A 72089-nucleotide genomic window follows, 5' to 3' on the forward strand; every position below is an offset into this window, starting at 1 on the left:
TTTTAACATATGAATTTGGGAGGAAACACAAATGTTCAGTCCAGAGCAGATAAGGAAAAAGACAACAATGGCCTCCTCGAAACATAGGACTTATCTGATTTAAACATGGCTACCTTGTTTTCTGATAAGTAAAGTTCTTGAATCACTGAACCAGAGGGCAGACAGTGGGGAAGAGATGAAATATTATCCCACCTTGTCCCATTTTAGTCCAGGATTTCTTAGTCTTAATCGGATGATGGATTGGTAGGCCACCGATTGCTTTTTCTCAGTCCAACCCCACTGACCAGAAAATTGTCAAAGATTCTGGCACTAGGTTGCGTGTCAGTAGGAATGTTCAATGTTGTGATTTTTTTTTCCTCCAGGCACAATACCATAAATTTTTATATTTTTTTCTTGGAAAAAACCATATCACATACTAATGCTGTGATTTTTAGATACATTGTATAAATCACCATTGTGTTTTTAAAGACAAGTTGGAAGAGACTCCACCAGGGGCTATAGAATCATAAACCCATATAAATAACCCCATAATAATCCACAAAGTGGCAGCCTATTTTACTAACCGTTAGTTAAACATTCATTATAAAAATTATTTACAATTTTTGCTATCACAAAATAATCCTAAATATTACATTATTTTCTTAAGAAAGATTTCCAAGAGGAAGATTACTGGGTAGGAGTCAGGATTATGTTTAAGGCTCTTGAAACATATTAAAAACAAGTGATTAAGCATCTTTAAAACTCGTCATCTGACTGACCCTAAAGTCTTCTGGATCTTTAACAAACTGTAGAGGAAGATGAAGTCTTTCTTGACTAGTTTATAATTCTCCTTTACTTTTTAATCTTTTTAGTAGCTTCATAAGATTTCTATGTATTATTCTTATTGTTTTACAGATAAGGAAACTGTTGTTCAGAAGGGCCATTTGTCCAAGAACACAGAATAAATAAGTAGCAAAGTAGAGGCAACTGAGTTAGAGCTGTCTTGGGAAGTCCTGTATCCTAGCCTCAAACCCAATGCTCTTGCACCCCTCCATGATAACTTCTCTAGCATGCTTATTTTGCACTTGGAGAGACTAGTACTCGGAAAGACACAAGAACATGTCAAAGGCCACACAGCTAGGTAATGAAGCAGATCCAGTTCTGCAACTCTTCATTAAGAAATTGATATTGTATCCAGGATCAATTTGTAACAGCAAACATAAATAATCTGAAGAACTAGTCAAATGCAGTTTAAATACAGCATGCTGAAACTTTGTGAGTTATTATGGCATAATTATGCTTATGATTCTATGGTCCCTAATAAAGTTTCTCCCAAATCCTCCCAGTGCACTTACTTTCCACTTAACCTTTCTTCTTCCAACAGAACCTGGTGGAGTTTGAATTTACCCAGAATTCAAGGAAGGGGCAATCAAGAAGGCAGATTTCAATGATAAAAGAATGATGAAAAGGAGAGCATCTTCCCTGTGCACCATGTGAGGGGCTATTGGCATAGCTTGCTCAGTGAAAAATCTGTTCTTGGAAACTGCCTTTCTACAAAAAGAATTTTCTCTCCCATCTTCTATCCAAAATTCATGTACTTGTCATTTTTAAATGACTATGGCGGGGAGTGGGGCAGTTTCTCAAGACATTTCTCCCCTTATCTTTGCACTCTCTTGTGTTGTCCACACTGTGCTTTGAAAAATGGGATTCCTTTTACAATGAATAGTTAGCAATTCCAGAAGAGTTTTCATAGTTTCCCAATTATAAAATTTAACTTTGCCATGAAAACATCTTTACAAAGACATAAATTAGGAAGTTAGTGTCACAATGACCGGATCCACCCTTGCTACTCTCTCCCCATCTTTACATGGTTTAAGATAACAGTATCAGTTGAAAAAAGTGACTCATCCAGAAACATGCAGCTCTGATGAAGACTGCAACAAGGGGATTCTCACATCATAGTTAGGAGTTTAGGAGGGTTTTTTTCCTCTCTTTATCTAGGACCCACCCACCACTAGCCTAACTTACTCCTTCTGTCCATCCCCACACACACCAGATGCTACAGTCGCTTGGGCAACTTATTGAGTGATTCCTATACTTTCTGTTTACTTTCCCCGCCTCCTTCTATCACACTGAATCTTCATCTGAAATGTATTTTTCCTACCCACTGGGCAAATTCTTACACAGTGTGATGTTCATCTTAAATTTCAGCTCCTCTTCAAAGCCTTTTAAAAGACTTTTCATAGAAAGAACTAATCATTTCCTTCTTTATGATCTCATTCTCATGGTTCACACAATTAGAGAAATGTCTTCACTGTACTGGGTGGTTTTCTTTCCCAACACTCACCCTCGTTTGTAAACTCTTTGAGAGCAGGCAAAATGATGTAACTTTGCAGCCTAAGCATCTAGCAAACTTCTTCTGTAAAGGTCCAGATAGTAAGTGTTTTAGGTTCTGTGGGCCATATGATCTCTGTTGCAACTACTCAGCTCTGCTGTTATAATGCAACAGTAGCCAACACGTAAACAAATGTGTGTGGTACATAATATTTTGTGGCAGCCTGGAGAATTGGACTAACCTATGTCCGTCCTTCTTTGGATTTGTAAGTTGTAAATCAGACTATCTTATCCAAAACAGAGTTGATTAAAAAATTAATTTGAAAATGATATTCTGTCAGGATTATAATTCTTGTTTTAGGGTACTTATAATAGTTTCCTAATGATGCTGTAATGACTAGTGCGAACTTACTGGCTTACAGAAACAAAAACTTTTTGTTGTATAGTTTTGTAAGAAGTCGAAAATCAGTCTCACTGGGCTAATGCCAAGGTATAGACAGGACTGGCTCTTACTGGAGCCTTTAGGGGAGAATCTATTTCCTCGCCTTCTCCAGCTTCTAGAAGCCCTCTGCATCCTTTGGCTCACGGCCCCTTCCTCCAACTTCAAAGCCAGAAACATAGCATCTCCAAATCTCTCTCTGATGCTCTGATCTCTGTATTTGTCATCACATCTTTCTCTGATTCTGACTCTCTTGCCTCTTTTTTTTTTTTTTTCCGGTACGCGGGCCTCTCACTGTTGTGGCCTCTCCCGCTGCGGAGCACAGGCTCCGGACGCGCAGGCTCAGTGGCCATGGCTCACAGGCCCAGCCGCTCCGCGCATGTGGGATCCTCCCGGACCGGGGCACGAACCTGCATCCCCTGCATCGGCAGGCAGACTCCCAACCACTGCGCCACCAGGGAAGCCCCTCTTGCCTCTTTTTTTCTAAGAATTATATCATGATTACATTGGGCCCACCAGAATAATCCAAAATAATCTCTTCATCTCAACATCCTTAACTAAATCTCATCCCCAAAGTCCCTTTACAAAGTAAGGTAATGTATTCATAGGTTCTGAAGATTAGGACGTGCACATTTTTTTTTTTTTTTTTTTTGGCTGTGGTGGGTCTTCCTCGCTGCATGCAGGCTTTCTCTAGTTGTGGCAAGCGGGGGCTACTCTTCGTTGCGGTGCGCGGGTTTCTCAGAGTGGTGGCTTCTCTTATTGTGGAGCACGGGGTCTAGAGCGCGGGGGCTTCAGTAGATGTGGCGCGTGGGCTCAGTAGTTGTGGCTCAAGGGCTCTAGACTGCAGGCTCAGCAGTTGTGGCATACGGGTTTAGTTGCTCTGCAGCATGTGGGATCTTCCCGGACCAGGGCTCGAACCCGTGTCCCCTGCATTGGCAGGCAGATTCTTAACCACTGTGCCACCAGGGAAGTCCACATGCACATCTTTAAGAGAACATTATTTAGCCAACCACAGCAATACTAATTACTAAGAAGAGCGCATCTTTGCTTATGTATCACTTGAAGTACCATTTCTGCTGTCAATTGATTCCTACAGAAGGTGTTGCTCTTCTCTCCAAAAGCCGACTGCCAGCTTTAGCTATTAAGGAGAGGGACTGTGTGATGCTCCAGTTCTGTCTCACCCAAGTACACCCTGAATCTGAGTCCTCTTTGATGACCGTGTTTACTTTCAGGACCTGATATTTTCCATGGGGATGCTGGGCTGCGATGTGCATTTTAGACCTTATCTGGCAGAAGCAGTACCTTTCTCTTTGGAGTTGGAGCCAGAAGCAGATTCCGTTTTGTGAAAAATATAAATACCATGATATTTTACATGAAAACACAATTAAATACCTCCTTTCCCCCATTAACAATGTTGTTAAAGCCAATAAGGAGCATACTTCTTCCTCTGCCTAAATTCTGAGCCAATTAAGAAATTAGACTAGTAAGCAAGGAAGAAGAGAAATCAAAATATCACCTTTATCATTATACTTGAGAATTTAGTCTGAAACACTAAGCAAATAGGCTTCCTAAAATTAACTCCAGAATTAGACTGATTTACCCACCCCGTACAAGCAGTATGGATATTACAGGTCTCTCCATGCGGGGCTTGCCCAGAGAAAACTTAGGGCAGCGGGGGCACAGAGCAAAACAATGGTTCCTGCAGGCAGCTCACACCCAAGAGGGCGTGACTGAACTATACATACCCACTTCCTCTCCCAAACTCACCAATCAGATGAGTTACTCCACTTCCATGGGGAGAAGAAAGAAATGGGACAAGATCCAGGAGTGTCCCACTAGTGGAGCTCCGTCCAAGGGCAAGAAAACTTCAGCAAGGTTGGAAGAAACTTCCACCACCATCAGTTCCCTACTCAGCTCAAACAGGTGGCCATAGCTAAGAGGAAGCCTAAGACTGTTACCGTTGAATCAAGTGGCTGGTAACAGCATTGGTAGGAATTCCTCAAACACAGAATTCTATTTATTTTTAATCGTTTATTTTTTAAAAAGCTCGGACAGGATAAGAAATGTCAGTTATTTATAAATTCACTCATAGGATTGAACCAAATTACAAAAACATGCTCCTGCTTTAACTTGTACATAAAATTACTTAAGAGTAAGCATGGCTCTCTGAGAACAGTTTGCTTTAAAAGGGATCAGTGTTATGTAAAAATATACAAAATTGAGAATTGGAATAAAACATAAAGAGCAGTCAAATCACACACTTTTACCCAGTCTCCCTGACCCCAGTCTCTTTCTTTATTGATATTCTTACCAGATTAATTTACCTGAAACATACTCTGACCACATCACCCACTCATACGACTTTCTGCAGAGTGAAATGCGAATTGCAATTCAAGGTCTCACTATCTCCAACCTTGTTTCTTACTACTTTTCTTTACATACCCTTTGCTTCAATACACAGTCAGCCAGTTCATGTCCCTTTACAACTTGTCACAGTGTTCTTTTGAAGGCCGCCCCCTGCACCCACGTCCCATGTGTCCCAACCCTACATCCACCCTAATACCCAATTCAAATGTCACAGCCTCCCAGCTGAAAAGAATCTTTCGCTCCCCCCAGCTGTCATTTAAGTCCTCTCTAGGCCCTGGACTCTAAGTCTCCTGAGAGCAGGAACTGCACCTTCTTGATATCTTTGTCCTTCATCGGATGAACTCTGGGGTCTAGGCTCCCTCTAAAAGAGAGTCTAATTAGAGCGCACCACCATCACTATACCAACACACACACACAAATGCACACGGCGTACAGTTCCTCCCTAGCTCTGCAGATCCTTCCCTGTCAGGACCACTGTGTACAGTCATGATAGCTGAGTGTTGTCCGTGGCAGGCGTGTGCTGGCCCTGCAGTTATAATGTTCCCTACACCTCCCCATTCTCACACCCCTGCCAGGATCCCTTTCGTGTGAGTATATCTTACCACTCGGTTCCTGTAGCCAGTACCAGAAGAACTGCTACTGGAAATGACATCCAGTGCCAACACCATGATTTCTTTTCAAGGGAACTTACCTGGCTTTGTGAAGAACGGGTCAGAATATATCGTAATAACAATAATGCTGGGAGCCCCCATGGCCAAGAGATCAGATTCGGAACATGTGGCCTGTTTCTGAGCTGGATGGTTCTCTTGAAACACAGCTTGCTTATTCAACAGAACTTTGTTCCCCGAATAGGTGTCACGCTCAGCCCAGGCTCTCCAGATGAAACCAGGTCCCTGAGCACTTTCATTACCACTTGCGTAGCCAACTGAGAAGAGTAAACAAAATGAGGCATCCTGACGGGGTACGGGTGTCACTTCATATCCAGACGGCATCAACAGTTAGTGCCCCATCTGACCCCTGTGCCAGAATCTGGAACACATCCACCCATGCAGACAAGCTACACAGAATCTAGGACGGCAATATTACTCAGCATCACAGATTCCAGGTGTGGCAGCTTACAGACTTGGGTTTGAATTAGGATCCACTGCTCAAAGGGAAAGTAACTTTCACTCACTCACCTCCACCGTTTGGGGAAGTGCAATCATGTGATGGCGGGGACTGAGACAACTTTCCTTTGTACCCACCTAAGAGGACCATGGTTACAAACGCTAATTCTGGAGCTGGACAGGCCCCAGGCCAATCCCAGTCCTGCCACTTAACTACTTCTCTAGATTTTCTCATCAGTTTTCTCATCTATAGAATGAGACCACTTATGAGAGCACTGAATTCAAAGGGTTTTTGTGGTGAGGGTTAAATGTGATCATGTTGGTAAAGTACTTTACACAGAGTAAATCCTCAATAATAGCTACTGTTAAGGAGGAAGAAATGACACTCAATTAAATAAACTGTCTTTCCTAAACGCAACAAATTAGGACCTACACTGATTTTCTATTTTACCCTTTTCAACGAGCTATTTTTAACTTAAAATGACAGTCCCTGTCTTTTCTACGATTCCTTTTCAGCTCATATGGTTTGAGGACCTACTATGGGCCTGGCCAGGTAACACTTTTAACACACAGCGTATCTTTCAGTCCTTACTGAGGCTTTGTGTCTATGAGGAAGATAGTATTATCCCCACCTCATAGTTGGGGAAACTGAGGCTCAGGGAGGCTAGGTGATCTCCCCCAGACCTCTGTGCTGTACACATGGAGATAGGAAACAAGGGTCAGAGGCTGCAAGTGGTTGCTGCAGCAGCAATAAGAACCAGAGCATGGTTAAGAACCTTTGATGATGACTCTACCCATCAGTAAAAACAAAATGGCCTAGGTTCTTATCAACCAGATTTCCCACTCCTTCCCAAAAGATGAGGAGACACATGAATAAGTAAGTGCAGAAAGCAACGGATCAGTTCAGCCAAGATTCATTATTTGTGTAGAAACCCATTGGAGGGGTAAGGGGATGTGGATAAGGGAATCATCCTAATGATTCATGTTCCAAAGCTGATCTCATGCCTGCATATCTGCCTGTTCTAGGAATACATCCTCAACAGATATACCACTTCATGACTACAATTTATACAGCTGTCAGTGTAGCTGTCAAAAAAAATAAAGCCTCCTCTTGATAAATCCACCCCATGGGAATGCCATCAGATCCTTGAAGAAACCTCGAAAGAGAAAGAAGGGGAAAATGACTTAGAAAAACACACACACGATAGTGTTTTCATCCCCTTGGATTCACCAGATGGGAGCCCTGTTATCTTAAAAATGTGGGATCTCGATTCCTGACTACAAATTATGAGACTTTCAGTATGGTGTTTGAAAGTATGGACTATTTGTTGGAGAGATCTGGTTTTGAATTCTGACTCTGCTGCTTAGTTGTGCAGAATCATTCTTTTTGGCTGGCTGATATTTGAATTCCCTTCCAAAGTTTGGAGAAAGCCCTTCCATATATGAGTCTTCATGGGAGGTAATGTCCACTTCCCAGTATAGAAAACAGATTCCATCTCTCCAACCTCCCTTAAAACTGCACTGTGAGCAGGAGGTCTAGGATTTGTGTTTTCTTCAGTTTCTTTCATCAATGTCTTATAGTTTTCAGTTATAGATCTTTCACCTCTTTGGTTAACTTTATTCCTAAGCGTTTTATTGTTTTTGATGTTATTGTAAGTGGATCGTTTTCTTTATTTCTTTTTCAGATGATTTTGTTGTTAGTGTACAAAAGCACAACTGATTTTTTGATTTTGAATCCCAAAACTGTACTGAATTACTTTATTCTAATAGTTTTTAGTAGAGTCTGTAGGATTTTCTATGTATAAGATCATGTCATCTGCCAACAAAGACAATTATATTTCTTCCTTTCCCATTGGGAGGGTTTTTATTTCTTTTTCTTGCCTGATTGCTTTGGCTAGGACTACCAGTACTATGTTATATAGGAGTGGTGAGAGTGGGCACCCTTGTCCTATTCTTGATCTTAGAAGAAAAGCTTTCAACCATTCACCATTGAGAAGGATGTTAGCTGTGGGCTTGTCATATTTGACTTTGATTATGTTGAGGTATGTTCCTTCTATACCCAAGTTGCTGAGAGTTTTTAATCATAAAAGGATGTTGAATTTTATAGAATGTTTTTTATTCCTCTATTGAGATGCTCATATGACTTTTGTCTTTCATTCTATTAATGTGGTGTATCGCACTTATTGATCTGTGTATGTTGAAACATGCTTGCATCCCAGAGATGAATCCCATTTGATCATGGTGTATGAGCTTTTTAATGTGCTGTTGAATTCTGTTTACTGTATTTTTTGAGAATTTTTGCATCTATATTCATCATAGATATTGGCCTATAGTTTTCTTTTCTTATATTTTTCTTATCTGGCTTTGGGATGAAAGTAATGCTGGCCTTGTAAAATGAAATTAGAATTACCCTCTTCTATTCATTTTTTTGGGAAGATTTTGAGAAGGATTGCATTAATTCTTCTTTAAATGTTTGACAGAATTCACCAATGAAACCATCTGGCCCTGGGTTTCTTTTGGGGAGGTTTGTGATTACTGATTCAATCTCCTTACTTGTTATGGTCTGCTCAGATTTTCTATTTCTTTATGATTCAGTCTTTGTTGGTTGTATATTTGTAGGAATTTATCCATTTCTTCTAGATTTTCCAATTTGTTGGCATATCATCAGGGGAATGAACATCAATGAGATATCACTTCACACCTGTTAGAATGGCTACTAACAAAAAGACAGATAAAAAAGGCTGGTGAAGATGTGGAGAAAAGGGAACCCTTGTACAGTGTTGGTGAGAATGTAAATTGGTACAGCCACTATGGGAAACAGTACAAAGATTCTTCCAAAAATTAAAAATAGAACCACCATATGATCCAGCAATTCCACTTCTGACTATGCATCTGAAGGAAATGAAATCACTATCTCAAAGAGATATCTGCACCCCCATGTTTACTGCAGCACTATTTACATTAGCCAACACATGGAAACAACCTAAGTTCCCATCAGCAGATGAATGGATAAAGAATATGTGGTATGTATACACAATGGGATATTATTCAACCATAAAAAAGAAGAAAATCCTGCCATTTGCAACAAGATGAATGGACCTTGAAGGCACTATTCTAAGTGAAATAAATCAGACAGAGAAAGACAAATACTGTATACTCTCACTTATATTTGGAATCTAAAAAAACCCAAACTTATAGAAACAAAAAAGATTGGTGGTTGCCAGGGCGAGGGTGGGATTAGGGGAGGGAAATGGATGAAGGCGGTCATTGGGTACACTCTTCCAGTTTTAAGTTGAATAATTTTTAGGGATGTAATGTATAGCATGGTGACTAAAATTAACAATTACTTTATTATATATTTGAAAGTTGCTAAGAGAGTAGATCTTAAAAGTTCTCACCACCCACACCCCAACCACACACACACACAAATTGTAACTATGTGAGTTGATGGATGTGTTAACTAACCTTATTGTGGTAATCATTTCTCAATATACAGTCAGCCCTCTGTATCTGTAGGTTCCACACCCACGGATTCAACCAACCCCAGATTCGGGATTGGTAACATGGAGGGCTTGACTGCACTACACTATTTTATATAAGGACTTAAGCATTGATGAATTTTGCTATCTGTGGGATCTCCCAGAACCAATACCCTGTGGATAATGAGGCATGACTGTATACATATATATCAAATCATTACCTTGTACATCTTAAACTTACACAATGTTATATGTCAATTATATCTCAGCCATGCTGTAAAAAAATTAAATTAAATAAATAATATTTTAAAAATAGTAATATGGACAAGTTGTTATTTGCCTAGTGTCATATGGAGTGACCCTTGTATTTTATAATTTTGGGGTAAAGAAATTCAAAAACTTATTTTACCCCTACTATGTTCCAGTAATATGCCTCTTACCAGTAATTTATAAATATATACATTTTTTTCATTTTCCATTCATTTTTATAAAGTGTCCAGATTTACACATACATTTTCAAATAGGTAAAAATAGTGTATCAACTTAAAATGCCTTCTTTCTGCTGCAAGCCCCAGAAAACAGTGTCTTCAACACATAAGCATGTGCTTTTTTCACATACCAAGAAGCAGGAGGAATTTTGTCTAGGGTGATGTAGTTGCCCAACAATGCTGTCATAGATTTAACTTCTTTCTATCCTTCTGCTGCACTACCCTTAAAGTAACAGTATCATTGCTGTTGCCTGATGATCAAAGGTGGCTGCTGCACCAACAGGAATAAAGTCCATCTGCATTTCAGCTGGTAAGTAGAAGCTTTCTGGGTACAGTTCTTTGAAATAGCTTTCCCTGAAGTCCCATTCAGTGACTTCCATTTAGAGCTCATTGAGTCACACACGCATATCTAATCAAAGCTCTGGAGCTAGGAGAAAGAGAGTTGCAGAAAGAGGGAGAAAACTTATACCAAAGAAGGCTGAGGACCATGTATGAGGATTGATAATAATAATAATGTAATATAGCTAGCAGTAACAAATATTTATCTGGGACTTGCTATACACCAGGCACTGTTCAAGACACATATATATGGTAATTACTTCATTTAATATTTACAACAACCTTATGAGGGAGGTACTATTATTTTTCCCATTTACCTATGAGGAAACCACAGCACAAAGAAATTATTCAATTTGAAGAAGAGCCCATGGTGAATAAGTGCTCAAGGTGCAATTGAAATAGATGGAACAAAAATTCCAACCCAGGTTTCATAAGAAATAAGGAAGGGACATTTTGCTTCTTTTATCTTCTCTTTATAATAAGGTTTTCCACTGAAAGTCAACAAATGTTTAACTAGCCAATGTGAGTCTGAGACTTAAATTTCCATAGTCACATGACCAAAAATATCAGAACAAGAATACCAGTCAGCCCATTATTTAGCAAAGAGCCCATCTGATTTGGCACTGGTTATCCTAAATGCTGGTCCTGAGGGGTGAAATTTGCCTTGACTATGAAATTACTACTGCTACTAATATTAGTAATGTCCTCTCTATAGGCCTTTTATACCAACAGGTATGAGGACATTTTAGAGAACAGCAGATACAGTGAAAGAAAGGACCACTTTAATGAACGTGGCCTGGAATGGAGGCACCATTTCTTCATTACCAGAAGAAACAAGCCACAGGGAGCCATAACTCCCATGAAATACCACCAGCAACAAGATGTCCAGATACAAGCTCACATCACATAGGTTTAAAGCAATGTTTTAACCTTTTTTTCATTATTGATCCCTATGGAGCTTGTATAAACATTTTTCCTAATTGCCACTACTATGACATTTATATACCACCATATACTATATATCTGTCTATGTAGTGTGACCCTTAGAAAAGCTAAAAGTTGTAAATGTTTTCACCCTCCAAGGACCAATTTTCACATCTCTGGGTAATATTGCCCTTGTTTAAAGTAATTGACTTATGACTTTAAAAGTCACTCTGAGAAATGAAACTGCCTCATGGCCTCACCAAAATTCTAATAAGGGGTAAGATCCCCCAAAACACTTCAGTTAAAACCTCACCACTCTCAGTGTAGTAGTCATTACTGCTACCAATACTTTTGGAGCACACAGTAAGACTGCTAGCATACCCCCATGTGGTTTGGGAACAGCTGTGTCTAGTTCTGCCCATTGAGTTGTAAGTGAAAGGATCACATACCTCTTCCGGGTCAGAATATTCTTTTGCAATTTAGAAACATACAACTCTCTTTTCCTCTACATTCAAGATGAAAGCTGCTTTGTCAACCTTGGTTCCATAGAGAGGAGGTGTGGAGTGGAGCAAAGCTCCCAGCTGACCTGCAATGTATGAGAAATAAACCATTAAGATTTGAAGGTTGCTCGTTATTGCAGCACAACCCAGTCCACCCTGACTGATACACTGGGTCATTCATTTACTCATTTAAATGAATGAGAATCCACTCTGTGCCAGACACTGTCCTAGGCATTCTTAATATAGCAATAAAATAGACAAGTCCTTGCCTTCCTGGAACTTATATTCTAATGGAAGAATCTAGTGAGATCTAATTCAGCAACTCTTTAGCCCAGAAAAGAAGGGATATACTGTAGAAGAAAATTACCCTCTCTCCTTGAAGACAAGGCTAAAAATAGAAAATTCCATCCTGTAATATACTCTTAACAATCTTCTCTCAAATGAAGCCAAGTCCAGAGGGCATTGGTCCCTCTGCTCCTTCCCCAGGACACCAAAGGGATGTTAAAATCATATTTTAATTTTGAATTTTTAAGTTAAATGATTTGGAAAGGTTACAGACGGAAATGCCTGGAGAAAGGGCAGGATTTAGGAAAGTGTGAAGGTGTGGAGGGGTCTTCTAGATTGCAGAAGATAAAAGGCACAGAGATGTGAAAGTGTAGATTCTTCTCCCTCAAACCAAATGGACCACAGAAGCACCAAGTTATAGGATGAACTAATTCGCCAAAACATTAACTTGAGCTCCCGAAAAAGGTATTTCATTTCGCCTAAGACCCTATATTACTCACAGAGAGATGTTCATTTCCCACAGGCTGAAGCCCATTCTTCCTTGAGAGGAATCCTGAGCAGATACACAAATAATTAAACTGAACTAGACCGTTTTAACCCCCACGGCAGTTCAAACACCCCAGCCATCAAAGCGGGCCAGCCAAAACCAGCTGCTTAAGATCATCCTTTGAGGTTCAATGAACTAGGGCTTTGTTAGACCAGGAGTGAGAACGGATTTCAAAGACAAGGGCCCTCCTTGGGAAATGATTTCCTGATGACCTCTTCGAATTACATGCTTTTTCTCATAATACAGTTAGCCTCCTAATCCTTATTCCCTCCACTGTGAATCTCTCCTAAGCCTCTCAGCCAGGCTAGAAGAGAAAGACGGGAGGAATGGCCATGTCTCCCCAACCCATGACAAAATTTCTCGAATTAACCTTGTACTCCATAACATAAAATGAGCAAGAGACAAGTTTTCCTGCTTCTGACTCTGTGAGCTGTAGGTAACTTGAGTCTGTGTCTTTATTTAATGGTTTAATTTCAAAAACAAAAAGATGCTAAATTTTAAGCCTTGCAATTATATCACTTTCAGATGCCAGCATCACTGTCACTTTAATAGCTCCCTCTACAACAATTTTTGAAGATTTTTAATACTTTGGTAATTCTGTTTGGATTTTTTAGCTAAAAACAAATACATGTTTGAGTTTTAACATCAGGTGTTGCTTTTTTCTTTTCTGTAAAGTTAAAATAATTATAATTTTTAAAAGGATACGTACCATAAATTCAGCTGCCCAGCTTTGACCTAAGACTATTATTATTGCTCAGAAATTTATCAAAGGGCTTTCTATCTAAGGAGTTAATATTACAATACTGGAAGAAAAGGGAATCAGAGGAAATGAATATGAATTCAGTTCCTAGAAGCAACACAAACCCTGGAGCTCAATATCAGTTATGTTGAGAGTGTTCACAATAATCTGTTGTTTAAAAAAACAACAGCTTGCCTGGAAAACAGGACTGGGGGTGAGAATTCTGTTTTCGGACATTAGCTTGTTGGATGACCCCAGGAAAGTAACTCTGTGCACTGACTGTCTGCCAGGCATCGTAGGAAGCATTTCTCATGAATTAACTCACCTAATCTTCATGTCATCACCTTTGTGGCAAGTAGTATTATCATCCCCATTCATGAGATAAGGGAATCTGATGCACAGAGAAGTTAAATAAGTTACCTAAGTTCACAAGTTTCAAAGAAGGTCCTTGCCCGTAACTTTTTCACCATTGGATGTTCTTGAAAGTCTCATATAGGTTCACTGTCAGAAGCTTCCAAAATCTTTAGTTCTGAAGCCACACCCTACTGCTTTGTTTTCTAAAGTTATGTATAATTCTACCAGTGACAGTGTTTTATGATATTTTTCTTTTAAAAATATTTTCTTTTGAAGACTGCAATCAAAACCTTAAACGAAATCTTTGGCTTGGGTTAAAATTTTAAAGGAGAAGATGAAAGATGAGGCAGAGAGAAAACTCCACCGATTATTTCTTTGTATTTTTAATTTTCTCGTTTTTTTTTTTTTTTTTTTTTTTGGCTTGATCATTATTTCTTGAGCATTTCAAGGGAGCAACTTTTAGCTCTATGTGAGGTCTTACTGATTTTTCTCAGGGGGACTGGGGCATCATCAGTTCACTGAAAAAAGCCTGAAGCAATAGAAACCAACAAGAATACATCATATAAGCATCTATTCATTCCTTTGTATTCTTGTTTTTGTTTTGAAATAGCCCCATTAAACCATGAATGATCTAGGCCCCAACACATCTCACTTTCATTTTAAATCTTGCAAACCAAAAAGGCATTACAGCATGGTGGCTCAGCTCAAGGATTCTGGAAGCAAATGCCTGGTTTAAAAAAACCTGTCTCTGCTACTTGTTCAGAGTGTGGGAGTGTTATTTCACCTCTCTATGCCTCAGTGAACTCATGAGTAAAATGACGACATCAGTACTGTTCTTCCAACGTCGTTTCGAGGTTAGCATGCCACGGGACGCTTGTTAATCACACAATAAATACGCGATGCCTATTATTCTAATTATTTTATAATTATGAGAACCCAATTACGAGCTCTAATCATAAACTTCTACCTTTTCTGAAGCAAAACTTTTCTTTCCTTAACTCTAAACAAAGGAAAATTAGTTACCCCAGAACTATTTTTAAGCATTTTCTATAAACCAGGCACTGTTCTAAGTGCTTGACAAGTATTAACTCAGGTAATCTTCCTTCCAACCCCACCAAGTAGGTACTGTTATCACACTCATTTTACAGGAGAGAAAGCTGAGGCACAAGGAGGTTAAGAAATCTACCCAAGGCCACTAAGGTAGTAAGTGATAGAGCTGGGGTTCAAATCCAGGCCACTGGTCCCACGGCCCCCAGTCCTACCCCACTCTGCTCTGCTGGGCTCTGAACTCTCACCGGCTGCTTTGCTCCTCCCCTCCCATCCCGCCCCCACTCAGGACCTTTGCATAATCTGCTCCGTAGGCCTGGAACACAACTGCGCTGACCTGGAATACCTATTCACTTGGATAATTTTACCCCTCCCCTCCCCTCCTGGAGGACTGGGCTGGCTCTTCCGTCACCTCCTCCTTTCCGCCAGGTGCTCAGCGGGGCATTCATGCCTCCCCTAAGGCTCATCGCTGGAGTCCAGCAATCACTCTTCATTATCATTATCACTGCTGTGTTCTTCGTGAGAGTCCCCTGCAGGGCCGTGATCTCCGCAGGCGCAAGAGCTGAGCTTCAGTTTTCTTGGTGCCTACAACCGTAATACCTGGGAGCACCTTAGCTTATACATAATATTATATAATATACTGCATCATAGTATATATAATATTGTTTTATATATTATGTAATATTTATACATAATATATAATTATAATTATTATAATATATAATATTTTTATGTATAATGCATATATATGCAACTCTTACAGGGTTGCTCTGAGAATTAAAAGTTCTTTCACGGAAAGTGTTTAGATCAGTCTTGCCCCATAGTGAGTGCTCGGAAGTCCAACTCCTATTATGGTTAACTGTTACGAACCTTATATTCTGAAGGCAGGGTGGGGAGGGGACAGACAGATCCTGTCCCCAACTACAATACGATGGCATAAAGAGATATTTGGTCAAACAATTCGAAGTCATTTTTGTAGGTCAAAACTGTTTAGAAAAAAGGAATGGTTAAAGAGAGGAAATTTTGTTTGACACAAATTAAAATGTTCAGAGAACATAGAGAAGGGAGTAATTAATTTTGCTTGGAGAAGTAAAGCAGAGCTTTACAAAGAAGCTAGAACTTGATGGAGCCCTGAAGGCTGAGTAGACAGTCACTAAACAGAAAAAGGGAGAGATGAGAAAGCGTGACGGATAGACTCTTACGGTCAGAGCTCAGAATCCACTGGGGGGATGCCCAAATAAAGGCCAGAAGAAACCAAATTACAGATCTTATTTGAAGCTCATTCACAATATAATAAAAGATATTAGTGGTTTTTGAAGAGTTCAGAAGACATTATGACATAAGGAAGAGAGCACTCATGAATCTTGGTGCCAGCTAGACTTGGTTTGAATCCCAACTTCACTATTTACTAAGTGAACTTGGTCAGATGACAACTTCCATGAGCCTCATTTTTCCTTGTCTGTAAAATGGGTTCAATAGGACTTCACCTTTCAGGAGTGTTGTAAAGATTAGAGATGCTGTAGATATAGTCATCCCTTGGTATCTGGGGTTCCAGGAGCACCCTCACCCCACCCACAGACACCAAAATCCACTGGATGCTCAAGTCCATTATACTCCACCCTCCATATCCACAGTTCTGCATCAGCAGATACAGAGGGCTGACTTTATATAAAGCACTTCATGAATTACCTGACACATTAATGGTTTTCAATTAAGAGTGGCTCATATTATTATTAATGTCTTGGAGGACTCAATGCTTCATAGGAACAAATTCACTGGCAACCTGCAAGGATTAGTAGCACAAATTATAGTACGTTCAGGCAGCTAAAGGTTAATTACTATGATTTCCCAACCAGAGAATTTAAAAGGCCAAGAACTAATGTATTGAGAAGATGCATAATCCAAAAAAATCAACGAATATTTGAGTAGCAATTTTCTGTATGTGAAGCACTTTCCTATGGATTAATTCATCTGCTCATCTCAATAGCCTTATGAGAGAAATTTCTATTATTATCTCCATTTGAGGGGAAATAAACTTCAGAAAATACCCCATGATAGCAAGTGGCAGAGTTGGGAGGCTCAATATAATTGAAAATGTAGACCGTGTCTTTGTCTATTCCTTAGAAGACTGAACACAGAATTTGTTTGAAGGTTTAGGAAGTTGTAACCTGATGGTCTCAGTTAAGAATGATAATGCAGGAGATTATACAATCATAAAATTTTGTGTGGGGTCCATCAACAATCATCTCTCTTAGTCTTCTCACTTTACAGAAAAGAAAATTGAGAAAAGAGCAATTAAATGACTCTCCTGTAGTCACTTGGAAAATTCATAGCTGTGCTTCTAGTTAGAGATGGCAGATTTAACATATGCTTTACATTACACTCCATCTCCAAAACCCACTAAAAAGACAATAAAGGGATTGATTTTAAAGACATTAACCCATAAGGACAAAAAGAATGAGAAGGAAAACAACAGTAACAACATTTTGGAAGATAGAAAGCAGATGGTTGAGTGGTAACTGGCTTAGCAGACCCATGAAGCTGAAATTTAAGTTTACAGTGGGGGAAGCCCAGAAGCAACCTGATTTGCACTGCAAAATCCAAGAAAGGCTCAGAAAGTGGCAGCAAGTAGTACCTCTGAAAGTGGCATGCAGCTGAAGCTGATATAGGATTTGCTAATAGTGTATTTTAGAGGTGGTCTGTTCACCCCCCTGGGAGAAGACTGAAGACAGACTCTCTAGTGAGGCTGTATCAGAAAGATTGTAGACAGAGGGATGGCAGGCATTACTGAGAGAAGAGATATCCTACTGAGAACAAGGAGATTCATTAAAGTACACATTCTGAATGGTGAGAAGCTCAACTTCTTGTCTCAATTTACCTCCCAGAAAACACTGACAGCCATGCTTTTATCCCCTAGACTGAAGGTTGAATGATTCTGGTCTGGGGACTCTGACCGGCTCAACATTAAGACTTAAAGATACTGATGGCCAGGTATCCTCTAACGAAATGGCCCAGCTAGAGCAGTTTAGTGACACCTAGGAGTCAGCAAGTCTTATCCATGTGCACAGATCTTTCTTCAGCTGCTTTACGCTCCTCTCTTAAGCTGGCCAGATTTAGCAAATAAAAAACTGTGATATTTGGCACATACTTATACTAAAAATGTATTCATTGTTTACCAAAAATTCAAATTAAACTGAGTGTTCTGTATCTTATCTGGCAACCTTGTCCTTTCTGAGATAAGAACGGACAGCCAAGAATCACCAAACATTTGAGGAAAGCCTCAACACAAAGACAATGACTAAAATATACAAATGGGGGAAGAGGAGCATAAAGACCAGAAAATGCAAAGAAAAGAAAAATTTCAAGAATTGTGCCATTTGTTTTCTCAGCAAGTTAAGAAAGGATGTTGTACCTTTGAAACAAGATTAGTTTGTTTTAAAAAGAAATAGTAAAAAACATCAAAGAGCTACTGTTAATTAAAACTATGATAGCAGATATGAAAAATTCAATAGAAGAGTTTGAAGGGAAAGCAGAGTTACAGAAAAAGAAAACATGGGCAATGGAGGAAAAAGAAGTGATGAAAGAAATAATTCAAGAAAATTCCCCAGAACTGAAGAGTATGAATTTTCAGGCAGAAAAGACCCTCTGAGCACAAAGGATGACAAATTGCCCCCAGTAACGGAAAAGTATAAGAAAGAAAAGGAAGGAAGGAAGGAAGAGAGGGGTTGAGCTAAGAGATATGTTTCTTTTAGTACCAGGAGGTCAGAATGAAAGGTAAAATGCTTGATAAATATTAAACAACTTGTTTACAGTTGCTCTAGTCTAGAATTAATACAAGAGTTTAATAAACCTATCAAGCTTTAAGAAATGAGGTTTTATAATAACAATGATATACATGAATAGGCACAATGTAATGAATAGAACTCTAGATCAGGGGTCAGAGGTACACATTCTAGCCCTGTGTCTGCCCCTGTGTGACTTTAGACACATCGTTTCATGAGGGTTTTATAATAACCCTTTTATCATGAGGGTTTAGAATTTCTATAATTCTATTTAATTAAGCAGTCATGAAATATATGATATTAACATAGTTGAGTATACAATTAAAAGAATTTTAAAAATCCATATCCCAATAGTACTTCTTAAATATACAACCTCCTCTTTCTCAAACTGCATTTCCAATCCTCTTTGTCTTAGTACATATTATTTTATTTTTATATAATGACAAATTCACATTTCCACAATACTCCACAGGTTTCATTCATTCATTCATTCCCCAAATTCCAATTGATGTGAGGTATATAGTAATGAATTCTACAGGCATGGTACCTGCCCTCTTAGAGCTAGTGGGGAAGATAGTCAATAAAAAATTTTTTTTGAACAAACAAATAAATACCTTTCTATGTGGGATAAATGCTATGAAGGAAAATAAGATTCTATAAAAGAAAATAGTAAAGGGAACCACTTTTAGAGTTAGTGGTTAGCAAAGGAATTTTGGAAAAAGTGGCTTTTAAAGTAAGAAAAATAAGAAAATAAGAGTTTAGGCAGGCGAAGGGCATGAGAAAGAGCTTATCAGGTAGAGGAGAAAATATATGAAGGCCTTGAGGGGGAAATCGTGCTTTCAGGGAAATGATGGTTGGCCAGCACAGAGGCGTGAGATTCTCCAGAGGAAGAATGGTGTGGGATGAGGCTGACAAGGAGGCAGAGACTAGATTATTAAGGGTCTTTGAATCCATGAAAAGAGGTTGGATTTTATTTTAAGGGCAATAGGAAGGCACTAAATTATTTTAAGCATTGGAGTGACCTAATCTAATTTACAACTTACGATCACTCTTGCTGTTATTTTATCTTTTTGGATCTTTGATACCATGCTTTGAGATAAGCAGTGCAGATATTTACTGCATTGAGAAAAAGAAGCACAAAGACATTGAGTGGCTGCCTTGTGGACAGATCCAATGGTTAGTTAATATGGGGCAGACCCAGAGCAAGACCTTGGGTTTTCCAACACTACTTACTTAGTATATTGCCTGACACATAATACGAACTCAATAAATATTTGTTAAATGAATGTACATCACACCAGGACATTCTAGCTACTGAGACCCATGGGTCTTTTCTAAAGAAAAATGTGTTAAGTCAGCCGCCAGGGGGAGTGTATACTTCCCACATGTAATAGAAACATTGACCTTGGCAAAGACAACTGGCAGGAAAAAAAAAATCTTTAACTGAACAAAGTGCTTTCTCCAGTTTATACCAAAAAAGATTTCATGGAATAGAATTGGCAACATCACAACAGACCCTTTGTTATGTGTTTGAGCCGGCCATCTGTCCATGAGAATCAGCTATGGACAGCCTCCTGACTTAGAGTTCTCCTGATTTTGTTTAAAAGAAAAAAATGTTCTTCCAAAGTAAAGTGTAATGAAATGGAAGTAGCAATATTTCCTGACACGATCCGAACTGTACATGCCGAACAAAAGACTTCTTATTTTTTTACCCAACCCTGCTGTTTTGAATTTCCTTGTACTTGTTTCAAAATAAAGTTTGGGAAGAAGAAAACTTGCCCTGCGGCACAGAAGTGGTCCAAGATGGCTAGAGGAGTCTACCTGTTGAAGAGGGCTCCAATCGCCCCAAGTGAGATAGAACTGCTTGTTTCCATTCTGCAGCCAGGGGAATTTGTACTACATATAAATGCATCTGGAAACAACACACACACACACACACGCATGCACACAAATACGTGGTTTAAAATTGGCTTTAAAAGACTTGGATCCCGAGACTTCTCTGGTGGCACAGTGTTTAAGAATCCACCTGCCAATGCAGGGGACATGGGATCGAGCCCTGGTCCAGGAAGATCCCACATGCTGCCCGTGAGCCACAACTACTAAGCCCACGTGCCTGGAGCCCGTGCTCCGCAACAAGAGAGAGTAGTCCCCACTCGCTACAGCTACAGAAAGCCTGCACCCAGCAAAGAAGACCCAACGCAGCCAAAAATAAATAAAAACATAAATGAAAAGACTTGCATGCCACCTGCCAACCACATTTCCCCCCATTTAACAGAGATGTAATTTTGTCAACAACCAATTTTTTGACAAAATTTTCTTGTGGTTCTCAGCCAATACATGAACCTGGATACAGATACACATGTTGTCAACTTTCACCTGAGTTGAGGGATTAAGGAAAGTTTCCAAAAGAGTCCCTTAAAAGTAAATCTGCCATCTATAATCCGAACTGATTCGTCATTCACTATGTGTTAAGATCAGGATTTAATCCTGTGGGAGAAACAAGTAAGGGACTGATATGCACACAATAGCCAACTCTGTTTTTGTTAGTATTAAGGATATTTTCCCTACATATATATATATTAAACATAAAGAACCGATATCCAGGTAGATGACTGAGTTTTATTTTTTTCTTCTGGATGTACAGGGTCATAAAAAAACATACAAAGACCAGTAAGGGATCTCCTTAAGGTTTTGTCATGAGGTATAGACCCTTCTGTTATTTGTCTTTCCTTAAATCCTCTTACAGGCAGAATGAAGGGGATAAGAATGGGTGTTGGAAAAGAGTCTAGGGGACTTTGTGCTCAGGACCTTGGATGTCTCATTATTACAAAGCTTTGGGCATTTTTTTTTTTAAATAAGAAGTACCAATTCCATAACATCATGGCCTAGAAGCTTCTGGGAACATTACAATTGGATTTTTATATTTTCTTTTTCCACTAACTTATTTAAATAGGCATTCACGATCACTCTAAAAATGTTAGTGAGAGTAGAAGAGGAGAGCATAAATGAGTTTGTGGTGAGAATGTTTATGTGTGGTGACTAGTTTCTAGTGCTTTCCCGTTATTAATTAAAATAAAAAGTAAATGGAAGAAACAAAAACTTTTCGAAGCAGAAGAAATGGATTTTAAAGTTTCCTAAAATTATAGTGATTTTTAAAAAATTCAACATTGCACAAATATATAGCAGAGATGACTATGTAGAAGACACTGGCCCAGATGCTGTGCAAGCTTCTAAAAAGCTCTATGATATACTATTTCCCCCTAAAGCTCTTAGGAACTGGAGAAGAGAGAAGCAGAGAGGTCCAGCCCTCAAAATAGGCAATATTAAGCCGACAGTGGTGTGGAACACAAGGAAGCTCAGACTAAGTTTTGTAGGGATTCAGAGAAGAGACAGCTCCCGCTGCATTGAGTGAACGTGTTCTTGAGGGTTTGGGGCAAAAGAAAGAATATAAACAAAGGGACAGAGATTGGAAATCACTCTGGACATAACTAGGAAATCCTGTCATCTCACTTGTCTAGAAAATACGTTAATCATAGGACAATACTATTAAGCTTGGAAACATCTTTAGGACCCAACATATGGAAAGTTGTGTATGGCGTTTAGAAGACTCCCAATTTAATTGAGCAGAGAGGTGAAACCATGAAAGACTTTCCTCAGAAACAGGCTTCAGGAAGATTGATTTGGCGGAGGTGCATGAGACAAATACACAAGAAGGACACAAAATCTAGGAGACAACCACCTACCAGGTTATTGCAGCAGTCCAGACAAGAAGAGAACATGTAAACTGGGGTGATAACATGTGCAAGGAAAAGGAGGGGGCGGAGCTAAGAGAAAATTCAGAAAACAGCCAAACATAAAAAATGAATTAAATAAATGGGGTGAGACACAGCAAAGGAGTCAAATAGTTTCCGTTTGCATGACTAATGTAATATTTATAGCACTTACAAGAATAAAGAAGCCAGAAGGCTGACTAGGTTTCAAGGAGAAAAGAGTGATTTGGGTACTGAAAATTCTGTGCTGAGATGCCAGCAGTGCATATACAAGGAGAAGTCCAGCAGATTGTTGGAATTATGGGTCTGGAATCCAGGAAGCAAGGGAGTTCTGGAGGAAAGTTCTGTAGAGGGAAGGAGTGGTCACTGAGGCCATGGCAGTGGATGACACTATTGAGAGAGAGAAAAGGAGGGGAGAGAAGGGGACAAGAGAAAGAAAGGGAGCAGAGGGAAAGAATCTGGAGAATGCCTTTTTTTTTTTTTTTTCTCAGCCAAGGAGGAGCCATTTAGGAAACTTGAGAAAAACTATTCTTTGTTGCAGGAGGAGACCTATTACTATCAGAGTGTACAGGAATGATTTCAAGAAGAAGGGAATGTCAACAGGGTCATATGCCCTTGAGTGGGGAAAGGTGAAGGTAAGATTGAAAAAGGAAGAAAAAGCTGGCTTGAGGATTTGAGTCGAAGGTGAAATAGGTATTTCGCCAACTAGTAAGATTGTTTCAATGATGTCATTTGGGCAGCAGTCAGATCGCAAGTGTGTATGGAAGAGAGGGGAAGAGAAAGAGAGCCAGCCGGTGGAGACACTAACTCAACAGTTCCAGTGAGCGACGAAAGGAGGGGATTGGTGTGCTAGTGCACGAACGTTAAGAGGGTATTTGTGTTGATTTTACATGCCCAGGTGGGTGCGTTCCATTTGGCAAGGAGGGCAAAGGAAGGGATGAGAGTGGGTAAGAACAGAGACAGAAGGACACATCTTTGAGACAGAGAGGAGTGGTGAGTGAGGGAGATGGATCTTCTCAATGAAGTGGGTGAGAGTCAGGTGCCATGGTGGGTCTGATGGTTTGAGAATCACAAAGAAGCATTCACGCAACCCCTTGGGTGGGGGTCAGGGGACGCAGGATTGTTTCTCTCTGGGCTCCTAGACCCTTGGGACCCTGTGAGTCCTCACTTTCAGGCCTGAGACTGCGCTCCACCAGGCTTCAAAGCCACAGGGTTGGAGCTCTCAGCTTGGTAATTCCAAGCATTAAGACCATGCCACCCGAGACTGCAGTGAGAGGCTTTTCCAAGCCCCTCCTGCAAGAAAAGGGACGCCAAGCAGCAAGGCAAAGACGTATCACTAAAAAAAACAGGATTGGACCCCAGCCACCTTTCTACCACTGGCTGCGCTAACATGTCAGAATCAGGGAAATGCCTGACCTCGTTTCTTGGGAAGAGTGAGGTGTGTATCAAAATACATAAATCCTAAAAAGCTCATTGTGGAGGGCAGAGCCCTCATCATTTGTATTTTGATCACTTTTAAATATTTTTAAAGTGAGCGCTTCCAGGGGTAAGGTAAATAGTCCCATTTTGTGGGACGCTTGATTAAATTCCAAACATATCAATGTTCCGGGGTATGCCTGGTGATTCTGATACCTTTGGGCAGGTTTGCCAAGAAAGTGCAAATGTGAGAGGAGCCGCAGTGAAACAAGGAAACTATTCTCCCAGTGGCAGGTTTCAGGGCTGTGCAAGCGAGAGCCGTCAGACTTTTGTCTCCCCAGTGAAGAGGAGATTAGAATGGAATAAATTAGCGATGTGGGCAAGAGTCGTTACTACATAACAATAACACTTTGTGCTCCATTCAAGGAATGCCAAGCCCTCTGACAAGACTCTTGCTTTCTCTTTGGACATCAAGGAGGCACTGCCTAAGCGCCTCCCAGGTCCAGAGACAAGTGTGTCTCCCCACCCACTTACAATATCCTCACTCTCTGCTCCTTCTTAACCAACTTCTTGTCTTACTTTCCTTTATGCCCACCTCTGCCCACTCCTCATCACTAAGAAACTTGCCCAGAAGAAAACAAAATGGTACTGAGCATCCCCTTTATAGTAGCAACCCAGGCATTCACTTATTGAGATCATTACGGGATCATCACAAAAACTGTAGAGACAAGGAATAGTCAAGCGATGGTCACAGATATTTAACGATTGGTTTGGCACAGCTACCTGCTAACCAGAAATGATATGGAACCTGCACTGGAGTGTGGAACTTTCATCAACTGGAACAGAAGTATTTCAGCGTTTAGACAACCAGTACTGTTGAATCTTAGTCCTGACTTATCTCCATATTATAGATAAAAATGGGACCACAGAGTTTTTAAATACTTCACCCAAAGCCATGCATTGATTATAGGATTGGGACCCAGTGACTCAACTGCAAGCTTTTTTCCATCCACCTTGCTGGCTCCCTGCCTTCTGTCCTTTGTCATTTTGCGCTTAGAGATGAGAATATGTAGTGTTCTAGAGAGGACATGCAAGGGCACTAGAAGACTCTCTCCCAGGAAATCTCTAAAGCTGCGTTTATTAACTCTCTGCTGGTGCCATGAAAAGTCTTCTCAGTAGTGGCAGAGTGGGAGGGGAGGGAGTGAGGAAAAATTGACTGAAAAGAAAGCCTAGGGCTTCCCTGGTGGCGCAGTGGTTGAGAGTCCGTCTGCCGATGCAGGGGACACGGGTTCGTGCCCCGGTCCGGGAAGATCCCACATGCCGCGGAGCGGCTGGGCCCGTGAGCCATGGCCGCTGAGCCTGCGCGTCCAGAGCCTGTGCTCCGCAACGGGAGAGGCCACAACAGTGAGAGGTCCGCGTACTGCTAAAAAAAAAAAAAAAAAAAAAAGAAAGCCTATATTTTCTCTTTTCCCCACAGAGAGGCAAGAACCCTGTTTATTTTGTTCCTCAGGATACCCTCAGAGCCCAGCATGTGGTTGATGCCCAATACAATTTAGTTGAATGAATGAATGAATAATAATTTCTTCCATTTCTGTAACACTTTATATCCATGTAAAGCATCGTTACACTGGCTCTCATTGGACCCTCAAGGAGTGCAGCAAGATTATAGGGCAAACATTGTTTTTTCTGTTTACAGGTGAAGAAGCTAAGACACAGAGAGCTAAGGTGGTTTGCCTGCATCACAAAACCAACCATGGTGGAGCCAGGATTGGGGCCCTGCCAACTCCTGGTCTGGGGCTCTTTCTCCCACATTGCAGTGTCTCCTAAATATGAATAAAATTTAACATAATCGAAAACAAAACAACACAATTTGCGACCTACCACATACTTGGTGATACAGTGAAAGAGTATTGGCAAACAAGAGACCTGAGTCTCCTTTGTTCTCTTGCTTTTCCCACACTCACCTCAATTCACTAGATCACCAGATCCAAGGAAGTTCCTCGCTCTTTCCAGGCCTTAGCCACATCATCTGCATATAGCACCTAGCTTTATATTTTTTCATTTTTAAATGAATTCCCCTGGGGAATTCTTTTTGTGACCTATACCAATTGGCACAGGTCTTCCTTCCTTACTAAGTTCAAATATGACATTTCATAGACAGAAAAGAATGTCAGTCAATCTAACTATGGACAATGCCTACTCACCACTTCCCTCTCCAAGGCCTCCAGAAGGCAAGGGAACTAGATGACTTTGGACCATGGTCATATTTTTTACCTCTTTTTACCTATTACAAGTTCCCCAGTGTCGTTTCTGGACCAGCAGCATCAGTATCACCTGGAACCTTTTATAAATGACAAAATCTTCAGTCCTAGACTTACTAGAATCAGAGTCTCTAGGGTAGGTGTCCAGGGATCTGTGTTTTAAAAGACCTCCAGGTGATTCTGATGCATGTAAAAATGTGATGGCTAACATCCTATTATATCCTATCATTTTCCTACCTGAGCCAGGGAGTCACTTTGTGTTCCCTTTGGGTCCTCCGGGACCCTCTGCTCACTCAATTCTCTAATTCTTCTTCTCTCCACATGAAAGCCTATAGTACAGTCTTGTGAAGGGCAATGTTAATTTACTTCCCTGGAGTAAGGGCTGGACTAGATAATCTACTGAGATTTTTTCAAGTCAAGAAGCTCTGATTCTTCAGGGGAGTCCCAACTAAGCAGATGGCCTTAAAGGAGAGGAGTATGATGTTAGTTTTGGGTTTGTCACACATGGCCTTTATTGTGTTGAGTTACTTTCCTTCTATACTTACTTTATTGAGAGTTTTTATCATAAATGGGTGTTGAATCTTGTCGAATAGTTTTTCTGCATCTACTGAGATGATCATATGGTTTTTAAACTGTATCTTGATGATGTGGTGTATCACATTGATTTGCAGATGTTGAACAATCCTTGCACCATTGCAGCCTTATTTATAATAGCCAAGGTATGGAAACAACCTAAGTGCCCATCAGCGGATGAATGGATAAAGAATATGGGGTATATGTATACAATGGAATACTACTCATACATAATAAAAGAGGAAATCTTGCCATTGTGACAACATGGATGAACCTTGAGGGTATTATGCTAAATAAGTCAGGTGGAGAAAAACAAATGCCAGGTGATTTCACTCATATGTAGAATATGGAAAAACAAGCAAGCATCAAATAAACGAGCAAACCAAACCAAATGAAAACAAACATGTAGATACAGAGAACAGAGTAGCGGTTATCAGAGGGGAGGGGACCAGTGGGAGGGCAAAATGAATAAAGGGGATCAACTGTATGGCGATGAATGGAAACTAAATTTTAGTGGCGAGCATGCTGTCGTATATACATAAGTAGAAATATAATGTTGTACACGTGAAACATACAATATTTTAAACCAGTAATATCTCAATAAAAAATTAAATTTAAAAAAGAAAAAGACAGGAGAGGACTTCTGCCTAGTGAGCTTCCTTTGCTGCAAGCTCCAAGGCTGGAGTGAAGTGAGGACATAGGCCAGTTGCCAACTCTTAGTTATGGCCCCAGGAGATCTTTGATGTTCTCCCCTTGCAGTCTGGGGTCCCTGTTTTCAAGAATTTATCAGAATGACCCAGACTTAGCAAACTTGCTCTATGTACCTTGGACAAAATATCTGCTGAGTCAATTCTGTGAGGAGCCTTGGATTGTCAGCCTAAAAACTTGTTTATAGTTGACTTCCTCTGGCAGAGTGCTGTCAGATGCAAAAAAAAATAGCGTCACCCGTTTGGCATATGCTGGATTATTCTCAGAATTTGCATTAGGTATGTAGTCAAGCAAGAGCAGGTAGCAAATATAAAAAGAAAGAATCTAGTCCCTGCCCCACACGTCCCTCACCATCCCCCTCCCTTCAGTCCCAAATTCCCATCCCTGAAAAGGCAAACTGAGGCCTCAACAGGAGGATGATTTCTCTGCATCTGGATATTCTAACAGTTAAGAGAGAACCTAATCTCTGTTCAGTTGCTGGGTCCTGATATGCTTTCCCTATTTAAGCTTCTGCAATCTACTGCTCATGAATCCATTTTGCCAACCACAAACTTCAGTTAGCTCCTAAACTTTTGGGCTTTACTTTCCTCCCTCTTCTAAGTTCTTTGAGTTATGAAAGCACAATGAGTGAATGGAGAGAGGGTTGAGTAGGATAAGACAAAAATGTTACAATCTCCATTGAAGACAGCAAGCGAAGGTCCTGGAATTGGAGTCGTAAGACTTGGGTCTACAGCCAGGGCTTTGCCACTGGTGAGCTGGGAGACTGAGGCAGGTTACTGCCCCAGTGTGGGTCGCTGCAAAACAAGGGGCTTGAGCAAAATAAACCTCTAGGCTGTTTTCCAACTGTTTGATACTGTGAGTAGAAAGACAGGACATAGTTATATCTTATTTGGGAGTTTTATTGCCCTTGTCTGAAAACCCAGGTTTGGGGACAGCAAGTAGACTTCACCTTGTTCACCAATCTGATCTATTGGTATTGACTGCCTGGAATGTGGGAAAGGGTGTCATAATTGACTATACGTTCTTCCATGGGCATGACAGGGAGACATGGGAGGGTCAGGTCGTTACATTCCCAGTGCCTTGTTTGTTTCTTTCCTGGCTCTTTCACAACTAGCCATCATTTGATGTATATGTCTGTTTAATTGTATCTTGGCTGCCTAAAATACAAATACCATCAGATCATACAGCCCAGTGCCTAGTACAGAGCCTGTTACCTGACAGGTGCTCACTAATATTTTTTGAATAAATGAATGGGTCTAAATAGCTTAAGGGCATATCTAGAGCAATAGCATAACAGCAGGAGAGGACTACATTAACATGGACTCATGTAGAGAGAATAGCCCCATTCTATGTGTTCTCCAAGGGTCCTTGCTAACTCTGATTTTTATTTTCTCTGAGACTGAATGTCTGCCTTCAACTTGAGAGCGGAGAGGATAGTCATGATGGGAGGAGAAATTTTCCTGGGATTCAGTGAACACTTCTTTTGGATATTCCTCCTTTTTTGAATGTTTTCACTGAGAGTTTGAATAGGAGGCAATCAGCTTGAGAAAAGATTCAAAATGGAGTCTAACTACCCCTTATTGCTCTGATTTTCCAACCACAGGTGAATTTTCCTTGCGTCTTGAAGACCTCATTCTGTTCCCCTTTACTCTTCGTTTGTGTTGGAGGGTGTACATTATTATAGTTGGGTATTAGGCTTTTCAGAAGACTGAGAGAGAAGGAGGCTTTCTTGGTAAGCTTGGCTCTGTGGCTTGGCAGTCGCACAATAAAATAACTTTATCCCCAAACCAGATGTTCAAGTTGTTTTAATAATATCTTATGATCCCTCCTCTAAATAAAACAAAAACTCACTCTATCAGAATGTCCCCTGGGATTAGAAGGTGGATCTCTGCTATCTGGTTTTACCCATCAGAGGGTAGCACCAAGACAAATTTGGAATAAATCCCTGGCAAAACTCGAAATGGGTTTGGGATGATGCGCTCTGAATTCTGTGTAAAATACCTGAGAACATCAAGAGAAGCCCCTAAATCCCTCATAAAGTTTCTAGGTAGACATTGGTCTCTATTTATTACCAGGAAGAGTGTTGGGACATTGAGTAAATCCTCATGAAGTGGGACTGATTTGCATTTTTCTTACACAATCAGTTCACCTGGAATCTAAATGTGAGCTTTTCCAGTGTACGTGAAGTTGGATTCCATGATTGTTGTAGTCTCTTTAACTCAACCACTCTAAAACTTTTGTAGGAATAACTTATTGACTTGTCCAGACTTTCCAAATTTGCATTCAATTGGCCTGCTATCATCAGTAGTGGCTACTGACTCAGAGGCATAGAGAGTCAAAGGATGACCCACTTGACCCTTTGGTAGGATTATGGGTTTTTCTCTGAGACCCAGGGACATTTACCTTTTTTTTTTAAATATTTATTTATTTGGTTGTGCTGGTTGTGGCAGGTGGGCTCCTTTAGTTGTAGCTCGAGGGCTCCTTATTTGTGGCTCACTGGCTCCTTAGTTGCAGCACATGGGCTTCTTAGTGGCGGCAGGCGGGCTCCTTAGTTGTGGCATGAGTCTTAGTTGTGGCATGCATGTGGGACCTAGTTCCCTGGGCAGGGATCAAACCTGGGCCCCCTGCATTGGGAGTGTGGAGTCTTAACCACTGCGCCAGCAGGGAAGTCCCAGGGACCTTTATCTTTAGTTTTAAATTTTCACATAGCATTCTGTGCCTTTATCACATAGCAATATCCTGATTTTGTAATTAGACACTTCTGATTAACGTCTTGACCTCCCACAGTAGCCTTTTATGAACAGGAACCATGTATGTTTTACCACTTCAGCCCCTAGAAGAATGCTTAACACAGATAGATTCTCCCTCAATAAATATCTATTGAAAAATGAGTAAATCAGTGGATGAAATAATGAATGAATAAATATAGCTAGCAATAAGCATTCTTTTGGTAAGGTTCTTGAGAAGTTGGAATTAAATTGCCATTTTTTTTCTTAAACAAATATTTGTTGAATAACAGATGCTAGGCACTGAGAGATATGTTTCTGTCTTTAAGAAACTCACAGACTCTAGGGGAAACAGACAAGAAATTAGACTATTACAATTGATGCCACATGAAAAATAAGAGCAAAGGGTTTTGTGGAAATACCGAAAGCAACATCTGGCTAAGTCTGGAAGAGATCAAGGATGACTTTCCAGAGGGGGTGATGCCAAGTCTTGAAGAGTAGGTGAGGGAAAATCAGTTCAAGAAATGTCTCTAACGACAGATCTTCAACACAAGAGGTGAGGTGTTTTGATCCCTTCTCGTGCAGAAACCTCCCGGGGTCAAGAGTCAAATAAGGGACACAGTTAGCAGAGAAGTTAAGAGCAGAATCTCTAGAGGCAGATGATCTGGGCAGGAATCCTGCTTCTACCCCACCCCTATGTTGTGTGACCTTGAGCAAGTTACTTAAACTCTTTGTGTCTCAGTTTCTTCCTTTTAGAATGAGAATAATAACAGTATCAGCCTCATAGGATTGCATGAGGAATCAATGAAATGAAACATGCAAAGCACTTAGAATAAACCTGGACACATGGAAAGACCAAATAAATATTGGTTGTTATGATGGTTGTCACTGCTGTTGAGTACTTCCTGGATGTGGCACATGTTGAGGGCATGGTTTAGGGACAGTGAAAGAGAGAGCAATGAATCAGGGAAGGACCACACTGATTTAAAATTAAAAAAACAAAAACTGTATCAGCTGTGTCTAAATAATGACCACTAATTTTCATCCACCCACCAATACTCCGTGGGGTAGTTCTGACGTCACTGATTGTCTGGAGAACAAAATAGAAAATCTATGGATCTCAACATATCACTTTCAAACCTGCCTCCTCAGTGCCTGGAACAGACTGGGAAATTAAATCATCATCATCATATTTATAAATAGGTGAAGACTCATCCACCTTTCCAAATTAAACATTGTTTGTCAAATCCATTTAATCAGCCTTTATTGAGAAACTTCCATATGCAGGAGAGTGAAAGGTGACTATGACATGATCCCTGTCTGCAGAACTCAGAGTCTTATGAGGCAGACGGATGTCTGCACAGAAAATTAAAGCATAATGAATGTGGTGAGTGCCAGAGGAGAAGTCTGCATGAAGGGCTACTGAAGCGTCGAGGAGAGGGTAAGATGTCCACCCGGGAGTCAAGAAAGTCTCCACTGAAGATAAGCAGGAATCTGATGAGCAAACATGGGAAAGGCAAGGTCTCTCGGATTCACTCTGCTGTACCCAGTAGGCTTAGGAAAGCACCTTGTCACAAGGATGCTCAATAAATAGCTATATTATTGGGCTTCCCTGGTGGCGCAGTGGTTGAGAGTCCGCCTGCCGATGCAGGGGACACGGGTTCATGCCCCGGTCCAGGAAGATCCCACATGCCGCGGAGCGGCTGGGCCCGTGAGCCATAGCCACTGAGCCCATGCGTCCAGAGCCTGTGCTCCACAACGGTGAGAGGTCCACGTACCACAAAAAACAAAACAAAAACAAAACAAAACAAACAAAAATAGCTATATTATTGAATGGATGACTAACGAGGACTGCCCATCCTTCTCTACCCCCTCTTCCCAGTGACAGCTTCCCACACGCTCTCTTCAACCCCAGGGGCACCCTCCATTTCATTACTCATCTCTTTCACTGCTTGGTCTTTTGCAAACCTCTCAAAAGCCTCCTCTAGTATTGCTCAACAAACGCAGGTGTCCTGGGAGAAGCACAGAGCATCTAAATCATGAAGAAAACCTGACACAAATGAGCATCTCCCACTAATTTTTCACTGGAGAATGTGAAGTGCCTAATCAGGGGAGGACAGTGTGTCCTGTGTGGTCACTGTAATAACCATGCCACATCCCACCTGACCTTTCCCCTGAACCCCCACTGCGGAGAATAGTGTCAGGTCTGCTGAGTTTCACGACTATGCACACAGACACAAAACACACACTCCCCCCGGTGCCAAGAGGGCTGAACCCAGCACGCCCTGTGTCTCCTTACCACCTCATCAGAAAGAAAGGAGACCCTGAAGGAATCTAGGAAAATGGGACCTCTAAACCATCCCACAGCTGCAAGCAATGTAATGCTTCACTCAGGGCCAGATGCTGCATCCTGGCCAATCCATCCTTCCACTCTGCATCAGCCCCACCCCCTCTCCATCCTTTCTGCACCCAGATTTCATTCTCAGTGCTAGAGAGCCAACAGTCTAAAAGGTCTTCCAAGCAAAATCACATTTCCTTCTCTTTTCATCCCTGCAGCATGGTGTATCCAAACCACGTGGCAACTTCACTCCTCATAAATCAATTGTTTAATTGACAGAAGAGGGGATTTGTTTAGAGGCTCCCAAAACTCAAAATTTCATATGACCCATCTTTCCCAAATGCCCAGAAGACCTTGATAGTCTATTGTTTTCCAGGGACTTTGCAACTTCCAAGGTCTGGAGAAGGGTCAAGTGCCTGCCCTCCAATTTTCTCCCCATTTCTCTGGTCTGAGAAGAGTATCATCTGGGATTTGTGGTCAAGGATAATCTGTGTGGCCTCTTTGCATGAGGATGAGATGGAATGTTTGGATGAATAGTTTTTTTCTTATCCATAGATTGCCCACAATGCTATGCAGAGAACTTTCCAAGTTTTGGAGTAAAACAAAACAAAACACAAAAAAACTTTCAAATATTTGAGGAAAGTGCTGGGGAAATAGCAAATGGTAAGATTACAGAGAAAAAGAAACGGAGAAAAGAAAAGAGTTGAAGCAGAGGGAAAAAAAGGAGGACAGGACAATAATGAGAGGAGGCTTACATCCAGAAGCTTCTGCCTTTGAGTAGATCTTCCATTTAAATGCAATTCTAAGTTCAGAGAGGAGGTAGCCAAAATTTGTGCACTGATTTCTATAGAATCTTTTAGAATATTGTGGAGTGATTGGTCACTGGAAAAGTGAAAGATGCCATGTTTCAGGCAGAGCTGTGCTATTTTATAATCAGAAAATGTGGGTTGTTGTTTCAGTTCTGCTGGTAAAGCCAGTGATCTCAGGCACATCCTCACCGGGCTGGCCTCAGCTGTACCTCTTGTATCCAGCTCAAGTTCAACCAAATCTCACTCCCTCCTCTGTGATCACTGTGGTCCTCATCACCATAATCTTCCTCCTGGCGGATTGCAACAGCATCAGAAAGGACTGGAAATATCATCAGCCCAGGATCCCCAATCTTGAGCACATATTAGAATCACCTGGGCAGCTTTTAAATCTACCAAGCCCTGGACGCCACCCCAGATCTGATGCATGGTTAAATGGGCATCTCTGGAGGGTGGCCCTGGGCACTGTATTTTTAAAAAGCCCTCCAGATGATTCTAATGAGCTTGCCAGGGTTGAGAATCACTATTCTAGCCCAGTCTCTGGGAAACCACTTATTCATGTACTCAAAAGATATTCCTGAGTGCCTACAGGGTATCGGGACCTGTACTGGGTATTTAACAGTGAACATGACAATGTCCTAAGCCCTTTCACACTCAGCTGGAGAGGAGGAAGACAATATATCAACAAATAAATAAACCACATAGTTTCAGATAGTGATATACGCTGTACAGAATATAAGACAAGGTGATATAATAGAAAGTAACTGGAAGGGTACCTGAGTGGTCAAGTAAGACTGCTCTAGACTGGACTGTGGACTGAATGAGAAAAGAATCCTGTCAGATGATCTAGGGAAAGAGCATTCCCAGGCTGAGGAGAGCAAGTGCAAAGGCCCTGGGGTACATGGCCAAGAGACTAAAAGACCAGTACTGTTGGACTAAAGTACCTCAGTGAAACAGGGAAGGTGACACCTGCTCCAGAACTATCACATTGTTATGTTGCAAAGATGTGTGAGGTGTCAGAAGCATTTGGAAAAGAAAAGTCCCACAAAAATACCAAGGGTGTGCTGTTTCATTGCTGTTACACCATTCTAATGTAACTCAGTGGTCCAGATACCAGAAGACAGCCCCATGACATCCTACTGACTTAGCTGTGGAACCCAATCACTACACCACGATACAATTGCAGAATCCAGGCCTGGACTTCCCTGGTAAGTACTGGATAGATTTTGCATGGATGTAGCTATAGTCTAGAAACCTGAGATCAAATGCTGAGGCAGATTTCCATTTATTGGACTCTACTCTCCTGACTCAAGAGACAAAGTTCAAAGTAAAAGTTGAAAGTCCTTCAAATGAACCGAAGGAAGATGAGTTACCATGCTGCCTAACTGGGTGATGACCTCCCCAGATGGCCTCCTCTCAGGGCAAACTGACAGCTTGTCTTTTGCAACATGTCGCACCTTCACCCAGCAATGGGAATAGAGAAATTCCTATCATATGATCACTTTCTACTATTCCCGAGAAAGGTACTTTGGAAAAGGGAGGTTAATTTTTTGGCTAAAATTTGTTTCATTAATGTTTTTAATCATCTTTAATTACACAAGTAATACATGCTTGCATTTTCCTTATTACCAAACTATAATATTATAGAGAAATAAAAAGTGTCTTTGAACACTACCCTGGTCCCCAAAAGTAACTACTACTGATGGTTTCTATGCATTTGTGTACCTACGTATGTGCCATGTCATGGAAAATGTGCAGAATTTCTTTTCTTTTTATATAAATGTCATCACAGTGAATGTCTCCAAGGGGGCCTGTGCAAGGATGCTAACTGCAAACATTGTAAAGTAAAGCTGCCTGTATGGCTATCTGCAGAGGAAGAGTTTAATACATGGCAGTACGTTCAAATTATGGGATTCTATGCAGCTTTTTAGAAGAATGATGCAGCTCTAAATGCACAATTAAAGCTTCGAGAGGTGTTGCTGAATTTCCTTAACTTTTTGGGGACTTGCTTTGGCAGTCATGTCTCGGGACTCAAGGAGGTGTGGTCAGTTGAGGCAGCTGGGGACGGAATAGGAACAGGCTGTAAAAGAGGTGAGGTGGGGAGATGCAGTGAGACAGAGGGTTCAGTTTGGCAAGCCAAGCGTCGCATCCAAGGGTAAACAGCAACCTTGTCGTGGTTCAGGCATATTAGTAGCAATCAGGGAATAGCAAGGGAAGATACGTTCCAGGAGGTGGATGAAGCCCAGAAATACAGAATTCAAAGTAGATGCTACACTGACACGCTCAGCAATGGGCAGCCCTGTTAGTGGTAGCTGGGTTCCAAGGTTAGGCTGGAATTCAAGGTCAAGGCTGCCAGTCCTCAGAGGGAGGGAAGGAAGAGCAAGACAGGGCCACTATCCGTTGTTCCATGTATGTATGTGTGTGTATATGTATTTATCATCAAACATCGCCTATGTGTTAAGCGCTGTTCTAGGTGCTTATTATTAAGACAGGCACAGTTCCTGCCATGTTATAAACGCGTAAAAAATATATTTTCAGAGAGTGATAAATAAATAAGGACTTAGAGAGGGTCAAGGGCAGACTATATGAGATAGGGTTCAGAACAGGCCTTTCTGAGGAAGAGACATTGTGACAGAGACCGGGATGAAGTGAGGGATAGAGCCAGATAAACAAATCTAAGAAGAAATAGAGAATGCTTAAAAATAGGGATACGCCAATGCAATTGGAAGGAAATGGTTTACTTCAATCCACCTTGTTTTATTTATTCATGCATCTGTCAAGTATTTGTCAAGGGTCCACCATGCAAAACACTCTGCCAGGACTCGGGGATACAATCATAGACTAGGTAGATATGGCCCTGCCCTCATAGAGCTTGTAGTCTATGGAAGAGAAAGAAGTTAACAGGCATAAGAAACACCATGTGCAAAAGCCAGAAGTATGAAAGAACTTGAGTATTTGAGGAACTGAAAGAAGACCTCCGTGGTTGGGGTCTGGTGGTGTGTCGGGCGTCTGGGAGAGTGACGCTGGAGATCAGGGAGGTTGGTGGGAGTAACGTCTTGCAAGATCTTGTAAGTTAGGACAAGAAGTTTGCTTACATTCCAAACATAATGAAAAGACATTGAAGGCTTCAAGCAGGAGATGGGGAGAGGGGATGACATGACACAGTTTCTATCTTAAGACTACCTCTCCTGTTAAATACAGAGAGTGGATTGCAGAGAGGCAACATGGCAGCAGAGATATGAACTGTTGGATTAGTCTCAACCACAGCGATGGTGGTGGAGACAAAAAGAAGATGGCATATTTCAGAGATATCTTAGAGATGGACTCCAAAGCCTTGATGACAGGTTGGATTAAAGGATGAAAGAGAGAGAAGACAGGTTGACTCTGAGAAGAGTGCCTGACAGAGGATGGGTGGATGCTTGTTCCATATCTGAGATGGGCATGACTGGGGGACTCCACTGACTTACACACATCTCTTCTGTTTCTCTGAATTACACCTACGCCCCTTTAAATAGTGCCTTTTGCAATAGCTACCCATTAGCATCCTACGATCGCTTCAGATACTTCTAAAATTAATTTTATTCTTATGTACATTTACATGGTTCAAAAAATTTAAATGATATGTCTCATAGAATAAGGTATACATTGAGAAGTCTAGCTCCAACCCTGTCTCCAGCTACTGTTATCAACCCATCTCATCATTTTTAGATATCCACTTATATCAGCTTTTGTTGTGCAGCAAGCTTAGTGGCTTAAAATAACAATTTAGCTCGTGATTCTGTTGTGAGCTGGGTAGTTCTTCTGGTCTGGGTGATCTTGGTGGAACTCTTCTGAGTACACTCCACGTTTCTGGAGTCAGTTGGCTGGAAGGTGGTGATCTAGACTGGTGTGGTGGTTTTGCTGTATTCATTTAGCTGGATTGCTAGCACGTGTCTTAGGATTCCCTTCCATGTATAATTCTGGATTCGAGTAGAAAACACAGGATACCTGCATGATATTTGGGGGGTAGAAGTGAGGCAGCAGCCATTACGCTTGGAATATTGGTGCAGGGCCTGAGGCACCAATGTAACCTGTATGTTTTGTCATTGATCCACAGGCTCCCCCTTTCACCATGGGGCAGCAGCAAGACCCACAACTTCTACCGCTCCCATGGATCCCCTCCTGCTTCTTTGAGTCCTGGGCCAGGCACAACTACAGCTCCATAACAAAGGGATTAGATGGAATGAAAGACAGACACAGTTTCCAGTTCGGCCTCCATCTCCCTTGCTTTGTGTTCACTTGTTCTTTTTAATGATCTACCCTGCTGACCTTGGGTGACTTTCAGGAATAGCATAAAATGCAGAAGTATCAGCCTTCTATAGACTTCCTTACCAGCTCTTCCTTGTGGTCTCCGGCTAATGACTTTCAGTTATGCAAGGTCTAATCCCCACAGTAAGTCCCTTATTCCATACCACTCTGCAGTTGATATGCTGCTGGCTAGGTTAGGGGTTGGGAAGTGAGGTAGGCAGCTGGTCATGTGTCTCTCATCATCCATCAGGCTAGCCCGGGCTTCTTCACATGGCTCGCACAGGATTGCATGAGCAGCCAGAGAAGGCAGCTCCCAAATCCTGCTTGCTTCATATGGGTGAAAGCAAATTATGTGCCCATGCCCGGAGACGGTGTGGAAGGCTCTACCCAAAGAGAGTGGATAAAGAGAAGTGTGAGAAGATTAGGCTGTTACTGCAAACAATATGTCATACGACTTTTGTTGATTTCTTCTGTATCCCTCCAGCATTTCTTCATGGGAACACAGCAAATATGAACACATATTTCACTTTCCCCCTTTTCTCATGCAAATGACAGTATCCCATATATGTGCTCTACATACGCTCAGAACTTTGCCTTTTTAACTTAACAACATATCTTAGCAGTATCTCGTTTTCTATTCTTTTATAAAACTGCATAGTATTTCTTTGCCTGACTCTGTTGTAGTTTGCTTAATCAGTACATCATATGTGGACACTTTTGCTATTTCAACAATGCTGTAAAGAATCAACTTATACCTCTGCCAGTTTATTCATGCTGTTGCCTTTTGAATTTCCTCCATGGATTGTTTTATAGAGCCGAGATTTCTCCCTTGTCCTATAGTTGTCGTGTTGGTGTCATAGTCTGGGTATCTGATTTCTCTCTTGATGCTGGACGTTGGGAAGGACATCTATGCACTACCCTTAGTGCAGTCACTCTCAAACTTTAACCTACAAAACAGTCACCTGAAAGGCTAAATAAATAGCTAGTGGGAAGCAGCTGCATAGCACAGAGAGATCAGCTCTGTGCTTTGTGACCACCTAGAGGGGTGGGTTAGGGACAGTGGGAAGGGAGGCGCAAGAGGGAGGGTCTATGGGGATATATGTATACGTATAGCTGATTCACGTTGTTATACAGCAGAAACTAACACAACATTGTAAAGCAATTATACTCCAATAAAGATGTAAAAAAATTCATATTACCGGGTGCCAGTCCCCAGATCCTCTGAGAAGCCGTTCTAGAGTGAAGCTTGGTATTTGTATTTTAAACAAGCACCTCAGATACTTATGAAGCAGCTGATCTGCCACACACAGAGAAGTGGGTTTTTAAGTATTGGTTACGTGGAATTATAGAAGGCAAACATACCAAGGGTTCAGAAAAGGAAGATACATTCTCTGGCGAAAAAATCCCACAATTTAAGGCAAATATTCCTTTGTTGATTCATTCATCCTGCCTCTCTTGATAATGCTTATCCCCCACTGTATTATGGGGTGGGAGTTATTATAGTGATGGGATAAAGGTGCAGAATTAGAAGGTGATTGTGAAAGATTGTCTAATTTGGAAAGAAGTCCAAGCTAAGTACAAGAGGGCTCTGAGATGCCAAGAGGTAGCTTGAGTTCAATAGAGTCTTCTTGGGCTTCCCTGGTGGCGCAGTGGTTGAGAGTCCGCCTACCGATGCAGGGGACATGGGTTCGTGCCCCGGTCCGGGAAGATCCCACATGCCGCGGAGCGGCTGGGCCCGTGAGCCATGGCCTCTGGGCCTGCGCGTCCGGAGCCTGTGCTCCGCAACGGGAGAGGCCACAGCAGTGGGAGGCCCGCGTACCGCAAAAAAACAAAAAACAAAAAAAAGTCAATAGAGTCTTCTTATACCCAAGCCAGACTGGGCTGTCTCTTTCCTGTGTTTCCCCACCTCCTCCAGGAAAACAACACTATTGGCTGAGCAGAGTAGATCCCAGTAGTGCCTGACGGCAAGGTACTAAGCAGAAAGCCCAATACAAAGTGCAGACGGAGAAACGAGATTGCAGAATAAAGGAAGGGCTCTGTTATCCAATCGAGGGCTTCAGGATAGAGTTGGACAGGCTTCTTGCAACTACCCACATTACCTGGGTCTCTGTTTCATACTTAGTCCATTATCCATTAAGTAATAATTATCAAAGAATAATTCCTTCCTTGTGCATTCTTATAGAACAGTGCTCCCTGCCTCTGAAACACATCTCCCATCTTTTTAGTGTGGTCAATTGATTCTTCTGTCTCTGCCTGGCCGGCTGAAAGCTCAATGAAGGCAGGAATATGTCTGAATTTTGCTTCTACTGCTTACCAGGCTGACTCAGTGGTGTTCCAACAATAAGGCAAAAACCAGAGGTTTTATCTAGATAGGAATGTCTCACACAGAGCCTGGGTAGGAGAGGGGTAACCAGGTTTGAACCATACAGAACCAGAAGCTAGTCTGCTGAAAACTTTTCTAATCATCACACATGTAAGACTGTAAGCAGAAGATTCGGTTCTCATAGATTCTTAGAACAAACTTGAGAATGCAGTCTATATAATTATAAATGCCATGTGCGTTTATAATTTTTCTTTTTTTAAAATGGGAAAACAAAGGAACTAGAATTTATCATTACACCTATTTCTTGCAGGGCACAAACCTGTATTGGTACTATAAGTAAAGTTGATCAATACAAACATTTTTCTATTCTCTTTTCAGAAAATAATATTATTGAAACATTGTCATATGAAGAAACTATCAAAGAATATTCAATCAAAATTTAGTTAGAAAAAATGTTATATCAATGTGCCAGGGAGCTAACAAAAATTTTATTTTGTGATAAATGTGTTGTCAGCTTTTAAAAATCTTCAGTTTGTTGTAATTTCTTTTCCTATAAGCACAGTTTTATATTTTTCTTAATGAGGATCCCCTAAACCAGGATCTGCCTGTGGTCATGACCCATGAACTTTCTGTACACACTTAGGTAATAAACAGTTGTACAATTACTTTAAATTGAGAACATAGTCTCAGTTTAGAAAGGTGAATGAGAATCTAAGATATCACTAAAAAATTCTAAATTGATTTAGGGTTGCTTCTATTTTCCTTCTCTGGGTATATTTCAGAAATATATATTGGGTATATTTGGAAAACTGCAGTCAGAAAGGGGAAGGTTGGTTGATTTCTTCTTCTATATTTTTCTACCTCGTGCTTCTCTTCTCCACCACCTCCCTAGCTGGCCATCAGTTTTTGACCCCTCCAAGGTCAGAAAGGACTGGTGAAGAAAAGTCTTAATGGAACCACCTGGGGTGGTTTCCTATTCTTTATGCCTGGCAGATTCTACCTCTATGCAGGTATTTCAGTAGGTTCACAAGATGTTCTACACTGGGTCCCTCTCCCTGAAGATCCCTGGATCCTGGGAGATGTGAATATACATTTCTTTTGAGTGGTTGCTCTTAACTCCTCACTCACCAAGGTGCTCACCTCCAGATTCTTGCTGCTGGGATACCTCTGTACCTCAAGGATCAGAAACAACCCATCTCTCTTTCTCTCGGTTGGTCCACATTTGGTCCTTAGGAAATCCTCTTGTAGCCTTTGCTCCAACATGCCCTGGGAGTACAGGCCAGTCCCATCACAGAGTTCTCTCCTGACTCCAGTGCCAAAACTCTGGACAGCCCTCATCGTCTTACAGATTCCCCAGGAAGGGGTCAGACTCTGCTCCCAGCTATGTAGTGCTTTCCTCAAAGTTTCCTCTCTCTAGAGGTGACAGAATAGTAGATCACCTGCACTCCTCCTTTTTTATAGTCTTGACCTGTCTGAGAGGTCAAAAAATCATCAACCAGTTCCTCAGGATCATCATTTCCTTTGTGAACATGCCATTGAAGACTTGGTATCTCCTTTTGGAATTTTCCATCGACTGAATTTTGGGACCTGGTCATAACTTCAATTTTAACATCCTGTTACAGTCTTAATTGCCTTTGCTTCTTCCTTTTGTGGTGTGCAGCTCCTTTGTTCCTTGGACCACTAAATTGACTAGTGATAAAGAAAGGCATGATCTTTTTAAAAAATTAGACGCAGTGTGTTCAAATTAGCTCACTCTTCCTCTCACATTTGCTCATTTTAATTCCTTTGGAAGGAATCAAATTGCACTGAAATACTTTTGGCCAATGCATTAGCCTATTTGAATACAAAATTATTTAATTAGTTAATTCCTTTAACATCGAGTATGTATGGAGTGTTTCTTTTGTGCAAAGCACTCTGTTAGACACACAAAAATCAACACACAATAGAGGTCATGTGAAGGGAGGTTGTATAAATTATTCTACAACTACTTCCCATTGCATCAACCATCTCTGTCTCTCTTTTTTTTTTTTTTGCTTAAATGCTTCCCAAAACCCAGAGAAGCTAAAGCCAGACTGGTAGGAATATGTTGCTATTGACACATCAATGCCTCCCTTCAATGTAGGATTAAACCCTGAGTAGACTGGAACTGAGAATTTGTCTCCCTCATGTTCCCAAAAGAGAGTTACCCTCTTAGCAGCTCTTGTTCATCTCAGAGATGCTGGATTCCAACATGGTACATCCAATGTGAATTTTCATCTCTCCCTGGCACCTGAATCTTTTCCTTGATTTCCCACCTGAACTCTCATTTTGAAATTGGCTGTTTTTGAAATTAGGGCTCTTAGGCTGCATGATTTGATGGAATTCTTCACAGGTCCAAATGCTAATGCAAGTTGGTGACTGATTCCCAAGTCTTAGGAACAGGACTTTTTCTATCTTGGGGTTGGGTTTGGCAAGGATCCTTTTCAAGAACCCTGAAAGAAGATAGAATCCTTTTCTTGAAGTGTTAACTTCCTCAATCAAGACAGGCTCTGTTGAGAGTTGGATGTCTCCCCACTGCTCTTTGCTTTAGTTGAGGGGGAAGGGGGAGCGCGGGTAAATTGCTTTCCTGGTACCCGGGAGAATAAGGAGTGACCTTAGATGTCTTTTTCCAGAGACTTCTGGGAAGAAGTTGCAGCTGCCATTTTAGTTTTCTTACAGACAGTATCTTGTGTCTTTTTTTTAAAATGGCTTCAAGGAGTAAAATCAAATATATCTTCTTTGTGACTATGCCAGGTTCTGCATTTTGCTAAGCACTAAGGGTTTTCTTGGGTCTTAAAACAAGTGTCAGGGGTTTTAATTCTATGAAAAAGAAAGAACTGAATGTTCTGAAGGCAGACCACATGGTCACCACTTAAAAGTACAAGTTCATAGCAAATGGCTGAAACTTTCTAGTAATGCTGAAATGATTTTGTATAAGTGTACTGTTTCCAAATATTTTTCAGGATTCATTTGGGAATGATTAAGCTAATGTTACATCTTTTCAGTGTTACGAAAAAGATGACTTTCAATCAGAGAGAGATTTCAGCAAATCAGTAAGGAAATAAAACCGACCTGGTCCTCTTCTCCCCCTGGTATGTGGAGGGAATGGGCTTTTATTATTAGGGCACCTCAGGACACTCTGGATGTCTGCTCTGTATCCAAAAGAATGAAGAACATGCACCCTCTGGAACTCTCTGGGGAGTTTAGAACTGACTTTTAGTTAAAGCACAGTATTGCTATCATGCCCATGACAACCTTGGAACTCTCAGAAGGCATGCCACCAATTTGCTCTGCAGTCCCATCAAGGATATGCTTCATTGCATTATACAAATATACAAATGAAATGAAAAGGACTGGTCAGAACCATCTGGGAATAGCTCAAGAGAGGAATCTGCAAGTCGTCGACAGCCAACAGCTGAATGGGTGTTGTGAGGACAGTGTGCCTATTGGGGGGACCCCTGCATGCATTTGGACAAGCCCATGCTGACAGGGAGGTCTCCTGAATGTTTTGTGTACTGGCTACATTCCCATGAATGCTAGCCTGAAGTCACTGATACACGATGGAGAGAGACACAGCTCACCCAAGGTAAGATCCAAGAGAGTAAAAAGCAAAGCAGATGCAGATAAAAGATAATTTATAAATCTCTGGGTTGGTGTCCTCATTGGTTCAAGGAAGGAAGGAGGCAGGGTTGGAGAAGAAGGTCTAGGATTTCTAGAAGACATTTAAAGACTAGTCTTATTGCCTATATTAATCCACTTCCAACTTAATACAGTCATATAAATCTTAAGGACATGCTACTTTATGGATTCACCTAAAGTGTGTGTATGTGTGTGTGTGTGTGTGTGTGTGTGTGTGCTTGCGTGTGTGTGTGTGAAGAGATTTATTGTAAGAAATTGGCTTACAAAGTTATGGAGGCAGGCAAATCCCGAGCTCTGCAGGGTGAGCTGGCAAGCTAGAGACCCAGGAGAGCTGATGATCTGGTAGAGTTCTTGTATGAAGGCCGGCAGGTTCAAGACCCAGCAAAAGCCAGTGTTTCAGTTTGAATCCAAAGTCAGGAAGAAAGCTAATGCTTTAGTTTGAAGGTAATCAGCTAGAAAGAATTGTCTCTTACTTAAAGGAGAGTCAGCCTCTGGTTCTATTCAAGCCTTCAACTTATTGGATGAGGCCCACCCACGTTAGAGAGGGCAACCCGCTTTACTCAGAGTACCAATTTAAATGTTAATCTCATTGAAAACATCCTCACAGAAACACCCAGAAGAATGTTTGACTGAATATCTGGGCACCCTCTGGCCCAGTCAAGTGAACACATAAAATTAACCATCACAACTCCACCCTTTGTCAACTTGGCATCCACACGCATCTCCTTAAACCATACTTAATCTCCAAATGAAAACAATAACCGATCATAATTCCACCTAATATGATATACCTGTCCTGCGTTCAACCTGAAATGCACTAACCCCTTCCCCAGGAAAGGAGATTAAAACCCTTGAGTGATGTTTATTCTTCCCCTTCATAGCTCATAACTAAAATACTATGACGTAAAATTAACAACACTTAAACACTGTGATATAAAGTCAATGCATCTAATACCAATGATAAGGAGCTAAGAGAGGGAAGAAAACAAATACACACACATAATCATAACAAAATAAGGAGTAAATACTCATGACAATGACAGCCCTTACTTTTATAACAGGTCATGTAGTTGTAACTGGTATTTATAACTACCTTCATCCATTACCCATTCCATATTCCCTTTGCCGTTAGCAAGTATTTCAGCTGGGCATGGTTCTTCATCTAGTGGGGGTGATCTAAACTTATTACTGAAAAGTCTGCGGCATTACTAGTCCTACTTGGGTTGGGTTATAGTTTTCCACTGTCCTTAAACACAGGCATGGTAATACTAAGAGACAGCCTAAAGGATCTCTTGTATTCCAAACATACTCTTCCTTACCTTCATTGTAGAGGTCCCCTTGGCAGTCACCAAATCAGCACCGTAACTCCCTTCTTTGCTTGTTGATTCTGAGGCATCAGGCAGCAGTCTTAAATTTCAGTTCAATGAATCTTTGTTGTGTCTCTAGGTGTAAGCACTCCTCTTTTTGGAGCCAAGACCTCTAGGCCAGCAGAGCATAAGGACATAGGAACAGGAAGCAAAAATTTTGCTAGTGAGTCATTAGGGGTACTAGGGAGTTGTGCCACTGCTATTTCCACGCCTGAATTGTTCCACCTGTGGATCCTGGCTCTCAGAGAAACAGCGTATACATTGGGTGCTGATTCAGAGCATGTATAGCCTTCTAGAGAACCATGCCACGGCCCTGCAAGGTATTGCCACCTACCTGACACTTTAACTGAGTCTTCAAAAGACCATTCCACCATTCTATCAAGCCATTGGCTTTCAGGATGGTGGGGAACATGTAAGACCAGTGAGCGTGGGTCCATTGCTGCACTTCTTTTGCTGTAAAGTGAGCTCCTTGATCAGAAGCACTGCTCTGTGGAATAGCATGAGGGTGAAGGAGGCATTCTGTAAGTCCACAGATGGTAGTTTTAGCAGAAGCACTGCACATAGGGAAGGCAAATTTGTATTCAGAGTAAGCGTCTATTCCTGTAAGAACGAAGTGCTGCCCCTTCCATAATAGAAAAAGGTCCGATGTAATCAACCTGCAGCTGATCAGACAGCTGGCTGCTCCCCCGGGGGAATGGTGCCATGGCGGGGACTCAGTGTTCGTCTCTGGCGCTGGCAGAGGGGCACTCGGCAGCAGCTGTAACCAGTCTGGCCTTGGAGAGTCCGCGTTGCTGAGCCCATGCATACCCTCCATCCCTGTCACCATGGCCGCTTTGTTCCTGAGCTTATTGGGCGATGACAGGGGTGGCTGGTGAAAGAGCTGACTGGGATCCACAGAATGGGTAATTCTATCCACCTGATTATTAAAATCCTCTTCTGCTGGGGCCACCCTTTGGTGAGCATTCACCCAGGATACAAATTTCTTCATGCTTTGTTTTTTGCCCATTCAGAGAGGCCTATCCACATACCTCTTCCCCAAACTTCCCTGTCACTAATTTCCCAATCATATTCTTTCCAGTCCTCTACCATCCAGCCAAACCACTGGCCGCTGCCCATACATCAGTATATAATCGCCTGTCTGGCCATTTCTCCTTCCAAGCAGAGTGACCAGCCAGGTGCACTGCTCAGAGTTCTTTCCACCAGTAAGATTTCTCTTCACCACTGTCCTTCAGAGAGATTTCAGAAAGGGACTGTAGCACTGTAGCTGTCCACTTCTGGGTGGTGACTGCACACCGTGCAGAACCGTCTGTAGGCCAGGCCCAAGTCTGTCAACTGATGATAGAACACTCCTCTGAGGCACAGGTGCAGGCTGGGAGAGAAACGATAGGACAGCAGGCGTGGGGACCGTGGCTATTTATGTAACTTACTTGTGTCTTCAGGGCCCGTTTGGGCCTGATCATCTGTGTACCACTTCCATCTGATGATGAAGTGCTTCTGTGCATGCCCAACTTTATGCCTTGGTGGGTCAGATAACAGTTCATGATGGGCAGCTCAGGTTATATGGTAACTTAGTGGCCCGTGGTTGACTGTTCAGTCTCTACTAAGGTAGCAGGCCAAGAGCTGTTCCTCAGAAGGAAAGTAGTTTTCTATCCACAGAGGATAGAAGGGCTTTGCTGTGATGCACTTGTAGAGAACTTCAGAGGACTCCAAACAGCAGGCATAACTACCACTGACACTTCAAGCACCATTGGATATGCTGGGTCAAATGGCCCAAGTGACCGAGTATCTTTCCAGCAGCCTGGACCTGTTGCAGAGCCTTCTCTTGTTTTGGGCCCCACTCAAAACTAGTAACTTTTCAGTTCACTCAACAATGGGCTGGAGTAACACACCCAAATGAGGAATATATTGCCTCCAAAATCTAAAAGGACCTACTAGGTAGGCATTGTGACTCTTTTTTGGTTGTGGGAGAGGCCAGATGCAGCAACTTATCTTTCACCCTGACATGCTTCACACAACTGGATCCCTAGAAATTTCCCTGAGATAGAAAGTCCCTGAATTTTAGTCAGATTTATTTGCCATTCTCTGACATATAAATTTCTTACCAATAAGTCTGCAATGGTTGCTACTTGTTGCCCACCAAGTCCAATCAGCATAATGTCATCAATATAATGATACCTTGTGGAAGGAAAAGGCAATCAACATCCCTGCAAAGTAAATAATGCATCAGCTGGGGAGTTACTATACCCCTGAGGTGGGACGGTGAAGGTGTACTGCTGGTCTTGCCAGCTGAAAGCAAGATTCTGCTAAGCCTGTGGACAGGGGTGGACGAAAAGGCATTTGCAGATCAGTAGCCACATACCAGGTACCAGGGGATGTGTTACTTGCTCAAGCAATGACGACACATCTGCCTCAGCAGCTGTCACTGGAATCACCACCTGCTTAAGCTTACAATATTCTCCACATGGACCAAGATCCATCTGTCTTCTGCAGAGGCAAAATAGGCAAGTTGAATGGGGATCACCACCCCTGCCTCTTTCTAACTAAATCCCATAATTTTGTTCCATCAAAAAGAATTTTTAGGGGCTTCCCTGGTGGCGCAGTGGTTGAGAGTCCGCCTGCCGATTCAGGGGACACGGGATCGTGCCCCGGTCCGGGAAGATCCCACATGCCGCGGAGCAGCTGGGCCCGTGAGCCATGGCCGCTGAGCCTGCGCGTCCGGAGCCTGTGCTCCGCAACGGGAGAGGCCACAACAGTGAGAGGCCCGTGTACAGCAGAAAAAAAAAAAAAGAATTTTTAGAAAACCTCTCCCCTGTATCTTTACTCTTTCTCTATCTCTCCTAATTATTTTCCCTTCCCACAGGTACATTCTACCTTTGAGGAAAACAACAACAACAAAAAAAAAAACGAATGAAAACTTCTCAAGCCTATGTATTTCTCTAAGTCCCGTTCTACTTTCTGCTTTCACTGTTGCCTATTGAATATCTAGAACAAGGAGTCTACACCTGCTGTCTTCATTTTATAACCTCCCATTTCCTGTGTAACCCATTGGAAGCTGTCCTGGGCCCCTGTGTTACCACCAAAATAATCCTGCTCCTGTTACCTTCGGTTTCCTAGTTCTTAATCCAGTGGTCTTTATCTTCACTTGGCACTGATGAGGGCTTCCGCATTCTTGAAACCTCTCCTCTTTGTTTATGGCATTCCTCTTTCCTGCTTCTCTCTTGCTTAAATCTTGGTGCTTCATGGAGTTCTGTTCACAGGCCTCTTCTCTTGCCATTCTTCATGGTAATCCTGGTAATATCACCACCATACTGACCTCTGATGTCCAGTTAGCACCTCCACCCCAGAGCTCTCCTCAGCTCTGGACTTGAGTATTCAAGTGCTTCTTGAACATCTCCAACTAGATGTTCTACGGACACGTAAGAATAACTCCCTCATCTTCTTGCCAGCAAGCCACTTCTTTTCCTGTTGATCCAGATGCTCAAATCAATAACCTAGGAGAAACTCTTCACTCTTACTTTTCTTTTGCAGCTAAGTTATATAAATTTTACCTCTTAAAATATATATTAAGAACACCCTTTCACCATTCCACTGCACTGCTCTGCCTTACACACCTCTCCTTTCCCATTCACTTAGCCTCTACAATGACCTATGTCTTCCTGCCTCAGTCTTACCCTCTCAAATCTGTCCTCCAGAGAGACCTCTCTAAAATATATCTTGCCACTTTCCTACTTATATCTCTAGTGGCTCACCTGTTCCCAGAAATCCAGACTCTAGCAGGTCATAGAGAGTTACTCATGATCTGAGTTCTGACATTTTGCCCAATTATCCCTACACACACCAGCCACCTCCAACAATTTACAATCCCTGGAACACACCACGCTATCTTACCTCTGTGTCTCCTTTATGCACACTAGTTCCTCTGTCTGGAATTCCATCATTTATCCATTTGAAAACTCTGGAGCATTCCTCAAGCCTCAGCTCAAGAGTCACATCCTTAATGAAATCTTTCGTGACTCCCTCAAGCTAAGGTCTTCCTTCTTTCATGCTTTCATTTTTCTCATAGTTATTTGTACATCTGTAACCCCATGAGGGCTGCACAAGGCTCTCATTTATTGATTCAACAAAAATTCCTTGAGCTGGTCACTGTTCAAGGCACTGGGGACACAGCAATGAGCCAACCGTACAAAGCCCTGTCCTCGGAGTACTTGCATTCTAGTGGGCTGGGATGGTTTTACGTTTCAACAACTTTTTGCTGAATGAATGGTCAGCTACTTCCACAATCTCACTTCTAAAGTCTGCCATTGGGAGATGCTCTTGGATCCCAGTAATTCATCTAAGTATTTCAATCTCCCTCAATCACAAGGAAAAAACCTCCCAGAATCCTCAAGGAGGTTTTTAACTTGGAAGTCTCCTGGCCTAGTCAGGAGTCCAGATATCTAATAACGTCACTGGATGTGATAAGAAGTGATGACCTTGGTGGCGAAATTAACCAAACTGAATGCACCAACAAGCAGTCAAAGCCAGTCTGCCTGAAAGAGACCTTCATGTCTCCAGAAAAGGTGAGATGAGGTGAGAGACAGGAAAGATGACCTAGATGATAAAAATGGCCAGTAGCAAAAAAAGCTAATAAATAAATAATGGGTGGGAAGCAAGGCTGAGTGATACAAGGAGGGTCTGTTGGGTTACAAGGCTCATGTCTTGGTCCAAATGAACATGGTTAATCAAATGGCCAAAGGAAGACTCTAAAAAATAATCTTGATCAAGTAGCTATTGTGTGTCTACTGTGAGGTCGCCCCGCTGCAGGTGTGATGCTCTGAGGACAAGGATGAGATGTCCCTGCATTGCACCTGCCCAGCAGAAAGCTGTGGGCCTCGATTAGCAAAACTAAAGATCCCAATACAAAGCGATGGAGAACCTACACTCCACCTGGTGTGCGACACCCATGTCTTTGGAATATGAGGCAGGTATTATACTCATTCTACACATGAGGACACAAGTTCACAGAGATTAGGTGACTGTTTTAGGGTCACACCTCTAGCAAGTGGCAGAGCTTGGATTTAAACCCAGGTCAGCCTGATTCCTAACAAAATCCACATGCACAGTCTGGATGACTTGAAGGGTGGGGCATTTCCAGACTTGAGAGCATGGGGGTCTGTCTTCTCTGAGCAGCCATTTAAACCTCCTTGCTCAAAAGGGATCAGGTAACTGAATTTCTGCAGATTAATCCCTGGCCAGTCCCTTGTTTATTTAATTCACCTAATGTGCATTCAGTTGTGTTATAAAGCATTGGAACATGCAAAGCCTTTTGAAAACAATTAGAAGAAAAAAGTTCTCCAGCCCACATTTACACTTGGCAGCCTGAGCTCTGGCCTGAGGCAAGATGTGAGAAAAAATTATAATTAGCATCCACTCAGGCATTAGAGTCTCAGGCCACAATTTCTTACCCTGGTGTTAATCGATGCACATTTAGCCCTAGCCAATGTCCACAAGCCCAGGGCTCTCAGCTTCTTCCTCTTCTCCATCCACCCCCTGTCTCAGACACACAATGGAGCTAAAAAGAGCTTTCAGGTAGAGCCCTGGTCCCATTAGCTCACTCCGTGGCAAGGGCAGGAGAGTGTTTGGGATGGCAGGTTTTCCAACCCCTGGGGAATACAGATCCAGACAGATACCCAGAAAGCAGCCAAGCATTCTTTGGTGGGGAGGGTTCCAGCAGGCGGCTTCTTAGTTTGGTAATTTTTCGTGTACCAAAGGGGCTCCTCTGGCTGCGCTGGGACTCCCCAGCTACAGCTGCACCGCCATCACCTCCAGTCTAGACGGACGAAGGAGACAGTCCCTCCCTCTGTGTGCTCCGGGAACGCGGTACCAGAGACAGGGAGAGGGCTTTGACTTCTTCGTCCCCTTTTTTAAATGCTTAAAATAAAGTGTATCAGATTACAAAGAAAGCCAGTTGTACTAAAATAATTATCAAATATTTGAAAAATCAAATTTATCGTGTAGTCATATTTGTGCTTCATACATGTGCTTAATAGCGAATTAAATAACAAGATCTCACTCCCCCCTTTTTATTTAAATCAGGATTAAATTTCAAGATGATGAAAATTAATCTCAATAAACATAACTGCACCCAGCAATTAAAGTTTTAAGCGTTCCACCACTGTAATGATGTATAATTTTGTTCTTTCATACTCATTCTTCACTTATTCGTTTATTCTACTAAAAAATGTGTACTGGGCAAGGTATTATGACCATTCCTGACCAGAGGTCAGAAAATGATGCCCTTTGGATAAACCAGGCCATGCCTACTCATTTACACTTGGTCAGTAACTGCTTCCACATTATATCCACAGTGTTAAATAATCGTGTCTGAGGCTACATGGCTTTCAAAGTCAAAAATATTTGCTATCTAGCCCTTTACAGAAAAAGTTTGCAGGCTTCTGAACCAGACATAGGCCTTACCCTTAAGCATTCTTTCACAGTCCACAGGAGAAAAAAGATAAAAACAAAATTCAGTACAATGTTATAAATGCACCAACAAAAATATGTCTGAGATGTAGAAATTACTAAGAGAGGAATGAAGGGTGAGGAGTATGGAAGTTTTCCTAGAAGAGGAAACATTTGAGTTGGTTTTGAAAGTACAGAGGTTCGCCATGGGCACTGGCTTTCTGGGCAGAGAATATCACATGAGAAAAAGCAGGATGGCATAAGCAGCATTATGTTCTGGAAATGATAAACCCTTCACTATCACTGAAATATAGAGCTCTAGAAGGGAGTGACAGGAGATGACTGAAAAACAAGGCAGCATCAGATCCTACAAGACTTTATGTGTCATGTTAAGGAATTCAACTCTTCTTCCGTAGGTATCAGCAGTGTCGTCCAACAGAACTTTCTGGGATGATGGAAGTGTTCTATAGCTGTACAGCCAATAGGATACCCACCTGCCACAAGTGGTGATTGAACACTTGAAATGTGGCTATTATAACCAAGGTACTGAATTTTTAGTTTTCTATCATTTTAATTAATTTCAATTTAAATAGCCACATGTGGCTAGTGGCTACCGTACTGAACACCTCTAGGTGACAGAAATTGATTTTCACACACTGAGGTGGAGTGAAAGCCGTCATGGACCATATGTAAATGATTAGGCGTTGCCAGCCCTAGCCAGTGGCATCATTTTCTGACCTCTGGTCAGAAATGTTCATAATACCTTGCTCAAATGTTTTTGAGTAGAACGAATGAATAAATGAATGAGTGAGTATGGAAGGACAAAACTAGACATAGTTAGAAGGGTGAAATACAAACTTTACCACCACAAGAAATAATTCTGGATGCCATCATGTGTACTGAAATGACTTTTCATGAGCTTGAAACTTAATTCTGACTTAAATCAAAGAGGAGGAAGGGATTTCCCTGGCGGTCTAGAGAAATGAACAGGGTTAACAGCGGTTAATTCCCTCTTCCACATCTTTCTAAGAGTTGTCTACTGTAGAAGTTCTTAATATATTATAGATACAAGCACCCTATCCAATACATGTGTATTGCTTATCTCTTCTCCCACTCTTTGACTTGCCTTTTCATTCTCTTAGCTATCTTTTAACGATAGAAATTCCTAATTTTAATGTCCAGTTTATCAATTTATCAGTCTTTTCCTTTGTGATTAGCACTTGTTGTGTCCTATTTAAAAAAATGTTCATCTTCTCCAATGTTGTAAAAGTATACTTCTATGCTATCTTTTAGAAATTTTATTACTTTACCCTTACCAATTAGATATATATTGCATCTAGAATTGATATTTGTGTACAGTGTGAAGTGGAAGAGTCAAGATTTATTTTTTCCGTATGAATAGCCAATTGACCTAGTGACAGTTATTGAAAAGATTCTTTTCTGCACTGTATGCAGTATTACATTTGTCATATGTTGTGGCAGTGTACGTGTGCGTCTTTTTCTGGAACCTCCCATTTTGTTCCACTTTGCCTAGTTATCTGTCCGTGAATATAATATATCCCTCTACTTAGGTCTTCTCTAATTTCCCTTTAAAATATTTTATAATTTTCTCTGTAGAGGTTTTGTACATCTTTTGCTGCATTTATTTCTAGAGATTTGATGTCATTTAATGCTATCCAAATGTCGTCTTTTAAAATTTTTCATTTTCCAGTTGGTTTGTATCTGCAATATAGAAATATAATTAGTTCTTATATATTGATCTTGTGTTCAATAACTTGCTGAATTCAACTTACTGATTTTAATCCCAGTAACTTTTATTTTTATTTATTTTTTCCAGTAACTTTTAAAAGCAGGATTTTATGAATCAACTATACTTCAATAAAAAAAGGAAAAAATTAAAGCAGGATTTTATCTTCTCCATAAGTTTCAAAGCCACAATATATTGAGAAAGGAAAAGACTTTCTCTGGGTAACTAAAATGTGAACAAATTCCTGATTTTAATTTTCTTCCTGTCATCATCAGCACAATGGCATGGCATTTGAATGAACCACAACTGGATTTCAAGGACTCGCCCAGCCTTAAATGTTCTCAATGCCACTTACTTAGTGTCAGTGATTGTGACACCTAGTGTAATAATAAAACAGCCCTAATCCAATCTTACTGTCACATCAAATTATTAATAAATATGTCAATGCCTGCAGGTATACTTATGCAAAGGGAAACCTACTTTGCTTAACCACAAAATTTAATGATCAATAAAGCAAAAAATAATTTTTTGTTGTTTTTATTTTGCTCTGTTTAGTTTCTTAAGGAATTTCCTCAGTGAAGGACATCATCAAATAAATGGCAACAACTACTGGTGACATTTTGCTGCCTAGCTCTATTAGACACTGTGGTTATAAGAGCAGACAGTTAAGATCAAAGAAGGCTTAGAATGAATCCATTCTAATAGACTCTTTTAAAAATTAATTTTTAATTTTTTTGTGGAGGTAACTGAGTTATAACATTGTATATTTCATGTGTATCTTATATTTCTACTTCTCTAGCCCCTACAGTGAGCTCACCACCAAAACTTCATTTTTCATCCATCACCATCACCCATACACTTTTTTTATAGATGAGGAAATAAACCCAAATACATAGTGAATTATTCAACGTTTCAGAGCTGGTTGATAGTAGAGCCAGAACTACAGTTCAGGTGCCTCCATTTCTAGCCCATTGCCTTTTCATTAAACCACAATGTCTCCCAGGCTCAAGAAGAAGATGCAAGTGAGAAGCCAGGGAACGCCCATGTTTGGGAGGTGTGGACAGATTTCCATGATATGGTGGGAGCAGGGCAAGAAGACTGACATTCACTAGCTATCTCCCACATGCCAGGCATTTTCCACACATTATTTTATTTAACCCTCTCTGAAATTTATAAGGCAGGTATTACTATTCTCACTTCACAGGCGAAGCTATGAATCTCAGCTCTGTGACGTGGTTTGCACGAGAACCCGTGTCCAGGGAACCCCACTCTCATCTAGAACTGCTTAACTCCAACCCTGAGCTTTTTTTTTTTACTGTTGAGAAGTGGAAATGTGGAAGTTTTACACTATAAAAAGTTTTATTTTTTAAATACTGTCAAGAATGACCGGAATTACAGCAAGGCATGCAATTGGCCAGCATCCCTTTTTCTAAAAATGATTCAGTCAGTTGGAGATTTTGAGAATTCTGGCTTTGAGTCTCACCCGCCTCCGACACTGGGCTACCCATTCACCTGAGAATCCATGGCAGCGTCCCTGGGATGAGTGATAGGATTCGATTCCAAAATGGCCAAAGGCAACGGGATAGCAGCTACTTAGATGAGTGTGTTCTGCTTTGATTATCTATAACTTTATAGTTACCCCGTAAATCAGAGATTTAAAATTCAGCTTGCAAAATGATCCCCCAGACAAAATGATACCTTTACGAAACATACACACCCATCCACTTGCATTGCCATTTTCTCATTCTGTGTGAATTAAATCATAAGTTAATAAAAGACTTGCTTCAATAATCTGGGACTATCTACAAAGTATGTGGATTAAAATCAGCTCTAGGATTATGTTTGTAGAATACTGTACTCTACTGTACTTTGAGCACAGTACTACTTCATTCATTCATTCATTCATTCATACACTTATTATTTTAAGATATTTATTGAGCACTTATATAAATCAGGTCCACTACTAAGTGTTAAGGAGACCCAGATGGATAAGACACATCTTTGTTTTGTAATAACTTGTAAATCACATGAAGACATGCAAGTAAACTTATCGATAACCGTGACTGAAGTATGGGTCCCAAGAGTGGCATGTACATAGAACAGGAAGATCAGCTCGGTGCTTTGTGACCACCTAGAGGGGTGGGACAGGGAAGGTGGAGGGAGATGCAAGAGGGAGGGGATATGGGGATATATGTATATGTATAGCTGATTCACTTTGTTATAAAGCAGAAACCAACACACCATTGTAAAGCAATTATACTCCAATAAAGATGTTAAAAAAAAAAGTACAATGTGCAGTCTGACAACACATTCTACTTCCTCTCTTTAGTCTTGCAGGTACTTGTCGATAAAAAAAAAGAGAGAGAGAGGCATGTGCAAAGTGCTTCAGGAACACTGGGAAGGGATTGGTTCTACCTGCTGGTGGGGAGGGAGAGGCAGTGTCAGGAAAAGTTTCACTGAGGAAGTAACCTTTAAATTGGGCCTTGAAGGGAGAGAATGATTTCAGCCATCAACTCTTACCTGGAGACCTTCACCTGCCTTTTCAATGGCCTCCCTGACCTGCCCTTGTCACTCCACCCCATCCACATGGCAACCATGTGATCTTTGTAAAACAATTCAGACTGTGTCTTCTTTGCTCAAGTTCTCCAACAACTTCTAAGTGAAATGAGAGTGAAATCTAAATTCCTAGGTAAGACTTTATGATGCAGCTTTGGCTGCTTCTCTCCTCATTGCCCTCCAGCCCCTCCTCTCCCATCTCCCGTTACTACATTTCAGCTACTCTGGTTTTCTTTTATGTATGAGTCCTTTCTAGATGTCAGATTTATATCCGAGTAAATCTTTAGGCCTTCAAAATATTTATTATTGAAAAAGAATCTAAAACCATAAAATTAAAAGTCTAAGAATGCTTTCCTGCTTCTGGTCTCAGGACCTTTGCACTTGCTGTTCCTTCTACTTGAACTACTCTGCCCCAGAGCTCTGTAAAGCTGTGTCCTGCTCTGCATTAGAATCTCCATTACTGAGAGGTTTTCCCTAATCATTTTAGCTACAACACCCTCCCACCACTTGACCCCCCATACATTCAGACAAACGTCCCTTTACTTCATTAACCTCTTTTCTCTTCTTCATTACCTTAGTACCAGAATCGTGGTATTTATGTGTTTTTCTATGCCCACTCATCTTCATAAGTAGAATGTAAGCACCTTCGAGTTAGGAACTATGATTATTTTTCTATGTTTTTTTTATTTTTCCTCCAGGGTCTAGAATAGTGCTTAGTAAACAATAAATGATCAAGTGGAGAAGGGGGGAGCTTACAATAAGAGTTCTAAAAGATGCTACTCTTATTATCTAATGACATAATAAATTTGTTTTGTGGGTAGCAAAAGTTTTAGGGAGATAAGCACTAAAAATATGCAAACAGTTATGTAGCAACCTCTTGAGACGTTCTTGTTTGAGATGACATCAGTTCACCGGAATGGTTGAGGATAGAGGGAACACATTTTCCCCATGTGGGTCAGTAAAAATCACAAAGTAAATCTTGGCCTTTTGATTCTGTTTTCACTGAAATTCCTTGCTTTTAACAGCCAATTGCCCAGCTTTCCTGTAAAGCATTTTTGGACAGGGGAATGATGTATTTAGGGAACTGTCAAAATGAAAATTGATGTTGTCATAGATTTTCAGCAGTCAATCCCTATGAAGCAATAAAAGCCATGTTCATGGCTTGGGTGTCAGAAACTCCAACCAATACTCTGCTGTGTGCCTTGTAAACCTTAAAAGGCCTTTTAATAGCTTTAAATATGAACTTTGTCTTATAATGCTTCTGTATGATCCCCAAAGAAATCATAAACATGGCGAGCTGACCCTCCATCTGCTAAGATTATCACGTATCTTTCCCCTAGTACTGGACTTTTTAAGGTTCCCAAAGCCATTTATTGTTCCATTATGGCCCTATCCATGGTAGCAGGGTCTGGTGATCTCCCACAATCTGGGCAGTAGATATCTTCAGACTTGGGGTAAAAGGGAACAGCCTTAACATGGATTTTTGGTTTGAAGAGATCTTCCCAATGTGTATTTCCTGTCCACAGCTTGGAGGTGGAAGGGAATTAACAGATAAAGCAGGTCATGAGGAGATTAAGTGAACTAAGCTATGGAAAGTGATCAGCCAAATCCTGATTATAGTAAGTGCTCAACAAATTATAGCAATTAGCTATAATTGCATCTATATCCTACCGCTTAATCCATGGTGTTAAAATCTGATTATGTGTCTTTCTCCCATCAGACAAGAGACTAGAGGTAAGGGGGTTGATTTCTGCAGCACCAGAAAGTAGCAAAGTGTCTGAAATGCATTAGTTATTCAATTTACGCTTCCTGACCTAGACAGGGCACTGGCTTCTGGGTCCCACGCTATCACTGAGTAGCTATGAAACATTGGGTAACTTTGCTTAGCCTTACCAGGTCTCCCTGTCCCCATTGGTAAGAGGAAGAGATTGGATTTTATGGTCTCTAAGGCCCTTTCCAATTCTAGCATTCCATGGCTCTACTAAAGCAGCATTATTAAGCTAGGAAAGATTATTAGGAACTGTTGGAGCCAAATTCCATTTCTCTTTGCCTGTTCTGACAAAGTCCTCTACAATGATGAGCTAATTTCCAAGCAATCCAAGTGATTGTTTTGCTGTTATTAAGATTCCATCCTAGACTTTCAGAGTTTATTCCAATCCAGAAAGCATGGTGGAAGGTGAGGATGGATATGAACCAAATGTTACCCTGATCACTTTGCCCACTCAGCTTCCTAACAGCCTATGTATGGTTCATAGAGGCCCACGGTTTCAGTTAGCAAATAGTTATTTAATAGTTCGGTTCAACAACGGTTTAATTTTTTTAAATGGTTTAACTCAGTGCAGCAAATAACTGTTGCATGTCTACTGTGTGCCAGGTACTGGTTAGATTCTGCAGATGCAGAGTAAATGAAAAATAATCAAAATGTATGTTGACTAAAGAACGCTATCTGCAAGACTGATACTTATTCACAGCCAAATTAAACATTTTCTTTTCCAGATAGACAGCTAGATGCAGAAATCCAAAGCCAAACCAGTTAATTCCTAAAATGAGTGAAATATGAGAAATACAGGTCTCCTACTATCGCCTATGATCACATGTGTAAATAAGTAGCACAGTGACTAGAATTCAATAAGTGTTATTTTCCTTCTCCACCTTGTTCAAGTTGACACCTAGAAGTCATTCTGCATTCCTCTGCCACTCATCCCCAGGTTGTCAAGTCTGCCTTATTAATATTGCCGTATTTTAGCTACTTCCCTACCCTCCAACTTACAACAACCTTCAAGCTTCTACTGTCTCTCTCTTTGCACTAATCTAAATTTTTTCCTACTGCCAGTCTTGCTTCCATTAATCTGCTTTTTATTACATTGAGGCTGTTGTGTTTTTTTTTTAAGTTCAGATTTGTACTGCTTCAACCAGAGTAAGTGAGGAAGGGACAGAGTCTATAAATATCTAGAGAAATGGCAATCAACAATTGGTAGTTGAATACGTTTAGGATGGAGGGGCGAAATTTATGGAGAAGAAGGAGTCAAGAATGACTTACACTTTACAACTTCACTAAATAGAGGGATGGTGGTGTCACCAAAAGGAAAGGAATGAAGGAGGAAGAGATTTGGTGGGGATGATGCTATAGGGAGTGCTACGGCTCACTGCACTGGATTCCCCCAGTTTCTGGAAGTGTGGCTGTGGACGGCTGCTCCTGAGTAAAGTGTTATTGTGATCTCTAAGAGGCAAGTTACATAATAATGTTCCTTTAAATTGCTTAGAATTACGGTATGACTTCATGGTCCAATCAAGTCCTGCAGTCTACAGTACGTCTCTGGTCAGAGTGCATGGCTTGTGCGTGAAATGACTAACACTTTGGAGGGGAAGTATAGTGTAGAAGCAATACATTAATCTTCAGCTTCAGTGCAATTAATATCTTTTTACTCAGTGAAGACTTGTTTTGTATGACCAGGCAGACAGATATTTTTAGATGACACAGAATAGAAAGTGGTAGAAACCAGAGAACTGGTAAAGATGAGATGGAAGAGGAGAGTCTACAATGATTGACAGGCTAAAAGAAATTAACACTGGCCTTCCTAATTTGATGATCATGGGACTTGTTAATTGTGCAACACTGATTAGAATTTGACCTTAGCTGGGTAGCAGTTCTCAGAAAATCCTGCAACAAAGTTAATAGTCAATAGTCAAAAGTACAAAGAAGTCACTGTGCTGTTGGCTCAGATTACAATTAAAAGTTGACTTGCTGGTTACCTTGGGTTAGCCATGTTGACCTTGGTTACACTGGATCTACATTATAAAAAAAAAGAATTAACAAAAGAATATAATTTACTTTTTTGTGAATGGCCAGAAAATTAATAACTATAGAGATTACCTGTTATCAATAAATTAATACTAATTTATTAATTCTAAGAGATTAATAACAGGTAGCCTCTGTAACTGGTTTGCTACTGGCCAGGCACTGTGCTAAGAGCTTGACATGTGTCTCATTTATTTCTGCCACAATTCTATGAGGTTAGTACTATTATTGGATCCATTTTCTTTTAGGTAAGGAATCAGAAGTTTAGAGAATTTTAGAAACTTTTCCACATTCATACTGGCTAATAATAGCAGAACTAGACTTTATACTCAGGTCTGTCTGATCCCAGAGCTGCTTCTTTAAATCACTAGGCCAGTGATTATTGGGATATCTTGGAGATTCCCTAAAACCTTCAATAGAGTTAACATGAACCCAATATTCTATTACCCAAAATTCTAGTGATTGTCACTACTGTGTATCTGTCTTTAGAGTTCAGCATTGAGTATCCATCAAGCCTCTTAAGGAATATAAAAGTACATTGTCTGCACCTTTAAAAATATCATAAATGTATCATGAAGGTTAATTGCACAAACAAGTGGAAAACAATACAAAAGAGTTGTGTGATCAAGAATTTAAGTAAGTCATAGTTGGCGTGATTAGTTCACACATTAACACCCTACTTTATTTCAAACACATAGACATGCTGGGCAAAATATAAGAAGAGAAAATCAGAGAGACATGGCTAAACTATATATTTAAAAAAGAAAAGCACTTCAGCGAACTTGAACTGGAACAATAACACCAAATAATAAACAGACATACTGGACTCTGGGTCTAGAAACAGATAACAATGACCAGAAGTTTGGCACCTGTGGGCTAATGGGGAGAAAAAGGCTCTGTGTGAGAGAAGGAACTAAAATTAGCCTTCCACTCATAATAGTTGTTCCAAAAAATTGCCTGGCAACTGCTGTCTAGTGCACTAGGCTTATAGGATGTTTGGGTCCAAGGGAAGAAGGAGGGCATAGACATAACTTTACTACCAAAAATTTAAATAGCCATCCAAGCTTGGTGACAAGATAAGTGAAGACTGCAATAACACCGCAGCATAAAATCCCTGTCCCATCACTCACAGACCTACTTCTTTAAGTTGGGGACTGGGGAACTGATTGAGGCCATTGATAAGGAGGGGTGAATACATAGAGAGAGAGAGAGAAATAAAACACCCCCCACTCAAAAGGAACCTACAAATCAATATTTCAAAATACTTAAAGAAATTGCTTGATGTACAAGACAGCTGTAGAAAATACTGTAGATTGACTTCCTTAACCTCTATTCCTAACCTCCCTTTAACTTTCCTTCCTCTACTGTAGAAGTTAGAAAAAGAAATACTATTCCAGCTTCCCTTGCAGGAATAGAAGGCATGTGACACAGTCCTGGAAAATGAGACGAAAGCAGAATTCCCTGGTGAGACATTTTTTTTCCCCAAGTGAAAAGAAAGCCTCACTGAGAGAAGGCCCTTTTGACTTTCACCCCTTTTCACATCTGGAATGTATTCATGATGCTTGGAAGCACACATCCATCTTGTGAAAATGAGCACAAAAGATTATGGAGCAGAAAGACCTAATAGACCCGGATCATGGGTGACATTTTTGAGTAACTGCACAGCCCTGAACTGCCTACCTTAAAACCTCTTGTTATATCAAATAAAAATTTCTGCTGACACATACAGACTCATACAGCCTCCCTCCCTATCAACATCCTGCACCAAAGTGGTACATTTTTTACAGTCAATGAACCCACATTGACACATCATTATCACCCATAATTTATATTAGAGTTTACTCTTGGTGTTGCACATTCTATGGGCTTTGAAAAATTTATAATGACATCTATCCGCCGTTATAGTATCATACAGAATGGTTTCACTGCCCTGAAAATTCTCTGTGCTTCACCTATTCATTCCCCTTGCCCCCAGCCTCCAGCAATCCTTGATCTTTTTACTGTCTAACAAGTTTAGGCCTTTCCAGAATGTCATATAATTGGAATCATATTCAGCCTTTTCAGATTGGCTTCTTTCATTTAGTAATATTTCTTTAAGTTTCCTTCATGTCTTTTCTTAGCTTGAGAGAAAAGCTAGCAAAAGGCATTTCTTTTTTAGCACTGAATGATATTCCATTGTCTGGCGGTACCACAGTTTATGTATCCATTCACTTACTGAAGGACATCATGGTTACTTCCAAGTTTGGCAATTATGAATAAAGCTGCCACAAGCATTTGTGTGCAGGTTTTTGTGTGGACATAACATTTCAACTCCTTTGGGTAAGTACAAAGGCCAGATCATATGGTCAGAGTATTTTTACTTTTGTAAGAAACGGCCACACTGTTTCCCAAAGTGGCAGTACCATTTTGCATTCCCACCAATGAACGAGAATTCGCATTGCTCCCCTTCCTTGCCAACGTCTGATGTTGTCAGTGTTCTGGATTTCAGCCATTCTAATAGTTATGCAGTGGTATCTCATCATTGTTTTAATTTGCATTTCCCTGATGATACATAGTGTGAAATGTTTTTATGTATTTATTTGCCATCATTACATCTTCTTTGGTGAGATGTCTGTTCAAGTCTTTTGCCCATTTTTAAATCAAGTTGTTTGTCTTCTTATTGTTAAGGTTTAAGAGTTCTTTGTACATTTTGGGTAACAGGTTTTTATCAGATATGTCTTTTTCAAATATTTTCTCCCAGTCTGTGGCTAGAATTCTCATTCTCTTGAAAAATAGAAATTTTTTAAATGGAAAATGTCATTGAAATTAAACACACACAGTAGACACAGCTGAACACAGTGCTAGCAAATTGGAAGACAGATCTGAGCAAATCACCTAAAGTTGGAAAACATGTAAGTGCTGTTAAACTACATGAAATAAAGAGTGAGAAACTCTGATAAATGTCTAACAAGAGCTCAATAAGGAGAGAACTGAGGAAATGGGCAAGAGGTGATCATCAAAGTAATAATGGCTAAAATTTTTCTAGAATTGAAGAAAGACATAAAATACTCATCTTAACACACTGTGGGAACCTACAGTGTCAAAGACAAAGAAAATATATTAAAAGACACAAAAGCCAAAAGATAGATTTTCTACAGATGAATGTGCTCTATAATTAGACCTAGAGAAAACTTTCCATCGGCACTAAATTTGTCAGAAAACAGTGGAATGTCTTTGAAGTGATGAGGAAAATGATCTGTGAGAGTACAACTCTATATTTAGCTCAATTATCTTTCAAGAGTATGGGTAAAATAAAGATATTTTTTACATGCAGAGACAGAAAATTTACTAGTCACATATCTTAATAGAAAGATTTATTGGCTCTAAAGCCTGTAATGCAGCAACGAGATATTAAATCTAGGAAGAAAAAGTGGGAAACAAGATACAACGGTAAGCAAAAAAATAAGTATTAACCACAAAACAATGATATGTTGCTTATTTTGGGGTGGGGGGAGAGGCAGGTGGGTAAGCAATGTTAAAAAATCTAGTGGAAATATTTTTTTCCAAAGAAATAGCTAATTTTTCTAACATTGTTTATTAAAGAAATATGTTCTTGATAGAAATGAAATATCATCATATATCAAATTCATATGTACATGGTTTATGTTGGACTTCTTATTATCTTCCCAATGCTATTTATCTTTTGGCAAACCAGTACCATACTATTTTGATTATAGTAGCTGTATAATACATTTTAAAGTCTGTTTGAGGAATTTCACCCTTTTCTATTTTTTTTCCAAAACTGTCTCTTCCAATTTTATTATTTATGCTCTACACCAGGGGTCAGGACACTTTCTCTATAAGAAGGCAGATAGTAAATATTTTAGGCTTTGAGGTCATATAGTTTCTGTCACAACTACTCAACTTTACTGTTGTAGCATAAAAGAAGTTGTAAACAATATGTAAATGAGTGGATGTGGCTGTATTCCAATAGTGCTTTATTCACAAAACAGGCAGCAGGTTGGATTTGGCTGGTGGGCAGTAGTTTGCCTTGTTCTCAACTATTTCTTACTTTCAGTTTGTTTTCAATACTAACCTGGCTTTTCCAATATCCCTTCTGAGTTCTGCTTTCAGGGTTGGTTAATCGTCTAAGTATCTGCTTTCCATGTGATCTTGGCTAACTCACCACTGTAATACCATCATACTACTTTTGAAGTCTATGTATGGGGCTTACCTAGTTGAAGGCAGGGACAATCTCTCCCTTATCTTTATGACTCCAAGATCTAATAGAGTGTTTCATACAGAGTATTGGGTTGGCCAAAAGGCTTGGTTGTTTTTTTCCGTAAGATGGCTCTAGTAGCACTTAATTGTCTTTAACTTCATTCGAAACAATTTTGTTAGATTGTATGTGACAGCTGTCATATCAGCATGCATACAAAAAAAGGCTTATCAAAATTGGTGAATTTTTGTGTAGCTATTTTAATATTGAAGATGGAAGTAAAAAAGCAACATTTTCAACATGTTATGCTTTATTATTTCAAGGAAGGTAAAAATGCAACTGAAGTGCAGAAAAAAGATTTGTGCAGTGTATGGAGAAGGTGCTGTGATGGATCAAACATGTCAAAAGTGGTGCAAAGTTTCATGCTGTAGATTTCTCTCTGGACGATGCTCCACTGTCGGGCAGACCAGTTGAAGGTGATGGCGATCAAATAGAGATATTAATTGAGAACAATAAACGTTACACCATGTGGGAGATAGCCAACATACTCAAAATATCCAAATCAAGCGTTGAAAATCATTTGCACCAGCTTGGTTATGTTAATTGCTTTGATGTTTGGGTTCCACATAAGTTAAGCAAAAAAAAAACTCTTCTTGACCATATTTCCACATGCGATTCTCTACTTAAACGTAATGAAAACGTTCCATTTGTGGAACGATTGTGACGGGCGATGAAAAGTGGATACTGTACAACAATGTGGAACAGAAGAGATCGTGGGGCAAGCTACGTGAACCACCACCAACCACGCCAAAGCCCCGTCTTCATCCAAAGAAGGTGATATTGTGTATATGGTGGGATTGGAAGGGAGTCCTCTATCATGAGCTCCTTCTGGAAAAAGAAATGATTGATTCCAAAAAGTACTGCTCCAGTTAGACAAACTGAAAGCAGCACTCGACAAAAAGCGTCCAGAATTAGTCAACAGAAAAAGCATAATCTTCCATCAGGATAACACAAGACCACATGTTTCTTTGATGACCAGGCAAAAGCTGTTACAGCTTGGCTGGGAAGTTCTGATTCATCCACCATATTCAACAGACATTGCACCTTTGGATTTCCATTTATTTAGGTCTTTACAAAATTCTCTTAATGGAAAAAATTTCAATTTCCTGGAAGACTGTAAAAGGCACCTGGAACAGTTCTTTGCTCAAAAAGATTAAAAGTTTTGGGCAAATGGAATTATGAAGTTGCCTGAAAAATGGCAGACGGTAATGGAACAAAAGGGTGAATAGGTTGTTCAATAAAGTTCTTGGTGAAAATGAAAAACATGCCTTTTATTTTTACTTAAAAACAGAAGACACTTTTTGGCCAACACAATAGATGCTCAATGAACACTGTCAGAAGATGGAGAGAGAGGAATCTGGAATCCACTCTAACTCTCTTGTTTGATGCTATGGAAACATTCTTGCTCAGATTTATAAAAATAAGTTAATAACAAAATGGAGAGACAAGTAAAGAGACAATTGTAGTACAGAGAAATAAGGGTTAGAATTAACATAGGAGTTCTGTGGAAACTTATGACGGGCAGGTGGAGGTCAAAGAGAATATCATGCGTAAACAAACAAACACAGGATGAACAGAAATTTGCCAGCAAAAAGGAAAAGAAGAGGGGAGAATGCTCCACAAAGAAGGGAAGGCACGCGTAGAGGCTTAGAAGTGAGAGAGTGTGGCTGATCTGCAATAGTTGAGTGGGACTGGAGCTTGGGGTGAGAGATGGGATGGACCAGGAAGAAGAGGGTGGATAAAAAATAGACTCAAGGGAAGCAGAGGACAGAGAGCAACCTGTAACTGAAGTCTAGGCTTAGGAGCAAACTCATTTATCTATCAGGCTGAGCAAGCAAAGCTCTGGATGAAGTAAGGGGGATGGGTGTAACCAAGCAAAGAAAGATGCTAGAGTCTTGGGCAAATTGTGATTAGCCTGAAGCAGGGGAATGGGATTAAGCATTGGTGTAAGGGACCAGACAAAGCATGGCCACTCAGCCAGTCGAGAACATCTGCTCACGACTGAAATGGGAAGAAAGGGAGGAGGAACACACACACCCAGGAGCTCGCCTGCCAAACAGTCGTCAGTGTGGGATTCTCTTGTTCCTGCTCGTGCTCTCCTGATCAAACGCACAGCAGCCACACCATGTGTTCTCTGGGGAAGAGAAAGTTTCCGGCCATTGCAGGGCAGGGGAGGGGGGAGTGATGGGAACATCTGCTCTGTGAAGACACTTGAAAAGTCATCTTCTAATCGCTTGCGGAAAATATCTGGGCTGCACACCCCCAGACCACCAGTGGTGCAGTAAGCGGAGAAAGATTGGGGAATCCATGAGGAAGGAGGCAAAGTGGATGCAGAGTGAGCTGTGAGCTAAAGGAAGGCCGGGGGCTCGGGGACAGTGGAGTGGCCCCTCTGGAGACATCGGTCACTTGGGGACTCTCTCAGGCAAGGACCAAACGCGGATGAAATTTTCACCCACTGAGGTCACTGAAAAGGGTCCCTTGGCCCATGCCACGTGGAAAACCATGTCCAACCCTTCAGACATCAGAGCTCTAAAAACATCAAGTGGTGAACAGCTACCATGAGAAAGAAAGAACAAAGCTTCTAAAGGTCTCACTCACTTTTAGGAAGCTGTGTGTGGACAGGGAAGAAAAGAGCCAGAACAATTTTTGAGATGCATAGACACGGCTCCTTGAATTCGGCATGTTCCTCATGCTTGAGCCCCCATCTTCAGTCAACTCATTAATTTGGAAAATTCAACTTGAATTACTCAAAGTGCATTAGAACATCATAGCTTTTCTTCAATTCATCCATCAACAAGTATATTACTGAGTTTCTGTCTTTTTCTTTAGGACTGTGTAAGACTCTGATGCCAATTAAGAGAAATAACTTCTAGTAATTAGGAATTACATAGAGTTTCTCAATTTTCAAAATCTGGGAGTTTAGGAAAATGACACACAGGGAAGTAAAACTCCTTTCAAGGATCATGTGACTGGTAAAAGAGTAGATCCTGGACTGAATTAGGCTTTCTGACCTCAATTCTGGTATAGATTTCTCCTGCTATCCGAAAGTAGAGCGTTCCTATGAAACCTTTTGTAAGCCAAAATGGTATAAAGGGAAGAAGCAATTACCTTAGGACACATCTTGCTAACAGATACACAAAATAAATCAAGATAAAGCACAGATGCTCACAGACACAGTTCAAAGCTGTGATGCCTTGATGCTGAGATGCTGAGTGTGTTTCCCGGGGAAGGAGCTTGGTGGGGCCGCTCTCACTGCTGGGGGTGTGAGTTGCCTAAAAGGCTCCTGCAAAACAAAACATCGAATGCTATTCCTACTTTTCTCCTTGTTTTCATCAAAGGAAAAGTCCTCTTCGGATTTCTTTCCATTAGTGAAAACAGGTGCTAATGTAGGTAAAAGTGAAGTGGTATAAAGCAAACTTTTGAAAAGCAGGGGATACCTGCATTCTTTCTAGAAGCCCATGTTTTCTTTCCTATGTGGAAAGGCAAGAAAAGTCCTTTCTAGCTGGCAAGGTCTCTCTAATTAGAGAGACATGGCAAAGCTCAGCCTGGAGCAAAGTGTTTGCCTTGCTGACCATATAACACTAGCAAAAGAGAGAGGCCGGTGGGCAGAATAGAGGGAGAAGGGTTCTTCTTGGGAAAAGAAACCTGGATAAGGCAGACAGGGGTGGCCTTTCCCTACATCTGAATAAGCTCTAGTTCAGACACATCTTTGTGCTCCAATGTCTCTTTTCTGGAACTTCAAGGTAGAACAACAGGGCACCTCTACATACCTAGGGCCCATTGCTTGGAGGAAGGAAGGGCTGCAAAGGGGCCAGTGAAAGGCGTGAACCCGGTTACGTGGTATTGTGCCATCACTGGGTCAAGGCACTATGTTAGGTTCCTTACATCTTCATAACGACCTCTAAAGTGGGAGTTACCTCCATCACTTTATAAAAGAGGAAACTGAGGCTCAGAGAGATCCCACATCTAGTGAGCAGAAAGGGAAAGCTAGAAGAGATCGTCAGCCTCCTCACGTCACAAACGCTTTAGGGTCCGTGACTGGGGTCAGCCATGCTGGAGTTCACTGCCCGTGGCTTGTTACAGAAATGCAGGCTTGAGTCACATCACATCACGTTACCCACATGTTACTCCTGTTTCTCTACCCAACACTGTATATTTGACAAATCAGTTTAAAATACACCAACCAAGGGCAGCAGATGCAAACTAATCCTGAAAGGGCAGCCTTGTGTGTGTCTGAACCTGATTAGGGCTTGCCCTGTTCATTGCAGCTGGTGGTCCAGTTAGCTGGGAATGCAGGGAAGTGGAGTCAGAACCATCATCTGGGAGGAGTAAGGGTGGGAGAACAGGCCCACATGTAGGATCTGAGAGGGAGTTCAGTTCCACGTGCAGAACCGCACCTGGAAGGAATGGCAACAGGCAACAGGTGGCGGGTCAGTAAAGCAGTGGGCATTCACTGGAAAAGTCCAGGGCCAAGCACAGCATGTTCTGACCCATGGAAGGAACATATTGAAAAGGGATGCGGGGAACAGACAAGCATGCATACTTGAACTTGCTTGCCTAAGCACGCACGGCTTCAAAGGAGACACATTTGGAACAGGAAAGGAAAAGCATTTGCAGAATACAAGAGCAGCCTATGCCAGGAAACCCAGGCAGACAGGCAGAGGCAGCCAGCACGTGGAGAGCAGAGGCCTGCCCACCAGAGACAATGATTCTAGTTCTTGGGTGGTGACTGGCAACAATGCAAGGCCTGCAGTGTGGATGGGTTAACAAGGGAGAGACTCACACACAGGAACAAGATAGGAATCCAATTCCCAAAAGGATAGGAGAAGCTGGAGAAGCCTACCTCTTTACCTGAATTCAACCTATCCCTCAAAACCTGTTGGATAACAAGTGTTCAGATAGTGGGAGCCTACAGTCCCTTATTTTAAAAGATAATAATAATTTGTATCCCTCTTTAAACCCCCAAAACATCACTGAGTAGCCACATTGCCATCTGTTAAGGATTTCTGCACAAATAAACCAACAGTACTTTAATAATTTTTCTAATTTTCTCAGACATAGAAAAAAATTGGATGCACCATAGATGAGGACAGAATTGGGATACACATCTATTTTTTTTACTCAGTCACCTCTCTCCATATACTTTATATCTTCTTATCTTTCTTCCAATGAATGAACTTTCCAAAGCATCTCAGGCCCATCAAATTTATAAGCTTTTCTGTTTTCTTAGGAGACATCATCACTTAATGTGGTGAACATGACAGTGGTAATGCATAACATGTTGAAATAATGAGATGCAAGATACCAGCTGAGATTCAGCTGTAACATACTTGTGAGTGTTCTCTCGCCTATAATCACATGTGACTTAAGCCATCTTGTTGGCATACATATACTGATGCTTTTTTCAGGGGAGGTAAATATTTGAGTAATGAGAGTTTAGACAATGAGGGATTGCTATACAAAGGAGAAGCAGGTCTTGGGAGGTAACAATAGTAACGGACAAACCCATGATTTACAATGTTCGAGTCCTTTTTACGTGCCATGCGTATGAAAAATGGTTAATCTTGCTATATCAGGCTTTACGTAGAGTCTAATGAATTTGTAAAGCACAGGGTTGCTCTGTTCCAAGGTTAGAAAGGGGCAGTGCAGACAACTGGAACTCCTGTGTCCAGGTATCAATCCCCAAACATCCAAACTTGAGTGGGGTGGGTAATCATGGGTTTTTATCACGAAGTACACACTTTATTGCCTCCATTTTACAGGTAAGAAAAAAAGAGGTGAGATGGCTAATGAACAGCAGAGGCTGGTGTGAAAAGAAGGTGTGTAAGGCCCAAAGACTGTGCACTGAATGCCAGACATCCCCCCTGAGAACTACGTACATAACTCTAACTCCGATCAGTTCATAAACACTAGATACCTGAGCCAGTGTTACTTAAACTTGAGTGATGTAAAGCATCCTTGAAGGCAGGGGTGGGCTAATTTCTCTGTAAAGGGCCAAATAGTAAGGATTTTAGGTTTTGTGGGCTAGACATTCTCTGTTGCACCTACTCTAACTTTGTATTTGAAAAGTAACCACGGACAATATGTAAACAAATGGGCGTGGCTGAGCTCAATAAAACTGAATTTACAGAAGCAGGTGGGGAGCTGATTTAGCCTGTGGGCCATAGTTCGCTGACTTCTGTAAGGGAAAAAAATTTTCTCTGATACCCACGGATTTCTTTTAGGATCCTCAGAATCTACGGCATTGAGTTCTAAAAATTTTGACTTGAGACAATTCTTATCTCATGGATATACTTTTTTTTTTTTTTTTTTTTGTGGTACGCGGGCCTCTCACTATTGTGGCCTCTCCCGTTGCGGAGCACAGGCTCCAGATGCATGTAGGATCTTCCCGGACTGGGGCACGAACCCATGTCACCTGCATCGGCAGGCGGACTCTCAACCACTGCGCCACCAGGGAAGCCCTCATGGATATACTTTTGATTTGTCAATGACAAGATGATATTTTTCCTTACAACCAGTGAAAACGTTTTGTTCAAGGTTATCCTTGAAATGAAGGAAACAAAAATTCTCTTGTACCTCAAGGATTCCCAGCATCCCTCTTACTACAGTTGGAGAAGTACTGTCCTGAGTGATTTCCCTCTTCCCACTTTCCTACAGCTGGTTGGGAGAGAGGAGGGTGCGGATACACAGACCAAGCCTGGTTTTTATTACTATTGGGAGGCACGAGGCTTGAGATCTGTACCACAGAGAACAGTCCACCAAGGGGAGAATCAGAGAATTTTCCATTTGTTGTCCACAGTTTTCTGACCTGTATCACTCCCAGCACTCATCAGAATTGAGGAGTTCTGATGACTGTCAGGTATTGGATGTTAAGGACGGAGCTTTTTTTTTTTTTCTTTTTTTCCTTGCGGTACGCGGGCTTCTCACTGCTGTGGCCTCTCCCGTTGCGGAGCACAGACTCCGGACGCGCAGGCTCAGCGGCCATGGCTCACGGGCCCAGCCACTCCGCGGCACGTGGGATCCTCGCGGACCGGGGCACGAACCCGCATCCCCTGCATCGGCAGGCGGACTCTCAACCACTGTGCCACCAGGGAAGCCCAAGGACGGAGCTTTTAAAAGGAAGAAGAACTTGCTCTCCTGACAGGGCGGAGGAGTTAAAATTAAAAATCAGACAGAAGCAGTACCCCAGCCTCATTCTTTACAGTCGCCCCCTAATGCCCCTTGCTGTGCCTCTTGCTGTCCTTGCTAACTCATGCCCTTCCCACTCAACAAGGGCGATACTGATAATCCTGTACTACCCCTTCTGTAAATACCTTTCAGGCTGTGGGTATCACCCTATCTGGTTCCAGGCCTCTGATACCCTCCTTTCCCTATTCCTGCTTCCACTCTTCCACCTTCATATCTAACGCTGCCCTAGCTTGGAAAAATAAGTGCTCAATAGATGGTTACTGTCATTATGGGAATGCCTCAAAAGCATTTAAGACTCCAAACCCCTTGGGTGGTGAGGCAAGGCTTCCTCAATCATACTTTCCATCCCCTTGGACTTTAAATTCCATTGCTCTTTTCCCATGCCTTTTCCCTTCCCCACTCATTTGTCTTAAGACCTTATTAATGTCATATCACTCTTTGATCAGGGTAGGACTTTTCACTGTTTTGTGCCCTGGGGTAGACTGCTTCAGTATAGAATGCCATTCCCAACCCTCCCGCCATTTTTCACTTGGCCAACCCCTACTTATTCTTCAAGACACAGCTCACGTATTGACTCCTCTCTGGACTCTTCCCTGGCTTCCTGAGCCAAAAGTGTTTACTGCTTCTGGTGTTCCCAATGCACTCTGTTCATACTCTTATCCTAGCACTTTCTACATTATATTGTAAGTCATCAGTTTACTGTGAATTTCAAGAGGACAGTGATGTGTCTTGTTCATCTCTGTGTTTCCCAGTTCCTAGTGCCTAGTAATACAGAGCAGTCAGTAAGGATTGCTTGATTGAATGAATGGATATGTTGATCGCTGTGACAATGTCGATGTGGAAACTCTGTTAAAGACCCAAGACCAAACACTCCAGTATTTATCTTGGAACTGATTCCTCAGACCATTATTCAGAAGAATCTTTTTCTGTGGTACTCCAAGACCTTCCTTCATTCATCCATACTTCTTTCATCCCTTTGGAACTCTGACAAGACTAGGGGTGCTCAGGGCATACTATCTCCTCTTCCAAGAGAAACGTTTTCTTGGCCTCTCATGGATTCCTCAGGGATGCCTCCTCAAGAGCTCTAAAATGCTCTGATAACAGATACCAGATTCATAACCAGCCAGGTACTCTGCTCAGTATATTTATTTGTGGCAAC

Source organism: Tursiops truncatus, chromosome 11 (assembly GCF_011762595.2).
Source record: "Tursiops truncatus isolate mTurTru1 chromosome 11, mTurTru1.mat.Y, whole genome shotgun sequence".
Lineage (NCBI taxonomy): Eukaryota > Metazoa > Chordata > Mammalia > Artiodactyla > Delphinidae > Tursiops > Tursiops truncatus.